The sequence below is a fragment of the Numenius arquata genome, chromosome 12 (assembly GCF_964106895.1).
Source record: "Numenius arquata chromosome 12, bNumArq3.hap1.1, whole genome shotgun sequence".
NCBI lineage: Eukaryota > Metazoa > Chordata > Aves > Charadriiformes > Scolopacidae > Numenius > Numenius arquata.
In genome coordinates this window covers 33,662,025-33,713,643 of record NC_133587.1, presented here as the reverse complement: position 1 = coordinate 33,713,643, position 51,619 = coordinate 33,662,025, and the positions used below count along the sequence as shown (strand labels likewise).

Here is a 51,619-nt window from a genome sequence, read left to right as displayed (position 1 = left end):
TGTGTTCCCCATAGATCACAGGCTGCAGCACTGTGCACAAAGGTGGAGAATATTGGCCTCCCCTCCTGCGCTGACAGCTACAGTTTGTAGAATGTAGTTGCTGTGTTAGTCAAGCTCTGAAATTGCCTGGCTCATTAAGTTCTTAAGGGACAGAGAAAGAAACACCCAGTTTCCAGATGGGAATCAAGCGTGGACAAGATACCAAGATGAACTGCTCAGATAGGGTAGTTCTAGATACACAGTGATATGCAGTCTATACGTAGAGGAACTTCAATACCAGTCTCTCTAGAAACTTCCTATCTCCAGTAGACTACCTTCTGAACAAGAATTCTTAGTCTGATTTACTGCCTGCCCACAGATTTGGATTTATGGTTAGATTCCATAAAAGGCCTAGAAATGATGTTTCATATGTTGTCTTGGAGGCACGCTTTCTGATTGCCTCTTGGCTCATGTTCTAGGATTTCAGTCTGGTTTGTTTTGGTTTTTCCTGTGAACAGGACACATGGCCTTTCATTGCAAGATACCATTAGCAGAACCAAACGTTCAAACTGACAGTTAATATCTTAAAAGGGGAGTATCTTACAGGGGATCCCCTATGCAGAGCTTAATGAAGGGAGAGTAAGGGCAGGAGGTGGTTTGAGCGGAACCTGCTTGAAACCAGCAGAGAGCATCAAAAGTGAAAAAAAATTAAAAAAAAAAGGAAACAGCTGCTGCATATCCCTTTAACTATAGAAAACACAACATAAGAGCATTCATGTTAATATTGTGTTATTTATTAATAACATTACAAATGTAATATTAACACAGGAACATTAATAATAATGCACTTTCAGAAAGGACTGAAATGTACAAAGATTACTTTTTATCCTGAGTCACTCTTCAGCATGAAATCACAGTACCTGGAGATTGAGCTTTGTAGAAATACTGAGAATATCCTTCACCATATTGATCACTTGCTAGTTTCATTCCTCCAGATGAAAAAGATCCATCAAATTTTTCTTCTATCATTCTAATGTAACCAAAGCTACACAAATCTATGAAAAACACTCTTAACTACTGAGATGGGCATTCAAACCAGCACCTCATATGAAGGCAACAGAATTAACAACCAACCCTCCTGAGAGTGAAGCTCTTTTGGAATAGAAACCTCTACCCTAAAAAACAGAGATGGGGTCTATACGTGTGGCAGAGCTGATGTATGACATGCACCAAGGAGCAGAGGTACACAGTGATGTTCAGGCTACACAGTGGAGGGATACCAGAAAAGTATCCCTATAGATTATGGGGAAAAGAGACTTACTTTTTTTTTCCTACTAAGAATTATTGAGAACTTCCATAGAGGCACTTTAGAACCTGGCTGTCAGAAACAACTGTAGTTCCTGTCTTGGGCAGACAGATAAAGCATTTCACTTGGAACAATATTTGTGAGCACCAGGTCTTACAGGTCACAGTGGATAATGACAGGTAAAAAGGCAGCCAAAAAGGATGACAGTGCCAAAATACACCATTCTAACAAAACAGACAAGGGAGAGACCTCCCAGGCCTCTAACCAAAGATACTTTAAAGATCAGGTGTTTTATGTCACCTGTATCATCTTCCCCCTCGCTCCCCTCCAGATTTGCCTTGTACATTCAAACAATCTATTTGTCTTGAAAATAAAGTATCCTCATTTTTTGTAATGGTATGCCATTTCATTGAAACCTCAGAAATTTTACTCCACCCCACCTAAACAGAAGCACATACATACATTCCTTTGAGACTTGATTTAATTTATGCGTCTCCTGAAGTCTGCTGACTGTTTCCAAACACGCTACTTACAAGGGAAAAGCAGTTTCGTGTCACCACTTGGAAGTCTCTCATTTCACCTGAAAATCCAACCAGCTGCAAACGACTGTCAGAATTTTGCTATCTACTAAGATAAAGGGAAATACAACCCCCACCAGACTGAAGGAAAATGTCTTCATTCTCCAGCAAGTTAAACACGAAGACAGTAAACTACAGAATGAAGTAAATGCCGAACAAACCTGGGATTTGACCCCAGCCTAGAAGGCATTGACTCTTGAGACGAGCCTCTCCTCAGTTTTCAACTTTGCCAAGGAAACTCACATTTTTTTTTCCCCCCACCCTTCACATCCAACCTGCCATTTTTAAGCTTCTTGTTCTTATGTTTAAGACCTACAGTTCACCCTTCTCGGCTATAGAGCTAGCCTTGTTCCCGGTCTCCCTGAAGAATCCTTCTCAGAAGTCTGCTCTTGCCCTGGAGTCACAGCTCTTCAAAAAACATTTGTCTAAGTGATGCACTTAAGTGCAGAGCAAACAACAGCTTGTTTTTTTTTTTCTGAATTGGGAGGTAAATACCTCCCAGTCCTAACTAATCTGCTGGTGTTCGCTTCACTCTTCTTTCTTAACAGGCCTATTTCAGGAAAGTGGGTTGGCTTCAGCTCACTTCAGAGAAGACAGATGGCTTTGTAGTAAAAATGTAAGATGTATGCTAAATATATAAGTAGGATGTTGTATTCACATTTAGTTTTGCTACCTCAAGTATGATGGAAAGGGTGTTATGATGGATGGCTTCCAAATGTTTTTGTACAGCATAAGGTGATGATTAATGATAAAGGAAACCGCTTTTATAGGAAAGCGTTATTAGGTGGTTTCCTATATGAAAGAAGAAATAACCCTTGAGTGCTTTTCTCCTCTAGATCTTTCTTTCTTTGTTTCTTTCTTAGCTCTGGACAGGAGGCTCTGCCTTTTCCTGGTCCTTTTACACATTTGGAAAATCTTCATTTGGGAGATTCAACTATTAATCTGCTCTGTTGCTGGTTTCCTAAGCCTTGTATCTTGTCTTCTCAAGTCCAACCAGAGGCACAGAAGTAGGTCTGGAAGGTTTTGTCCAGGACAACCTAACTTTTGCCACTCTACTGCAGTGCCTATTAAAAAGCTTCTTAGCTGTTGATAAGATGCTAACTAGTACTGACCCCTGTTTTCCTAGGCTCCTGTCTTGCTATTTATGTCTCTTGTTTTAAAACAACAAGTTTGTGAAATGCAGGTGCAGTTTTTTGTTCTGTACTCGCTCCTATACAATACACAGTGCCTGCTACTCTTGTAGTGCCATTACAAAACCAAACCAGCGACAGGGCTGGAGTGAAAACAGGCCACGTGCCATTCCTTTCCTATGAAAAAGCAACTGCATCCATACAAGGCCTGTTAATTTTCAGGTCAGAGTCACCCCATATCAAGTAAAAGGTTGTTTAAGCGCCTGTCTTTTCTTCTTGCAGTATTTTGCATTTCTTTCTCAGGGAAAAAACGGTCATCTCTGTATTGCCCCCTGCTGCTAGAGAGTGAGCTGCTCCAGAGGATAAGAAAATCACCAAGTGTTTTCCCAGTGAAATCTCAAATGTGGATTCTTGTGCTCTGGCTGGATATTTTTTTTTGTTCATACTTATAGCTAAAACTGTTACGGTATAGTTTTTTTTCAGTACTTAATTATACTAGGATGAAGTAATTTTGGTAGGAATAATGAGGCTTAAACAAATGTTTAGTTAGGAACCAAGCAGCTGAGGACTGGAGCTGTGACTTGGCTAAGGTGGTTGAGATAACTGCAGCTGCACCAACTATAAAGAGAATTCAAAGCATCAAACAGCGGCATTTGGCCAGGCTGTGTTCAGGCAACTCCGTTTTACCTCTTGTCTGTCTTCTTTTGCCTGTTCTGTCCCCTGCTTTCCCTGTCCTTAAAGCCATTTAGCTACTCACTCATTTTGCTCCCTTTTTCCTTTTGGTGGATTTGAAGAAGGAAACAGGCTAAAATTATGGGAAGTTCTCAACCAGTTAGGCTGGTTACCTTGTAGAATGACTTTCAGTGATTGAAAAGATGCAAGTTAATTGGTAAAATACACTATTTTTGACTCTGTTAATGCAGCTGCAATTAAGACATGACTGCACAGAAGGATGTAGAAAGGAAAAAGAAGACAAAAGAGAAGAGCAGGCATACTTGTAGCTTGGAAGCACATGAAAAGAAAATGTAATATTTTCAGCCCTCACTCTGAGGCACATATTCTTCTGGCCTTTTCACAGACCTCTTCTGAGGCAGCCAGATAATCTGCAGGAAAAGAGAAAATAATTAGGCAAAGGCCTCTTTTGACTTTCACAATCTGCTACAACGAGTAAGAATTTTAGGTGAAGGTTTCTTCTAAGTGTTAATCAGCAAAGGAATTAATCGCATTTCAATTATGTGTTGTAAGCTTCAAAGCGAACAGCCTACTTGCAGAATGTAGTGGTTGGCTTTGATTCACTGTTTCTGTCGTAGCCTCTGCAGATGCAGTAGAAAAACTCCAGATCCGGTATTTTCCAGCCATTCTGTATTAAAAAATAAGGAATCCCAGTGGTGTTCCAGCAAAGTTTCGTCTCCCTTGTCAGTCCGCAGCGGTGCGCTTGGGCAATAGTTAGGATGAAACGCAACTCAGCTTGTTGAATATCAGCATTACATTAAGGCCCGGGGGAGGCAGGGTTGACAGCCGACCGTGGAAGCGCGGGGAGGTGGTCGTGCCGCCATTTGCCCCCGTTCCTGGCAGTCTGGCGGGGCCCGCTGCCGCCACGGCGATCTTCTCTAGGCGGTGGGTCCGTGTTCCGTTACCACACCTCGGGCCAAATGCAGCACAAGGGGCCGGTGACATTTCCCAGCCTCCGCGCGGGGGGGGGGAGGCCCGGCTGGCGGCCGGTCGCCATGGCGGCCAGCGGGGGCCGCTTCCGCCCGCCGCCGGATGTCGCCGGGAGGGCTCCTCACCACAGAGGCGCGTCGCTGCCGGAGCGCGGCGCCGGTCTCGTTGCCGCCGCCGTTGCCCCTCCCGCCCTTTTCCTCCTCCTCTTTCCCCTCGCCGTTCTCGGCCCTGCCCCTTCCCGCCCGCCGCCCCGGCTGTGGCTGACAGGTGAGTGCGGGGGCCCGCGGCGCCCCGCTCCCCTCAGCGGGGTGCAGACCCTCCGCCATCTTCCCGCCCGGTGAGACCCCCGGCCGCCGCCGACGGCAGTGGCTCCCCCGAGGGGCTGCGGGCGCGGTGCGACGCGGGGGGAGCCGTGGGGCCGGGCAGGGCCGGGTCCGGGTCGGGGGTCGCGGAGGAAGCGCGGGTGGCGGGCGCGGTGCCGCCGCCTGGCCGGGCCCGCGGCGTGCGGCGGGGCTCCCGCCTCGGCACCCCCTGCCAGCCTGTCCTATTCCCGCTGGTTTCCGCGTGAAATGACTTGCACATTCTTTCTTAGAAACCGAAATAACCGAAAACAAGCCCATCTTCCTTTTCTCCTATGTGTTGTGTGTGTGTGTTCGTTTTTTTTTTTATTTTTCATGGGGTTTTTTTTAAACACGTCCAGCCCAGGGCTGTAGGGATGGCTCCAGGTCTGCAGGCAGTGAAGCCGAGGGTGCCCGTGAGGAGAGTCTGCTCACTAACTTTGTTTATGTGCGGCTGCATGTCCTCAGGACGAGCCAAGCGTAGCAGGTTGAGTTCAGGTCCCCTGACACGCATACAAATGGAATAAAAATGAAACCCCCGAATTCCCTGAAGCGGGGCACAACTGCATAAGGAAGAAAGTGCTGTTTGTGGTGGGACGGGGTAGATCTGGCCTTTGGCAGCTGGGGGATCATAGAATTGTCTGGGGTGGAAGGGACCTTTCAGATCATTGAGTCCAAAAGATGTCATCTCGAGTCATCGAGATGACTTGGAACCCTCTGAGATGGGTAATAGTTGTCTGTAAAGAGCCATTTGCAGTATTTCTGCCTTTTCCTGAGCCGAAAACAAATTCGAGAGAAGAATTAATATGCTTAATGTAATCAGAGGTTGAGCAGATGTTAGGCTCTAGTTGTAAAGGGAAATTAAATAAAAGGATTGTGCTTAGGCAAAGACAAGGAAAACTTTTTCAAATTGAGCCTTGAGCCGTTGTTCAAGGACATCTTGGTGTTTGCGAGAAAAGAGAAACTTCTATGTGTGTTTTTATCCCTCTTGTTAAATCTTCCAGCTTGTCGAAGTTTGTCTCATTATAGCGTTTTAAAGTATGCTTTCTGTAACAGGAATTCATGGAAGATTTAAGTAAAGAACTGGTGGAACAGCTTCTTTGAAGTGATTCAGTGTCATTGAGTGCACCTTGAAATTATACAAACAGCTATTGTTCAGGCACCCATTTTGCAGTATCACAGCAGTATCTTTCTTCTTAACCAAATTTCTAAAACTGTTTTCCAAGCAAGCCAGCTGTTGGAGTTTCTTACGTGATATTTTTGAAAGCGAGCTGGTAACCTCAAGAATCCTCAAGTATGTTTTCTAATGAGGAGTTTACATTAGATAAGATCTTGTGTGTGTGTCAACCTTAACGTGTCTTGTTGTAATAACTTCAAATGTAGCTTTGTGTATTGTGGACTGGGCAATTATTTTAAGACAAGATGCCTGCACCGAACATTAGAATTTAAGGCAGAGGCCACTATAGTGTGGGTTTGGGTTTCTTTAAATGACAGTTTTTTATGTGTACATTTGTTCCTAAACTAGGTTTATCATGTTAAATCTAAAGGTATCTCTTTGAGACTGTCTAATTTACATGTGCCCTTCCACTATCTTTCTTTTAAGTTTAGGACTTTAAAATTTTAAAGGATGCGGTTTCTTGTATGGACTGGAATGCTTGAGAGTGTTGGTACAGTCATGGCAGAAATATTGTGAGTGTGGTGAGAGTGTCTTAAAAGAAGAGCTTAGTTCTACAAAATCCAGAAATTGCAAGCCAGAACTAGTATGTGTCGAGTAAGGAGAAGTTAAGCACTATTGCGTTTTATACGTTTGAGATGAGATGAGATCGGGATTGGGAGATGGAGCTAAATTTTTAAGTCTTGGAGCTAAGACTAGTAGCTTGTCTTGCAAGGTGAAGGCCAGGATGAGAGGCTTGTTCGGAGGTCACCGCTTCAGACCTCTGCGGGGAGTTTGTTAGTACTCTATGCGTGACCACCAAGGAACGGACGGGAATTGGGACGATCTCTTTAAAAACCAGAGTGATTTGTTATTTTCTTAAGCAATCCTTGAGTAATACCCACTGACTATTTTGAGGATGTCTCTAGTGTTTCAAGATGGAAGGAGTGGGTACTTGCAGTGCTGTTCCACGTACCGTTGCAAGATTTGGTAGTTCTCTGTGGTAGGCCATATGAGGAAATGCTTTAAGAATGTGCTGTGCAAAGGTTATTTACTGGTGCTTCAGAAAAGCTTGCTAAATGTATTATAGCTGGTGTCAAAGTTACTTGCTTTTGTTATATCTTAAGCAGTAAAAGATTCTAATTTACTAGCTAGTAATATATTCTTAAATTAAGAGAAATAACATTAAGGGTCACTCTGCTTGCATGACAGCATAATAGCAATTTATGTAGTTTATCAGTAATAAGTACCTAAATATTTTAGAGACTGGCTCAGTAGGGTTGTGGCCTCTGACTGTGGTGCAGTGCTTCCTTAAACAAATACCTGGTTAAACCGCCTTTACTCTTGAACTTCCTTAGGATTCCTCACCCTCAGGTCTTGTATTTGCATACCTGTGCATACACGCAGACTGTTTTTAAGCCGTTAGGGATTAGCTAATACAGGAACGGGAGCTAAAATGTCTGTGAAACAGCTAAGGAAGTAGAGTACCCTTCAAACATATTTTAGGATACAACAGTAGTAAGTAATTTAGGAGCACCTGATGCTGTCTGTTGAACTCTTCAATTAAGTCAGCTAATTAATACCTGTTAATAAAACAAGGTATGATGTATACTTATAGGTAACTAACTAGTATTAAATGTAAGAATTTATTGTACCCTGTGCCATAGTGAGCACACTCAGCAAGCACAGGTGGCACGGGTTGTATGCTTTCAGGACATCAGCAATTTCACTTAACAGGTCTTGGTCTGATGATTATGAGTGGACTCATGCAGGTTTCTTTTATATTCTAAATAAATAAAAAAAAATAATCCAAGTTTGGTAATTATCATTGTTTAATATTAAAATAACTCTGTATGGTTGAGATACCGTTTCTTGCTTTAGTAGACAGTTTGGCAGGCTGGGTCTGCCCTGCATTTTGGTGTGATTGCAGCATTTGCTGACATAGTTGAATTAGCAAGATCAAAGCTTGCTAGCAGGAAAACTGGGCTGGCTTACACTTGGATGTTCACATTAGAAGCTTGCTCAGGCTACGTACTTACTAATGTGTTAAAGCTTTTATCATTGATTTCCAGCTGTATAACATACTTAAAATTCATTGGTGCAGCTTCTTTCCCGTGCTTTCTATCTAAAGGAGGCTGTCACCTTTTCAGCAGTGGATGCTGTCCCCTTTTACATTTCGTGGAACACCAGTTTTGTTTGAAAGTATGCTGCACTAAATTTAGAAAAAAAAATTGATGTTGTAATGCTTGAGTGGATTTCATAAGGTTTGAGCACACTTATCAGTGGTTCTGGCATCATCTGTGATGATCTGGAATGGTTTTGTTTCCTAAATATTTATCTGCAGCAAAGCAACTAGTCTTACAAAGAAGTCTGTTTAGCCTGATTTTTCTCAGGTGTGCTCTATTCTTGGCGCTTGCATTGAATTAATGGCACTTGAATGTACAGCATCCTTGAAACAAATTGTTCACTGAAGACCTCAAAATGGAAGTTTTACTCTTTTAAATTTGATTCCTTTGCATATTAATAAAGATGGTAGTGGCGTACATTGATACTTAAATTCCCCTAACTCATGAGTAATACTGTCAAACTGAGTTACATGTAATTAAGAACTTAATAACTGTAATCATTCTCTTCTCTTTCCCCTTTCCCTCCCTGCTTTCTGGAAAAAAAAAAAAAAACAAACACCAAAACATGTTAATTGGCATCTTTGTATCTTAAGGTTTTAATGTTGCACAGGACAATAATTACTACTGTAAAAAGCCTTTGTTTCTTATGTAGCATACCCTGAAATTTTGTCCTAAACCATGTTTGAAAATGAGGGACCTGAGACTGTTGAAGAGATTTAAGAGCACACACAAATACAGTAAAATTATTTCTATGTTTTTTTTGACACGATACTTTAAATAGTAAGTATTACTATTGCTAAACTCTAAACGAAATGGAGCAGGGAGATGTTGGGTAAGAGGTGTTGCTGAAACTTCCCCATGCTTTCCCTTTACAGACTTGTGCGTTGCCTTGAATGAACAAAAAAGGCAATGCAATACTGTAGCCATTCTGTCTGTGCTCTGACACTTCTTTAAAACAGATTTTCTCCCTGGCTTCAGCTGTGTGCATACCCCAGGAGTTCTTTCCTTTCAGCAGTCTGCTTGTTCTGTATTCAAGAGTAGAAGAAGTAGGCAAGTAGAGTTAGTTGGCTGCTGCAGTAAATTTTGAAGTCTGGTAAGAGCGGTGCGTGCACTGCTGTTTGGTGCCATTTCTCTGCTGTAACTGAATAAAACAGTACTTGGTTACACATCTGCTCTTTACTGTTACTCTGATGAAATATTTCCTGTGACTGAATACACAGTAACATCTGTTACAGAAAGGTAGGTGGCAGGACTTTAAATTAACACACTGTAAAATATGCTGTGAGTTTAATTAAACAGCATAACTGAAATACCGAAGTATCTTTGCATTCAGAAAGCAGTAATCACCTGTGGTCTAGATGTTTTCTAGGACACCAGTTTCTCTCCCCTACTTCTGCTGATAGACTTTGTCAGAAATTCATTTGGTACCGTTCTCTTGAGGCTTTCACAGATCATTATGTGAAGAACACTATGCAAACGTAGCATTTTCCAAAATGATTGAGCAGAATAGCTTAATATTTCTCATAAGCTCACTTTTTAGTAATACTGTACTTGCGAACTGACACCCTTAATTAATATAGTTTAGTAATACAACACTATTCCCCCGTTTCTGTTTGTTTTGGTTTTTTTTTTACTATTTTTTGTCTTGGAAAGTACAGCTTTTTTTACTCTTGCTGATTTTTAGCTTTTGTGAATTCAGCTTCATTTGGCTTAAGAAACAAGTCCCATACTTTGTAGTGATTTTTCACCCTACTTGTAGAATTATTAAGTAGAAGGAAAGTGAATTTATCTTTTCAGAACCCATTTGTAACGCTCAAAAGTTATGATTAACTACATCTGACTAAAATACGTAATAGGTCGATTTGAAGCCTTTTTTTCTTACTTCATGTGACTGGGATTGGGTGCTTAGCCTTGACCTGTGTTGATGTTTTCCCTCGCCCCCCTTTTCCTGTCGTCTGGTGTGTTCTAACTACAAAAGTTTCAAAAATGTGAAAGACTGACTGGTTTGTATACTACTGTTTCACTAATCAATATTTAATATGGTTTTCATAGGATATGTAACATGACACTGATATTCTGGACAGGTAATTTTCATTGTTTGAAAACCTTACATAATAAGGGGAATCAGGTAACTGCTAGAAATGAGCACCTTATTTATTTATTTTTTTTTTTAGCATCATATTGCCAAGGATCTGTTTTGTGAAATCTAGTCTTGAAAAACCTATAGCTTTTTACTGTTGCGATTAGCATCAAAATAGTTCCAAAATTGTCAAAGTGAAGTCAATATTTAAAGGGACACTGTCAACGTTTTTAAACTGAATTTACGTCCTGGTCCTCAAAACTTTAAATTATTGCTCCCTTACTGAAAGTTTGTAAGGCTACTTGGTGGAATTCAGAACGATGTTGGAGGCAGTGAAGCTAGTCCCCTTCGTCTTCTCCACCCTGTCCTCCGTGTGCACATGGCTGCTTGTTGCCTCTTTGGTGTCGGCTTTGCTGTGGCTGCACGCACCCTCTGCGGGGCCTGGGGACCAGCCTGGGGACGAGCGTGCATGCTTCCTCTCTCCAGAGCGGCGCATGAGTGACCTGGGCACGCTGGGGCATGGGGAGAGCGCGATTTTTGGCACGGACGCTGGCTGCGGGTGAAGTGCTGCTACCAAATAGATATAATATTTTTCTTACCTAATCTTCTCTGTTTGCTTACGAGCTGTGAAAGTAGAAACCTCTTCTGTGTAGTTAGTGTGAGAATTTCACTGTGTAAAAATGTAATCTCGTGCATTTGACTGTGTCCCTTTAAATTCTACATGCTAGAACATACAGCTGCCAAATCTGTACATACTGATGCTGAGTGGTGCAGTTGATTCGCTGGAGGGACAGGATGCCATCCAGAGGGACCTTTACAGGCTTGAGGGGTGGGCCCAGGTGAACTTCATGAAGTTCAACAAGGCCAAGTGCAAGATCCTGCACCTTGGGTTGGGGCAATCCACAATATCAATAGAGACTGGAGGATGAATGGATTGAGAGCAGCCCTGCTGAAGACTTGGGGGTACTGGTGGATGAAAAATCAGACATGAGGCAGCAATGTGTGCTCAGCCCAGAAGGCCAGTCGTAACCAGTGGTACAAGAAAGACATGGGCGTGTTAGAGCAAGTTCAGAGGAGGGCCACGAAAATCATCAGAGGGATGGAACAGCTCTCCTGTGAAGAAAGGCTGAGAGAGTTGGGGTTGTTCAGCCTGGAGGAGTCTCTGGGGAGACTTTATTGTGGCCTTTTAGTACTTAAAGGAGGGTTATAAGAAAGATGGAGAGAGCCTTTTGACCAGGGCCTGTAGTGACAGGACAAGGGGTAATGGTTTTAAACTAAAAGAGGGTAGATTTAGATTGGACATAGGGAAGACGTTATTTACAGTGAGGGTGATGAGGCACTGCAACAGGTTGCCCAGAGAGGTGGTAGGTGCCCCCATCCCTGGAAACATTCAAGGTCAGGCTGGATGGGGCTCTGAGCAACCTGATCTAGTTGAAGATGTCTCTGCTTGTTGCGGGGGAGGGGGATGGGGGACAGGACGACAGGACTAGATGGCCTTTAAAGGTTCCTTCCAACCCAAACCAGAAAAGGGTATTTATTGGTAAAGTCCTCTAAAATAAAGTAGGTTGGCAGTAGAGGGCAAATGGAAATTAACATAGTTGAAACAATGCCTGGTAAGGCATAAACCATATTAACATCTCTGTGTATAATTACAATTTAGGAGCCATATCTGACAGGAATTAGAAATTAGATATTTTTGTTTTTTCACAGCTGAAGTGAAACTGGTGATTTATGTGATTATATTTAACTGCGTATGTAAAGATATAAAACCGTTTAACACATCTGTGTGTGTGAACACAGAGTTTGGTACTTCGGGCCTTAAAAAGTAATCCCGAACGCTGCAGAACTGTCAAACTGAAAGCCATTGAAAGAGTGGTTCCCAAGGGAGACAGGAAGGAGGTTGGAAGAGAGAATATACATGTGTTTGGGACCTCATCATGTTTTGAAAAGAAACAGAAATGTGATGAGCACTGAAAACCTGTTCCTAATTCTTGACCATATGTCCAAGAACCGGAAGGTACTTAGTGAAGCCCAGAAAATTGGCAGTAACTTGTTTATGGGATGGGCTTCTTTGAATTCTCAGTCTTGTCTTTCTACAGCAGAGGAATCTAGCCACAGTGAAAAAAGAAATCTAGTCAAATAAGAAACTGCCCAATGGTAGTTCTTTCTCTTCTTTCTTCTTTAATTTGTGAATATAGCTAATTAGTTACTACTGATTAATCACACATAAAAAGCTCTGATGGGATTAGGTGCAGGCGAGGACTGTGCAGAGTCCAGAGGAAATGAAAAAAAATCATTTCAGTGCAGTACACGATACTGGCGCAACCTGAATTTTATTTTAGATTCACTGTTGAATTGATGTCAGGTTACTGGAACTCGGGTGTTCCAAAAGCTAAAAATTAAAATACCGAGTTTTCTAATGAGAAAATTTGAGGATGGATGGGCATCAAAACCTTAACTAAAGCTGGTCTAATTCTGATATATAAATATATATCTTTATATATTTAAATTTTTGTGATACAAAAACCAAAACAAATTTAAAGCTGTTTTTATTCATAGTGCATACTGTGTTTTTAGTAAGGTATGCTTCTCCTTGGCTTTATGATATGTTAAAAAGCTGAAAATACCATGTCAAAACCACCAAACTGGTTAATGCCTTGTCTTGTTAATAGCGATGGTGCTCATTCCTAGCTTGAGATCTAGTGTGTTGGCGGATCTTAAATTGGAAGTGGCCCTGGGTTTGGTTTAAATTTTCTCTGATCGGCTTATATAAAAGGAAGCTCAGTTGCCTTGTTAGCTTTGCCAACTCTGCTCTCCTATTTCTCTGCAGACTATTGCAGCTCTTTTAAGTTGTAACTATTGTTTCAGAAATCATTTATGCTGGAGAATGAATTTTTATTTTGTTCTCAATGTTCATGATCGAAAAATTTTGAGTAATCAATCCCAAAACATTGAAATGTTTAATAACCGGTACCCCATGAAACTAAAAATGATTTCTGTTGAATATCAGATTTAAATTAAAAAAAAAAAATCCAGTAATTAATTGTCTGTAAAAATAAGATTTTGACAGTAAAGAACATATTCTCCACCTTTATGCAAGAAATGAAACATAATTTGGTTTTTCTTAAATAGGGGAAAGCAGTAGATTATGCATGGTAATATTAATTGGTGATACTGTCAGGTGTTTTTAGGGATATCAAAATGCATATTTGGCTTTAAGAAGCTGGCAAAAATTAGCAGCCACAACAACAGCCTGGTACATCAGGTTCAATTTCACTCTTTTCATGGGCACTTTTAAGAAAGTGAAAACGTGAGCTGTCAAAAATGGTGGAAAGTAGTTTTCAGAACTTCTGTTATTAAAATTAATTTCTACTTATTGTGTAAACAAGCACATCTATCAAATTTTGTGTACTAACATTTGAAGTTGCATAATACATTTTTAACCTGACAGTGTCCCTAAATTATCATGTCTGTTTGCTTTCATTTTCCAGCTGGGTTTTAATTTTGCATGCGTTTCAGTGAAATAGAGTATGCATAATAGTTGTTTCCTGGAAGCATTTTGGGGCTGTCTCTGCTAGTGTTCTCCAAAATGAGCAAGGTAGTGGAATTTATTTTTCTTTTGTGGAGGTTTGTTAGCTAATGAATAAATAATGCAGAAATGTTTCTACTTTATGTACATATATGCATATGTGGTTTTCAACTTAATGTTGTTTGAAGAATAGCTGTAAGTAATAGGGAACCCTTCTTTTTAATGACAACCCAAACAACTCCAATTTAGTAGAAATAAATATTTCTATTTTGAGAAAAAAAAATTTAAACTGGTTATTTTGGCAAAGTGGTTTGTAATGTGTGATGCTTGTGCTTAGTTTATCATAGGAGCCTCTGTGAAGTTGTTTTTTTGAAGTAATGCCAATAGAAAGTGGAAGTTGTGCATCTGCTCGCCAAGCAAAGCAGAAACGCAAATCGCACAGTCTTTCAATCCGAAGAACCAACAGTTCTGAGCAAGAACGGGCAGGACTGCAGAGAGACATGTTGGAGGGGCAGGTAAGATAATATGCTGCTGCTTGGGTAACTTCCTTAACTTATGTTTTCAGTGCAAAGAAATTAAATCAATTTAAGTAATGAAAGACATCCAGTAGAGCTGCAGGAACAGCAGACTTTCTAGCTTTTAAAGGCTGACTGTCTTTGGAGGCTATTGACGTGGATGTTCAGTGTTACGGTTTGTAATCGGACCTGTGGAACTTTATACTGGCTTTGTGTGTTGTTGCATGAATGATAAAACCATGAAGAAATACGAAGAAACAGCCTCTTTATTTCACTGCACCGCTTCCCTCTCTCTCTCCCCCCCGCTCTTAAAGTTGAAGATTGATTCTTGATTTCATAAGTTTGAATTTGGAATAGTAGTAACACAGGAATATGAATAAACCAAAATATTTGTTGCTATGACTGATAGGGAAGGTATTAGTGGAAATGCTGTTCTCTGTTCCTTTCCATAAAGTAAACCAATATTGCCCTCTTGACAGGCGGGAGCTAACTTAAATTTTTGTTTGTGGTTTTGTTGTTTGTTTGTTTGTTTTAATTTGGCTCAAATGAAGGTATGATTTTCTGTATATTAAACTTAAGGGAAAGAACAACAGCCACAAACTTTGGTAATTTTCTTAATCGTGTCAGTCTGTGTAGTGGGCGCAGTCCGGAGCCACGTGGAGTGTTTCACCCAACAATACTGAGATTAACTGTTGGTCAGGGCCCTATCGGAAGTGTTTGAAGCAGCGCTGCCAAAGATAAGCAAATAGCAGTTTGAAAACTACTTACTGTCAAATTGACTATGTAATCTTAATGCCGGCCTGGCAAAGATGATGCAAAACTTGATTTTTATCAGAGAGGTGTTTTGAAATACTGATGGTGTTTGGCTACAAGAAACCTCATTTTTTGAACTCTGCAGATACTCTGGAAGGAAAACCTTGTGTTTTCTCAGTGTTGTGACAGATTTTTTTTGTTGTTGTTGTTTTTGTGGGTTTTTTTTTTTGTTTGTTTTACTTGAATCTATTATTCAGTTTATTGCAGTGTTAGTTTTCTGGGAACTAACAGAGCACAACTTGTTCCCTTTAGCTATCTAGAAGTCAGAAACTGTATGTACTTGGATAGAAAACTCTGAATTTGGGCTATTACAGCCTTACTTCAGGAAAGCAGTGAAGGGCAGCTGAGAGGTCAAGGCATGCTGTCACTTCTGTGTAGTAAATTAAAATTTTAAGCTGTTCTAGTATTTCTTATCAAGCTCTATAATTGTATTATGCTGTAATACGTAAATGTTTTAAATGTTGTATGTATCATCTTATTTAATTTGGTTGACCTTTAACCTTGAACAGCCAGTAGCAGATTCTAATGAGTAGAGAGTATTAATGCCACTTCACAGCAGAACTGTAAACCGCATCAGATCTGGAAAAGTACTTTTGCAGATAAATAGATAACATTATTACATGGTATTTTAGTAAGCTAATTTAAATAATGCCAACTTTAAAGAAAGAAAAGGAAGTTGGTGTGTTTTACTTTAGGACAGGTTTAGATTTGCTTATGTTTTCAGGCTCTGAGAAGGGGATTGAAAACCTTTCCTACATCTCTGTTTCTGTTTTTAAAGTTGTAGGTTAACTTAGTGTTATGGTTTGAGAGAACCCATAACAATCTATTGTCGTTAGACAATTATTCTATCACCCGATGACCCCTCCCCACCCGGAAAGGGGAATCGGGGAACACAAAGAAACACAAGGGTTGAAGTATAAATAGATTTAATAGACTAAGACTAAATAATTAACAATAATACTAAAGAACCAGTATTAATCCCGATACTGATATAAGATATACAGAAATTATACTCAGCCATCTATATCAGCAGGAAGCTGTACACTCCCAGCAGTGGATACCAAGTATCGGACACTGCGAGTGCAGTGGCTTCAGGAGGAAGGGAAGGCCTCAGGGCTCCGGCACCAGGGCAAGGAGTTGTCCGGACTGCCGCCATCAGGGAGAGAGCCCGCTACGCAGCAAACTTCTCTAATTTATATTGGATGTGACGTTCATGGTATGAAATGCTCCTGTTGGCCAGCCTGGGTCAAATGCCCAGGCCTTGTTCCTCCTTGTCCCTGCCCCTGGCAAGGCTCGAAAACACTAACCTTGAATCCCACAGAGCCTGGCTGGCTATAAAATAAATATTTTCACAAATTCAGACACTAGAGTCTTCTAAAAGTGTAATTTTCCCAGCATTAGAAGAAAAGTTAGTCCTGTGTCTCTCAACCCGGGACACTTAGTTTCTTTCATAACCTTACTGTATGGAATTATTGGATGTTGAATTGGAAATAATTCTTCTAACTGAAGTGTTTCTCTTAATAGTGTTTCATTTGTATAGTATTCTTGTTTAATCAATGTTGTTTCAAGTTGGTTTTAATTGGGATGTGTTTCACATTCTGGTTGACTGTGAATGCGTGAACAAAAGTACTGTCTCAAGGGAGAGGCAGATGAAGATGCAGAAAGGAATATCCTAGGGGGACATAAGGAACATAGGACCACTTCTTTCAGCACAGTGCCATGGCTTAAAGTAGCTGTGAAGCTCCTACTTACTGTGAACTATACACAAAGCAAATGTGCTCTGTGTCCTGGCTGTTTAGTGGCTTCTCTTGCTTGTCTCTTTAAAATTGATGTTCAGAAATAACTTACAAAATCGGGATCATGATAGGCTTTTCTGATTGTTTCTGAAGACAATCATCTTGACTGTATGAACCAAGATGTGAATGAGAATAAATTCTGGTTGTTTAGATGCTGACTTGGTGGAAGGCTCATGCTGCCCTCTGATGGCTAATATGCGCTCTCTTCATCCTAATTCAGTTAGTTTATAGGAATGGAACCAAGTTTGGGTTTCCTGGAACATTTTAAAATAAAACAAGCTAGAATAATCCTTAAACTTGCATTGAGTAATGAAGTTCACTCTAATTCTCAATTTGGGTGGTGTCCTGTGCTGTTGTTACCACTCCCATGGGACTTTGTACTTCCATTCTGGAAATGCTCCTTCTGTACTTATAGACCTGAAATAGAGGTTTGTGCTGTGGCAGAAGCTGACTCAATTTTCTTTTTTTGCTCATAGCTGATGATTTCAAGATCTTGAAATTACATACTTTTGCTTTGTTTATAAAAAACAGATGTTGCTGATGGGCACATGCCCTGTATAATTGATAGATGAACATTGATATACTGGTAATATGGTATACATGTTACCATATTAATTTCACTTCAAAATTTGGTAACTTGTTTCCTTGCATATATATTTCTCAGATTTTGAATACAGCTGCATTATTTATGGGTTTGTCCAGTAATAAGATGTTTTCTTACTGTAGTCTTAAGTGACAGGTTAGATATACTCCAAAGGAGTACTTGAGCTTTTTCATCGTTAGGGTAAGGCTCAGTTAAGTGGAAACTTCTCTTAAAAAAAGGTTTATAGCTGGATACCTAGATAAATAATAAATGCAGTAAGCCAACTTAAATATTGTGGTCCACCAGCAACTGCTTTAGTAGAATTTATTCAGGTAGTGCGCAAGGGCAGTTCTTCCTTTGATCCATGCTTGTAGTGAATTAATTGATTATAGTTATTAGACTAATGACAGTATTTTCTCCCTTCTAATTTGCCATTTTTTAGTAGCATGCTGTGCTTTGAGAACCTAATACAAACATCGTAAAACAATGTACTGCAGTCAGTTGTCTTCTGCTTTACTCACTGTCTGCTCAACAGTGTTTGATAACAGATCAATTGACTGAGAACCTTGACTCCCAACAGAAATCAGTACTTGCTTGTTTTGGATATGGTATGCATTTGTTAGCGGAAAATATGCTGCTGGTCTCTGTTTTATCAGCAGATGAATAAAATTCAAATAACTTGCCAACAGAAACTTGTGGTCAAACTGTGTATTGAGCTCAGATCATATGAATCCTGTGTTAGTGGTTTTATTACATACTTGGTACTGTGCCTTAGAATTGCTATGTTGGTTGTACTGAAGAAAAAAAAATCAGCCCTCTTCCATGAATTTGTTTCAAAAAACTTTCTGTGAAGAGGAGATGCCAGAATAATATCTGGGGAGGGAAGGATTAGAAATTGCCGTTTCCTTCACACTTAGTTATAGTTAGTGGCAAAAGTAGGTAAACGTTAAAAATATGCGTAAAAGCTTAATTTGTCTCAAGCTTTGGTAATAAGGTACTTTGTGATGACATCTTCCTGACCTAATGCATAGTCAACTCTGAATTACTTTCTCATCCAAAGGTATTCTTTAGTTTTGAACTGGAAGCATCTTGACATTGTATTATACATTTTCCCCTCTTTTTTCTTTAATGAGTTGTACGTGTATCTCGGTTTTATAATTTTTCTCTAGTAAAATAAAAAAAACCAAACCAACCCACCAGTGATTTGAATTCTGTCCCTTGAAAGAGTATGTAAAATGAATAATTTTATGACGCACAGAGCTTATTGTTTTGTGTTCTACGCTATCTGTGGTTTTGGTTTCCCTCCTTGCTGGGAGATGGAGAGAACTGTTAAAATCAGTTTAAGATTGAAGAGTAACTACATTTCTTTACATATGTAAAGAAAAATATAAACCCTGATCTTTTGCCTCCTAGGATTCTAAACTACCATCTTCTGTCCGGAATACACTCCTTGAACTTTTTGGGCAAATAGAGCGGGAGTTTGAAAACCTATATATTGAAAATTTGGAATGTGAGTATCTATTTTTTTTTTTCCAGCAACATAAGAATTGTTTGGATTTAGGATATAGTAGTGCTAATTGAGATGCTTACCTTGGATAGTGCACTTCGTGTAGCTTTTCTGTGAGGAGTTTTAAGAAATGTTTTGAACTTGTAGTCAAAGATGGGGTTTGTATCTTTTCAGAAAAATCACTTTCTTATCTCTTTGACACAAGTAGTGAGAACTGATGTGTGTCATCCTCCTTGACTCTCTGGCAAAGAAAGTGAAGTGGCTGTCTCCTTGTCACTGTAGGCTCTGGTATATGCCGTGTTAGTCTGGCAGTAACTCCGGTCAGCCATTGAAGTTTGTGGCTTTGCTGTATATCTACAGGCTTAATTTTAATGGTGTAATATTACTAAATAAAATTGAGAAAGTGTCTTACTTGAAAAACGTGGTGTTCCTGGATCATAATTCTTAGTACATTGCATAACCAGCACCTGCAACTGCTCATGAATTTTGAAGTAGAGCACTCGGATAAAAATTCCAGGTGTTATCTATGCAGAATGTTATTTGTTTAATGACAATGCAGTCATATGGTAATAACGCAAGTGATCCAGGGGTGGTGTAAGAGGATCCATGGTAAGTAACACAGGCAGCCGTACGGTAAAGCCCCTGCTCAATTTTCCTTGCTGGATTTTGGAAGCTGCGTTGTGTGGCTTTGCTTCTGAGTTGTGGAGTTTTTCTGGTTTGCCTCCAAGTAAGATTTTCTTTTTCCACACCTAATCTGTTCCCACAGTTAAACGAAACACTCACAAAAAAAGCATTCTTGTGTGTTTCTTGAAAATGTGCTGGCTTTTTAGTCTTTTAAAACCTTGAGATTGTGTTTGTTAAAGGCTATCATCAACACTGCACATTTTTTAGTGACACTTTTCACAACTGAGTTTTCAGCCTTTTGCTGAGAAGTTCGCTGGTAGCAAGAAAAGTAGGGATTGTCCCCTGCTGCATCACTTCAACAATGTTTGTCAGAAAACAATTGGTAAATTTGTTTGTACCTTCCAGAGTATGATTGTTTTCCTTCCATTCCATGTCTGTTTCCTCTGCATCTTCTTTCTTCACCTCACAGTTCTAGTTTGCTCCTTTCAAGCAGTTCTTTTATCTGCCTGGCTTGTTTGTTTCAGTCACCTGTTGCTACAAGCCTGTCTCTGTACTTCTTTCATTTTGTCTTTGTTTTGTAAAAGTTTAGGTGTATGTGACTGGAAACACGGAAAGAATCTTGCTTTGCGCATTTCAAGCACTTGGATGTGGTATGCAAGTGTAAACTGACTTCTCCAGTGCTTAGAACTTGAGACTTCCTTGAATTTCTCAGAAATGTCAAGAAGTATACTCCTAATGGGTCACGTTCTCCCAGATTTCAAAGCCTGGGAGTGAATGGCTTCTTTAAGAAAAAGTCCTAAGAACTTGTGGAAAGACAGGCCTAGGTTTATTATCAAGAACAGCCCAAAACTGCTTGGTTAAAGCCTCTCAATAGGATTTCACTTGAGGAGAACACTTGAAGAATATCAGATTTTCCCCAGATTTTGGGGAAAAACTATAATGTTCTTTATAAAATGAAGTTGACCAACTTTTAACCAGCCCAGCCACTGGAAATCACTTGGAAGTACCTAATTTATATTAGCTATGCCATCACTCTGTCTTGTGTTGAAATGGCTCTGGTGAGAGTTATGAATAATTTATAGAAAAGCATATTCTTGTTACAAACACGTGCTTTGTCTGATGTGCAATGAAAATGTTTTGATCATATCTAATGTTTCTAAAACACTTGCATGTAAAATATATATCATTCTACATTTTTAATGTATTTCAAAGTATAAAAAGACCCACACATGCTGCACTACTTTTCTTACTGAAACTCTAGCAGTAGACAGGTATTCAGGGGAGAGTACTATTTCGTGATTAATAAAATCTTTGTCAAGAAATTACATGCTAATTTTGTGGCTAAAATATTTATGATACTGCAAATTTTCTGTCTTCCGTTGGATTTAATTCAGTATAGGTGTACCATGTATTTCACAGAAGCTATTTGTTAGTTACATTTATTAGTAAAAGTAACAGTAATTAGAAGCCACTAATACTTTCCTTGGAATCTGGGTCAAGGTTGGTCACTGGAAAATTCACTATGAGTCTTGATTTATGTCTTGATGAGACCTGCTTTTATAAAATCACTGATGATGTCCTTTCCTGTCCTTAGCATAAAATAGATTGATTACTTACCATAACAATTCTTAAACAGTATGTTAATAATGATATTGCTAATGATACTAAATATTTTGTGTTAATGTGAATTTTTGTTATTGTTAGTACGTAGAGAGATTGATACACTTAATGAGCGTTTAGCAGCTGAAGGACAGACAATTGATGGAGCTGAACTGAGCAAAGGACAACTGAAAACAAAAGGTAAGAGAACCACAAAGAATCCTGAACTAGTATTTTTGAATTTGCTATTTTTATACTTAGCCAGCCAAAACTTAGAATCTTATTGAAAGACATTAATACCAGTTACTTATACAAATAAGCTAATACTGTATTTGAAATCTCTTCCTTTGAATTTATTTGTCTCAACAGCCAGTCATAGTACCAGTCAGCTTTCTCAGAAATTAAAGACGACTTACAAGGCATCTACTAGCAAGGTATGATACAAATTAAACCTCTACTCATCAGTGTGTACTCGTGAGACTAACGTGGCTGTCTTTAAGTTGTAAATTGTGGTTACTTTAGACTGAGTAGCGCTGTTCTTTAAGTAAATCTGCCTCATGAGGAACAGTATCTTTATCCTGGATTCATTAATTAGCCATTACTTCAACCACACTATATGACATTTTTACAGTAATTGCTTATCTTTTTTAAAGAATGAATGTTGGAGAGGAGAGCATGTGTGCACACCTGTGTATGTGAAATCACTCTTCTGTAAAGAGAACTAAAAAAATTACTCAGTTTCATGGGGGAAATAGAGAACCTAGTGAATTTCTGAGTAAAGATTTGGGTATTGCAGTTGAAATGGGGATTTAAGTAGGCATCTATACACATACTATTATAGTTTGGGGTTGGTTTTAATACTTTTTATTTTTCAGCTATGAGACCAGAACAGTTTGTTTCCTTTATGTTGCAAGCCGTGCAAATTAGTAGCTGGAGATCTTTTTTGCCTGGTATCTTAGCACAGTTACCCTTTCCGATGCTTTTTCATTTTGCACATCTGCATCTGTCTGGTATTTTCGTTTTTCTCTTTCTCTCCTCTTTTTCACTTTTCTTAGAGAGTTTAACTGCTGCTCTTTTTGCCCCTATCTCAGGGTGATACATCATTAAGGTTAAGTGAAATGTGAGGAAACCACAGTGGGATCTGGTACATAAACCAACTATATAAGAAGCTCCATGCTGACCTGTATTGCAGGCTCATGTGTGGTTATAGAGCGACTGTAGGTGCCTTGGAAATACCATCTGTTAAGGAGTCTGATAGTTTGAGAGTAAAAATAAGAGTAGTGTGGTGAAATACATGCAAGTTACTGTGCTTTATTCGGCCTCCTTTTTATTTTATTGTTTTTCAGACTTTCTTTGTCATTCTTGCCAATAAAATGCATAGAGGTGCCTTTCCTTTTTCTTAAGAGTTAATGACTTACAAATTCTTCAAGGAGGCTATTTAAATAGGGACAACATGATACCAATAGGGGCAATCTGGTATTAGTGCACCTACTACATAGTTATGAATTAGTACTTTCTCTAGTGTAGTGTTGGGGTTTTTGAGGTTTTTCTTGTTTGGTGGTGTTGGTGGTGTTGTGTGGGGTGGTTTTTTTTGTTGGTTTTTTTTTTTGTGTGGTTTTTTTGTTTGTTTGTTGTGTGGGTTTTTTTTTTTTTTTTAAGGCTGGTGGTAAATGCTTGTCTTCTTTCACTTGCTTGCAATGTAGCACTCATATTCTTTCCCGGGCAAGGCAGGCGGACCTCGCAACTTCAGCGTGGGAAGCTGGGAAGTATGGGGTGGAGACTCCTGGGTAACTGCTTTGCTTCATGGTGTTCTGATATGCATGCACAGCAAAGTAGTCATGAGTAGTGGAACATGAAGAATTTAATACCTTATTATAGACATTGTACATATGTAGTATATCAATTGATAATCAACAGATGTTTGAATGTGCTGATTATTTCTTTCCACAACTCTGAATCAGAATTTCCTGGAGGGTAGAGAGGAGATATGATGGAAATTATGAAGTTCAGAGCACCTCTCTCCAGTGTGTTCTTTGAAACCTTTCTGCAAGTCATGGGAGTGGCTTTATTTCAACTGCTTCTTCCTTCCTACACGGAAGAGTCGAAGCTGCAACCTTTTGTCTCTTGACGCACAAAGAGACTCTAGCCAAAAGTCAGGAAAGACTATAACTAAGTTTCTGACAAACTAATCTATCCTGACTGGATGCGGTTAGAATTACCTAATACACTGTCTGGGAAAATGATATTTGAAGAGTTTTAAGAGTTTAACAGCTTTGAAATTCTTATGTCTGTATTTTTTATGAGCATTGAATGAACAATGCTGTTCACCAAAAATAGGTTGTGTTTCAAACTCAGTGGGGTAGTGGATCACAACTTTTCTCTTCAGCCCATCCTTTATATTGTTGTATGCCCAATTTAAAAACTTGTCAGAAGTCTTTTTTTTTTTTTTTTTTTTTTAAAATCTTTCTCCCTGTGAGTAATTAGAAGAGACTTAAGTTTTACAAAGCAATTGTTCTGTGTAATTGTACACAATTAGATTTTTCTGATTGCCAACCAATAAAGACTGTAGGTTTGTTCTGAAAAGAGCTTTCAATATTTGCTTGTTCTAATGAGAAAGCTGATCCTTGAGTGCTTTAATATTGGTAAAACATGCTAAGACTCAAGCTGTTTATTTTCTTGGGAAAAGTGCTGAGGTAAACATGCTTAATTTGAGTCCTTCATAGAAAATTCCCGTACCTGGATAGTTTTTGTCCCTTAGTTGAGTTACGAGTCTGAATATTAAGTCGGCAAAACTTGTATGAGAAAAGGATGTTTTTAGCAGCAGATAGAGTAGATTTAGTGCTTGGTAATCTAAAAATAATTTTTTGTATATGTTAACGGACAAGATCCTGTAATTTAACTGCAGTTGTTTGTAGATGCAGGAATTGCTGTGTGAAATTCATGTTTTGATGTTAGCAAGATGTTATTGCTGATGTTAACAGTCTCTGGCTGTAACAGTTGTTAAGACATCAGGAAAACATTAACAGTTTATGCAGAATCCTAAAATAAACTGAAATTGTATAACTTGCTTCATCATAAACTAACTTCCAGGATCTCTGATTTTTTTGGATCAGGAAAAGGACTCTTAAAGGAAGACATTTCTTCACCCAGCAGTTGAAAGGAATAAAACTTTTTGGAAGACATAATTTTTGACCTTACTGCTTAATGTTGCTCCACAAGAAATTGCATTCATCAGTCGTAGTGTAATGCTGCTGGGCTGGTCCTGAGTTGACCAAGTTTTCTTTCTTACTTCTAATGTGTCCTGTCCGCTTAAGAGAAATTTTTACAGGGTGTTTCAATTTTTTGCCATGCAGTTGTTTCCATTTGTATTCAGTTTTCAATTGTTTACATGGTAAACAGTTGTTTTCATGGTGTTTCAGTTTGCAATTTTCTATTGTTTACATGGCTAACAATTGTTTTGTTATTAACAAATTTCTGTATAGAAGGAAATTCATGAAAATATATGGACAGACAAAGCAGAAATCGACTCAAGATATGATTGCCCACTTATTTATGTTTGTATATGATAATCTGGGATCTGCTGAAGTTATTTTTAAAAACCTTCAGAGGTACAGAGGCCTTTTTTTAGCAATTTGTATGTTATTTAAGTATTTCCTTTCCTTTCTTGGAAAATTGCTTCTCAATGGTTAAGGAGCCAGGAAGTAATCCAGGCAATATGTAGTTTATCCAATTACTGGTACGTGAAGTGAGGGACAGCAAAATAGAAAGAAAGAAGAAGAAGAAAAAGATGTGTAGAAAAAGTGTGCTTTAAATATCTAGGTCTGGATATTTGGTGTTAGATGGTGTTCTTGAACTCTTACCTTCCTTGTGTTCATTCAAGAGCACTAATACTCCAAAAAGAGTTTTACAGCCTTGCTGTGAAATGATCAAGGAAGCAACTGTCCAGCAGTTTTGGAAAATCTTTGCTTTTTGATGAGTAGGAGATTTGACTGAACATTAGAAGGACAGAAAGCAAGCATACTTCCAGTGTGGGATTGAGAGCTGAAAAACTTCAAGTTTGGAATTTGAGCTGGGCACTATATTAGTCCTTAACTGTTTACTTAATTCTGCTGTTCCACTTCTCATACAAGGCTCCCTTTAGTTTAAGGGCTATATTCAATGTGAAAGTTGCATCTGTAGGATCGTATTCAAAGCCTATGAAACTCTGCAATATGGTTGAACTAATAATCTTTACCATTAACCCGTTTTCTTTTCAATGCACCCTTAATGATTGTTCCTTCTTCTGCTGTGAAAATGAAATGCATATTAGCTGTTAATTTGGAATTCAAGTAGGACATTTTCATTTCATCATTGGAAAGATGACATGCTCAGGATTTGGAATGCTCTTGCAGATACTCTTTAACTTAAAAACCTTTTTGGAAGTAATTTGCTTTAATGACATATTTAAGACCTTCCTTTTTGAGACAAAAAAACCTAATGGGATTTTAACTGTAGTTTGTTGTATCTGAAATGTAGACTTAATTAATTTTCTAACTTTTACTAAGCTGTAGATAAGTCTTAATGTGATTTGCGTTGAAGCATTAAAGGTTTTGACTTAACTGGTCAGATAGATACCTGCCCATAATTGCATGCAGAAGAAAACACTGATAAATTGAAGTCTTCCTTTTGTTTTCTTCTTTTTGTTTCAGTTTTAACAAAGCTTTGCAAACAGTCTTTCTCAAAGCAGAGTTATGACTTTCAAGACTTGTGGGGTAAAAATAGGGTATTTTTAACAGTGTTTTGCTCTTATTGAGGTAATTTTTCACCACTCCTGGTTTCACTTGTCTCTGGAATGTTACAGCGAGACAAACTTTGTGTTTTTTAAAGTATTGCACTCCCCTTTCACTTGAAAATGCAGAATTTCTCCAGTTTGGTTGCTTTCTGTAGGTATTGAGTGTTTTCAGCCTTTTTGTACTATAGGCCTTGTAGTTTTAGTATTTTTGCTAGACTTTTTCTTCCTTTCATTTTGTGTTACTTATGCACATACTAATTTGGATTTAATAAGTCTTCTCAGTTTTCCTCTAACAGCATTGGCTTTGAGGGAATGTGCTTATCAAATATTTAGATGAGTTTGACATATCTTTAAAAAAATGCTTTGTTACACAAATAAACTGGCATATGCTCTCAGACTAATGTTTGGTTTGATTTGATTAGCTTTTTGCAGTTTTGAAGAAAAAAGGCTGTGACTAGGAATGTTTCTGGATTTTACTAGAATCATCTAATAAGTAGTACATTTTTTCAAAGGCATTACACTGGATAATGTGGATCATCTTTAAGTTATCAAATGTATTCTTGTTTGGGAATAGGCAAGATAAGTTCTGGTGGTTTTTTTTGTTTTGTTTGTTTAAAATTTATAATCCTTTACTCGAACTGAATGGGAAGTGCGCGCTACGTTTGTACAACTCATTACGCCAATGAGATTGTGTTATTGTAGTACAAAATGCCTTTTGTAAAAAGGGGGGTATTTAAAAAGAATAAAAAAAATAGTAATTGAGGGGCATTTGCATCCAAACTCACTTTCCAACCATCAAATGTCAAATTCTTGAAAATAGTGAACTGTCAGAACACTGAAGAACCGTTACAAAAAAGTTAGTATCTATTTGTATTTGTGAGATATTTACTTAATCTTGGGTCAACGTGGAAAAAATATGTTGGTCTCTCTGCTATTTCAGATTGTATCCAGTTTTAAAACTACAACATCAAGGGCAATCTGTCAACTGGTAAAGGAGTATGTTGGCCACAGGGATGGTATTTGGGATGTCAGTGTGGCGAAAACTCAACCAGTGGTGTTGGGAACTGCATCTGCTGGTAAAGTTTTGTGTTGCTTGAATCTTCTTGAAAATTCTGGTTTGGTCCCTCAAGTATAGCAAATGTAGATCAAAAGCATACCGGAATACCGAGTTCCACACTGGAAGAGTCAATTTAAAGAAGTTCAATAGCTGAAAAATTCTTAAATTGGAGTTTCCTTGAAATGCTTTTAACCTTTGGAAGGTTCAGGCATCCTTGTTGATCTTTCCAACATATGTGCCGGTTACCTTCCATGCGGGTCCCACTCTCCTTAGTCAGCTGTAGCCTCTTGGATGGTGTAAATTGGGGGGCTGGGGAGCTGCTTGCTTGGAGAGGTCTCTCACACAGATGCTAAATGGCTGCATACAGAGAGCTCCACAGACTTTCTGTCATACTGTTGTTTAGCCTTTGTTTTACAGAAGCCATAGACTTAGTTGTAGTTTGTGTATTCTTACATTCATCTGTCTTTTGCCTAAGGGTGTAGGGGCAGCTAAAAATCCAAATTTTTGGTTCTTATTAACTTACTAGCTTCATTCCTTCCCACTTGAGAGGGAACAAGTACTAATGAGTAAGTCACTAAATCTGTTATGCTCCAAAAACCAACCTAGAGGATTGTGTGGTTTTGGAAAATTATTAGGGAAGTTAACCATAACCAGTTAGAATTGGTCAGTTTGAAATGACAGTCTTTTGAAGCTGGAACAGAATCTGAAGACACTTACTGGACAAATATTATGGACCAGAAAACTCTGCTAAACTGAACTTATATTTTTGTGCCCACTGAAGGGCACGTTTTGCCTTTTTATGCAGGATATCTTGTCTTTGTCCTGATTTAACTTGGAAACACCATTCTCCGATTCAGCATTAAGGTTCACCCCACTTACAAATACTTTTATTAATTACTTATTTGGGGTGTGGCAGGGCAAGGAGTGGCATTTGGAGTGATTTCCTTTAAGTAAGTTTTTGTAGTGCTCTACGGTGACCTATATGCATTTGGGACTTCTATGCAGGAAGTAAATAGTTTGCGCATAGAACTCTTGTTTGTAGTGACTGCTGGACTTTGTTGCCACTGAGTGCTTTCTGTGCTCTTTCTGAATCTCATGATACACAGTTGGAGCATTATACATAAGTGTATCACCAAGTTAGGAAAAATATTAAAAGCAGAATTTGCCTTTTAATAAGTACTGCAAATTAATCCAATTAGGACGACACTTTTACCTTTTGTGGGAGATGTGTATTAAGTTATAATGATGGGAAACTTTTATATTTTATATAAAAGGTGATAATCAGGAGGCTGTTCTGCACTAGAAATCTATTTCATATGGTATGCTCTACATTTGATGATAACGTGTTTGTTGAATTGGTTAAAAGTGAAAACTATACATTTGTGATGGTATTTACAGCTACTTTTTAATCTTTGTAGATCACACTGCTTTGCTGTGGAGCATAGAAACAGGGAAGTGCCTCACCAAGTATGTAGGGCATGTTGGATCAGGTAAGATAAGGGCATGTTGTGAAAACTGGAAACAGTGTGGGAGGGTGAAATGTGTTTTGGACAACTACAAAAATGTTTATTGTGGTTTCACTTGCATGGTTGCCAGCACCATTAACAAGTCAATTGGGAAGTTCCACTAATCTTCATATAGAGAATGTTTTGTAATGTGATTCTTTCTTGGAGATACATATTAAGACAGTTCTGTAAATGCTAAATGAATAAACAAGTCCATATATAGAAATTTACAGGCACAGTTACAATAGTGAGAAGTTAAATGTCAGAACCATTGAGGTCTCATGCATATGCAGAACAAGAGAAGCTTATATAATCAGAAATCAGCTGTTTTGCAGGACGTGTTATGTTTGGGATACAAATACAGCTGCTGGCTGAACGTCTATTTGTACTTCTTTGTTTAATACGTGATCCCATATGTATTTTTTTGCATACTATTAAAATCTTGGTTTGAAGGCAGTTACTTCAATATATGCTTTTGTCTTCCTCTTTACCAGTGTAAATATTTCAGAAACAGTAAACTCTCCCTTTGGTGGAGTGCAGTGAGTGTTTTTGATGTTAATCTTAATTTTTGGTGTCCAATTTAACAAGCACCTGATTAGCCCCCTTCTGTCTCATAATGGGGTACCGTATCTCGTTTTACAGACTAAGGGTGTTTGATCTATAGTTTTGCATAACTTTAACTTGTTGAGAGTTGAGCACTTTGATCATACCTGGAGTGTAGAGTCATGCACCCAGAAAATAAGGAACGCAGTTTTTGACCTGGTATGTCTGGTTAAGTAACTCGGGTAGCACATCTTGTGAACTCTGTGGCAAAGATGCAAAACAAATTAAGTTTTCAGAGAGTGGTCAGCTGCTTCAACCATGAGTTCTACTTTTTTCTCCTGCTATATGACTTCTAGCTCCTCCAGCACAAAGAAAGTAATAGAGAGATGCATAGAAACAGCAGGTAACGCTGTCATTAGTTCAGATATCTCAGGTTGCTTTCTGCATGGAGAGAGTACCTTTAGGCTCCATAAAGTCGTGTTTAAAAACTCCAATCACTGTGCATTTTCACGCCGAGGTTTTTTTTTAAAATTACTGTTTGGATAAAAAAAAGCTCTAACCTGTATTTAGACAGCTGTGTGTAAACTAAGTAAAAAAAAATATATACACTATAATTTATAAAATTATATACATTAAGAAGAATGTATTTTTCATTTAGTGAAATTTTTCTTTACTTGTTTATGTTTGACAATTGCTTTGAAACGGAGCAAAGGTGTTGGGTGCCAGCAGTTGGTGCACAGCTGAGTTAGTTCAGTGTGAACAATTTAAGGAGTATCTTTTTAGGCTCATTACACCACACTCTCCTGACAACATAAGCATCTATTTTACTTGATTTCTGAGTCCTTTCTTGAAGAACTGTTGAAGAGAGCACTTTCATTTGCAAAACTCATAAGCTTTAGTAGTGAAAAGTAATTGAATCTTACCCATTGAAATGAAAAATGAAGAGCAGCTTTGTAGGCTGATAGAATTCTTGCAAGTCTGTTTTAAAACAATCATGTTTTGATTACATATGATTGCAGGACTGAAAGGACTGAAATGTAATTTGTATTATTTGCATTAGGTTTTTAGGCATTTGTTCTTGCAATCTTAAGTAATAATCAGAAAGTTGATGGTCTCATAAAGTAAGTTTTCATTATGTTAGAAGTAGTTATGAATACTTAAAGTTGTGTTTATGGAAGTCCAGAGCATTGTCTCCTGTCAGCTTACACACGATTCTTTGAATGAGATTTGTTTATCCTCTGTAACATGAAACACTTCTACTAGATTGGGAAATAACTTGCTATAAAATATGTATTGTCGTAAAATCAACTATAGTTGCTTTCCTTGATACTACATAGGTTTATGTACTCAAATAAAATACCTTTCTGCTTTATCTAACCTAAGAGATTGCTGTACTACAAAAAATTACTTAAAACTGAACTTCTTGATTTTTCCAGTGCTTTTAATGATAAAACATTGTCAAATAATTCTTTTAGTATACTAGCTTAAAACTTTGCTTTGTTTCCCACAGTAAATTCCATAAAGTTTCATCCAACTGAGCAAGTGGCTCTTACAGGTATGTAAAGTTTTGTCATATGCTGAGTATGTTAATCATGATGGAAAAATAAGTGTAATTTGCTAGCTTCTTTTTGCGGTCATCAGGCACAGTCAACGTGCTCACAAAGGGAAAGTCCCGTTTAATTAATTTGATATCCTTCTACATTAAGGTCTCCTGCTTAGTGGATGAAGAGAAGGCACTGGATGTAGTTTTTCTGGATTTTAAGTAAGGCTTTTGATACTGTCCCTCACAGCATCCTTCTGGACAAGTTGTTCAGCTGTGGGATGTCAGGTTCATGGTATGCTGATTGAAGAACTGGCTGAAGGGCAGAGCTCAAAGGGCTGTAGTGACTGGGGCTACATCTGGCTGGTGACCAGTTGCCGCCAGTGTTCCTCAGGGTTCAATTCTAGGGCCAGTTTTGTTCAATGTATTTATCAATGATCTGGATGCAGGATTGGAATGCACCATTAGCAAATTTGCTGATGATACCAAGCTGTGAGATGCTGTTGACTCTCTTGAGGGACAAGATGCCATGCAGAGGGATCTAGATAGATTGGAACATTGGGCAATGATTAATGGGATGAAATTTAACAAATCCAAATGGTGGATTCTACACCTAGGATGGAATAATGCCGGGCACAAGTATAAATTGGGAGAGGAGTGGCTGGAGAGCAGCCCAACAAAAGGGGATCTGGGGATTCTGGTCGACTGCAGGCTCCATGTGAACCAGCAGTGTGCCCTGGCAGCCAAGAGGACAAACCAGATCTTGGGGTGCATCAAACACAGCATCACCAGCTGGTCAAGAGAGGCGATTGTCCCACTGTGTTCAGCGTTGGTGCAGTCTCACCGTGAGCCCTGTGGGCAGTTCTGGGCCCTGCAATGTAAAAAGGGTGTGAAGATCCCTGAATGCACTGAGGGATGGCAATGAAGGGTGGTGAAAGGGCTGGAAGGCATGTCCTCTGAGGAGTGGCTGAGGACTTCGTGTTTCTCTAGTTGGGAGGAGCAACCTCATTGCTCTCTACAGCTTCCTGAGGAGGGGACGTGGAGAGGGAGGTGCTGAACTCTTCTCCCTGGGATCCAGTGACAAGACAGATGGGGATGGTTCAAAGCTGTACTGGGGAGGTTTAGATGGACATCAGGAAGCATTTCTTTACCAAGGGGCTTCCTAGTCGATGCCCCGAGCCTGTCAGTGTTTAAGAGACATTTGGACAATGCCCTTAATAACATGCTTTAACTTGGTCAGGCAGCTGGACTAGATGATCATTGTAGATCCCTTCCAACTGAAACAGTCTTGTTCTGTCCTATCCTGTCCTATCCCTTTTGAAATGCTTGATGATTCCAGAAGTAAAGGAAAAGAATATTGTGATATTGAGTGTGCAGAAAAAAACAGCTTGAAAATATGACTGTTAGTGCAAAGGTGATCTCAGGACTCAGGACCATTAGTGCAGCTTCAGGTTTGAAAACTGTCTAATGTGGTTAATAGTATGGTTCTTATGGTCCAGCAATTAGGGCACTAGCTTTGGGATTAAAGAGATCTGGATTCAATTTGCTGCCAAGTCATTGTAAAATGAGGATAATTAGTACTGAGGTTAGAAACTAAAATGCTGCTTCTTTCTTCATCTGCAGTGACCACTTCAAAGGAAGAATAGGGAGTAGAATGCCTTCTATCTAGGCTAACAATGATTTAAGTTTTGGCTGTTTGGATTTTCCTGTTTTCATATGCTAACTGTAGCCATTGTTTCAGTACCATAAACAATGTTGCTGTATAAACTGACTTATAAAAAACAAAACAAACCAACCAAAAAAAAAAGCTACCCATAGCTAGATTTTTGTTGTTCTGTTATTTTTCTGAGAGGTGGTTCTGCAAAGTATTTCCATTGAAAGTTTTCAGGGAACCTGTTCTTCAGTGTCACTTGATTGATTTAGCACTGATTAAAACAAAAAATCTTCTTCCTTGATCCAGAATACTGACACCAGAATATAAGGTTGGCTTTTGTTCTGGCCTTCTTACTTGATCGATTAAACGAGATATTTTTCCTGGTGCTTTCATGTACATTGCACTTGCCAGATCTATGCATACTCATAACAGTTTTTCTCCTCAATCTAGAACTCTCAGCACTGTACCCCTAGGTGTTAGAGCATGCTTGTTCTGTCCATAACAAGGAGAACCAGAGAATGGTTAGAGTTGGAAGGGGCCTTAAAGATCATCGAGTTCCAACCCCCCCTGCCACAGACAGGGACACCTGCCACTAGACCGGGAGTTTCTCCTTAGTTGGTAATGGATAAGTCTATCTCAAAAACAGATGAAGTCTAAAATCAGATGGTACTTCCTGAGCTGTAAACTGGTGCTAGTTAAGCTGAGTTGCTTAAGGCAGAACCATTATAGCTGCACACTTGCTCTTTTGGGTTTCTCATTAAAACCACACAAAAAATATTTAATGGAGAAATCACTGAATGAACAAGAACGCCAGTATTTTGAGAAACAGCAAATGAAGGATGGCAATACTGTTGATGTATTAAATGCCTTCTTCAAATGTTACACATTAGAACAGCAGTGATATTCATGCTCTGATATGTAGTATTTAAGTGGATGTTTTCACTGTAGGAATGATAAATTTGGTAGCTACTTATATTTTGCATAATGAGTTATGTTCTTATTGGTATTAAAGCCAGGAAAGTAACCATTGATGTTGAGATGTGCTCACCAAAAAGGTCATAATGGCATCTCTTAGAAAAAGATGCAACTTGGACAATGGTGCTAAATGTAATGTTAAAGCTTGTTTTTATTGTCCATGGAAACGCTCTTATTTAATCTCTTTTTTTTTTTTACCTATCATCCCTCTGTGCAGCATCTGGAGACCAGACAGCTCACATCTGGAGATACATAGTACAGTTGCCTGCACCTCAGCCAACTGCAGACTGCAATGTAAGCAATCAACTTAATGCAACTAAACTAATTGCACAGCAATTTCATCAGATACGGGTTTCATGATAAGACTGAATGTTAAATTTATACATAATTTAAAAAAAATACATGATTTCAGGATTGCAAAAGGTGGGATTCTAAGGTTTTAGTTTAACATAGTTAAGCCTTTCTTACAAAAAAAGACTCCATGTTTTCAGAGATCCATGGTGCAGATTAGAATATGCAGATGCAAGTATGTTAATTGACTTTTTGTTCAATGTAGTAAACGTGTAAGTAAATGAACAGTCGAGTGAAATTTTTTGTAATAATTCAAATCATAAATGATAATGGAGTTCCTTTTAAACTAGTAAAATTCTTGTAGCTTAACTTACTGAGGCACCTGTTAGCTATAGTTGCTCTGAATTGAAAACTGATGGTAAAGACTTCTATTTTCGGCATTTATTTAATTATATCTTTATTGATTTCTAATTGACCCTTGCCAGCACTCGTCGTGCTATCTGATGTTGTTGTCCCCAGGCTTCTATTTAGCCAGTATTTACTGTAGACTGTCAAATGCTGTATTTGACTTAAGCACCCTTACTTAATTGTGAAAACAAACATAGTTTCCAGCATGAGCTTCTCAGTGAGCTGAGTAGGGGCAAGAGATGGCTGTGTAATGTGAGAGATTTCTGAATGGAAAATGTTTGACTCAGTTTATTTGGTTTGGCATTTCCATTTTGAAAGAGCAGTACAAATGTTTTCTTTTTCACATCCAGATATCATGAAATAAAAGCATACATCTTGCATAAGTGAAACAGGGTTCAGACATCAATGCTTCATGATATTGCAAAAGAATTTATTTTGCATCCAGTTTACATCAGCACTATGTATCGACCAGCAGACAAATACTCATGGCATGATTTTGATTCTAATGGATACAAACACGGCTGTAAATTATTGTCTTCCCAAAGATTAAAACAGTCAGTGTCATGTTAGATGCTTCCTGCCCTTAAAAATTGAAAGGAAAAAAAAAAAGTCCCTTGATACATGTGCTGCAATGAATCTTGAGGATAATACAGTAAAGGGAGTATGAAGACTTACCAGATAGTAAAGGGAACAGATACTCAGAGCTAAATATTTCAGAAGATATTTTTGAAATGAAGTTGTTATTAAAACTGCATTTAACTCATTGGTATTATTCCTTCAACTAAGTTTTTGATAGTGAATACCTGAATAAGTTAGATTCTACAGACTTAAGTTACATACATTCACATTAAGGGGATTGGATTAAGCATTTACACTGTGAAATGTAACTTAGAGACGTTCCTTCCCATTTATTCTAAATATTTTTTCTTTTGCATTTTACAGCAAATGTCTGGAGAAGATGAAGTTGAATTCTCAGATAAAGATGAACCTGATGGAGATGGAGATGGTTCTAGTGACTGTCCCACTGTCAGAGCCCCCTTAACTTCACTCAAAAGCCATCAAGGAGTGGTCATAGCAGCTGACTGGCTTGTTGGGGGGAAGCAAGCTGTGACAGCCTCCTGGGACAGGACAGCAAATCTGTATGATGTAGAGACTTCTGAACTTGTCCATTCTCTTACAGGTATCTGTTCACTCACAAAAAGATAAATTTATTTTTATATGTGGGATTATTTGTAAGTATCAAAACATTGGGGGGAAAAAGTTTCTCTGGACTACAATGTGAGTGTATACAAGACTTGAGCTGCTGCTCAATGTTGTAATGGTTTCTAAAATTCCAACCTTTTTAATCCTCTGAGCATGAATTTGTGTTCTTTTAAGCTTGTGATATATCCTAGGCAGTAGTTGTTTTTAAACTGAATGTAGCCAAATTTTAGTTCTCCTAAAATGTTTTTGCTTTGTTCATGACATATTAAGTAGCAATAGCCTATTGCTACTTAATGATGTGAAGTGTGGGGTTTTTTTGCTTTTAAATGTAGTTCTAAACTTTTTTAGTAACAGTAGAGTTCAGAATGATTATTATTCTTCTCTTTCTGTTTGGGGAAAAAAGAAAAAAAAATCATCAGCATTTCATTCCAAGTGTATGTGGAAATGAAAAGTCTTATTTTCATTACCTTACATGTTCTCATCTGTGATTGTAGGGCATGACCAAGAGCTAACACATTGTTGTACACATCCCACCCAACGTCTTGTGGTGACATCATCACGCGATACAACCTTCCGTCTGTGGGATTTCAGAGATCCTTCTATCCATTCTGTGAATGTCTTTCAGGGCCACACAGAGTAAGTGACAGTTCCTTCACAGGTTTTTACAAGTTCCAAAAGTATGAATGTATCTAGTTGCTAATCTGAACAAAACTGTTCCTGTGCTCTTTTTGAGGTATTAAGTCCATTCCCCTGTTTTATGAAACTGATTTTCACAGAAACCCCTAACTGTCCTCCTTCAAATGTAACACAGCAGTACTTAATTCCCAAAACAGCAGCCAGGGCTCTTGGTGTGATATGGCTTAGATGGCAAGTCTAGGTAAAACTCCTTACAGTTAATGGTAATTGAAGGTATGAGGTTGTTTTAGGCCTTGGTTATGCCTGTAATTTAGGGGTATTGCTGTAATGAAGGTGATCAAGCAGATTACCTCTGCTTGTCATGATACTTAGTGTGAAATAAAGGTTACTTATTTGGAATCAGTGGAAAAAAAAACACCCCAGGATTGTTTTTTACTCTTTAAGCTAAAGCTTCTAATTTGTACATAAAATAAGAAATTAAAGTAAGGGCACTTATTGCCATGTTCTGGCAAAACCATGGTTTTGGTGTAATGTTTTTAGTTACCAATTTAGGCTTTAAGTTTTTATACTGGCTACTGAATATGGTCAAACGTAGTCATGAATCTATGTTATCGTGTTGATTTATCTTTCTGTTAGAGCTTTGATACGTGGAAAATGCAGGAGTGACTTTGAAATACTTTATCCAAGGAAGTGAATCTTTTTTTAAGACTTTGGAATGTTTGAACTTGACTGTTTCAGAAACAAATTTCACCTCCCTTCTTCAGAAAAAAGGTTATTGTTAATCCTAGCTCAAAACAAAACCCACAAATATTTATTGCATTATAACTGAGTTTCAGTGTCCGCTTTCTCATTTTCCCAGCTGTTGGCTAACCTATATATAAAGTAAAACCTCTTTAACACACACCCACCCCCCCCCCCCCCCACGCACCCCGCCACTACCCCCCTCTTAGCTCCCCCGCCCCGGATTCCTCAGCTTGATAAGTTATTTGGTGCACAATGCTCATCCCATATAAGTAGCAATCTTCTCCTGATAGAAGAGTAAGCTTAATTTTGTGGCCTGCATCCTAGAATTGTTTCATGCCATCGTTTCTGTACTCTTCTATAGCTTTTCTAGAATGACTTGTAAAAGTTGGAAGTTTTTTGTGTCCATTGTTGCCTGCATTTTTTTCTGAGCTAATGAATTGCCTTGTTCCAGGACATTTTTTCAGAGACAGGAACATGTTTGACATGAGTGTTTTTCCATGTGACCAAATGCTGTGGATCTGGAGTGATGGTGCATACTGCAAAAGCTGTTAGCTGGTATTTTGGCCTTTATCACCAAGAACTACAAACTCTCAGGGAATTAATTTTTTTATGAATGGAAGAGACCTTGAGCAACCTCTTAGGTCACTCTTATTCCAGCTTTTAATTGTCTTCATATTTTTCTGTTGTATTGTCTGTCTCCATTTTGTTCTTTGAATGCATGAGTTTTTAGTGCTGACATAGGCTTTTTCATCAAATACACTCTTAACTTTTAAGAGTCTCAAAACTGACTTTAATGGCTAGTTGTTCAGCTCCGTTTTGTTGAAAAGGTGATTCTGTTCCAGAAGATGAGTATTTCACTGAGGAATGCAGCCAGAGGGGAGGTGGGAGCTTGGTGTTTTGCAGTCAAGACATAATTTGAGGGATTTTATTTTTTGGTCCATTATTGTACAGCCTATTAGCAAAATATTTTTAAACTACTCTCAAGTCAACGCTATAGCAATCTTCTCACATTAAGCAGCATAGAAGACTGTTTTATCTGTTAACTGGAAAATACATATACACAAGACATTTTTGGGGTTTCCCAAAAGTCTATTTGAATAATTTGCCAAGTTTTTAATGTTTAGACAGGTTCTTGGAACTGGTTCTGTAAATTGGATGTTACAGTCATTAGCGCTGATGATTTAAAGTCCTCAACTATAAGTTTTAACAGCCTCTTGCTAAGTAGTAGCTGATGAATAGCTGTCTAGAGCTCACAGAGCAGCTTTTTTTCCTGCGCATTTCATCAGCTCAACTCCTAATGTGTTAAACGGATATAATTAGATGCCAAACATCTCTATCATGAGGCCAACATACAGCTTATTGTGTTGTAGCCACCAAAATCTTATTCCATCCTGATACTCCTTCTTGCAAGAGATCCAAACCATCACTGAATCCCGGTGGTGCTTGACTTGAAGTTTCAGTCCCTTGTGCCCTGTCTGGTGCTGCCCAGCCCTCCCTTCTCTCTCTCGAGCCCTGTAAAGCTCCTCTCGGGGCTGAGTGCTTCGCACAGTGGAACTGAACCAGAGCCTGAAGAGTGAGGTCAGCGCTGGTGAAGGCTCCTGGCTGGGGTGATGCAGCCTTCCTGTGAAATGTCACACCCGTGGTCCCATGCACAGAGAGAGGGGCTGGGGGCTCTGTGGGGTCTGACCCTGGGGGTGGAGGGGGGCCAGATGGTTTCTGCCTTTTGAAACTTTGCATCCGGCATGGGATTCCTGCCACCAAAAGCAGGTTTTTGTTTTTGGAAATGCCTTGATCCCCTCCCTCGCCTTAAACCTGCTCGGAAATGCAGGGTTTTTGTTCCCTGCTTTGTGTCTGCGTGCGTACTAAAGACATTCGTGGGTAATGTAATTTCAACTTCCTTTTGAGTAGTCTTAGTGAGTTAGATTTAAGATATAGTCAAAAATGGCACATTATCTTATAAAAAAATGTAACAGAACGATGCTGATGTGTTGAGAGACTAAGATGTCCTGTTATATGCAGAGTATGATTTTATAAAATTAATTGACATCTGAAAATTGAAAGCAGTTGCTGTGCATTGCCTTGTACTATAAAATGATGTTCTGTCAAAATAGGTGTGTATACACCAGCTATGAACATTTATTTGTATTTTAAATAAATGGACTAAAAAACCACCTATTATTTTGGTGTTCTGAGCATATGATGGCTTGCTTTATTAAAAGTGGAATTTTTCTTATTGTCTACTACTGTGACAGTCCAAGAAAATAAATTATCTTCCAGTAAGGCTGGAAGGAATCTGCTGGGATCAGCGTATCTGTCTCAAGCTTCATGCACTGATGCCTGTTATGAATTAGGAGGTAATTTTAGTAGAATTGCCAACTGTATATTAGGTTGTTCCAATGATAAAGATTTCAACTTAGCCCTTGGTAAATCTAGGAAGTTGCTTGTCCCAGTGTGTAATAAACCTCTGTGTTAAACTTTTGTGCCTCCCTACTCTGAGTTTGTCTGGCTTCAGTTTTTAGCTAATGGATTTTATCTTGAAGTTCTTTGTTTCCTGTATTAATAGATACTTAGTTGATGATAAAATTTTCCTATATTTTCTTCTCTACAAATTACCAGTTCTTTTTTATGTTACCTATTTTGCCTCAAAGTGTGTTCTCCAATATATTTTGACATTTATATATCCAAAGACCAAGTTTAGTACACTAGTAGTAGTTTTTGCACTTCAAGCTTGCATTTCTCTGAGTCTTCAAAATACATTCAGGTCTTTTTCAAAGTTGCATCTTCCTAGGGAAGTTTCCAAATCTGTAAACGTTGCTTGTTTACATTTTTCTTATATGTGGCTGTTTCGGTTCAGTCACATACTGTCTCTTCAGTATGTGGCTTATTTGCCTGTGCTCTGCTCTCATAGTGATAAAAATATCTTACCGCATTTTCTTTTAGGTTTACTCCCAGTACTCACAGTTCGTCTCACTACTTACTCTCTACCAATTAAAAAACAATGAAGTGGTGTGGAAATAAGACTGTCTTTTGCTTAAATATAAAACTTCATTATTGTCTGATTCTGTGTGCGCACCAGTAGGATTTTGTATCACTAATGCTGTTAACACCAGTCACATCCCTCTATGAGGTGTTTAACAGAGCCCTGGGAAAAGGTTATATTTATATTATCATCCAGACACTTAACTTGTTGCATGTTAATTAAATTGGCTTCCTGGGTTAAAGCCTCCAAAAATTATATTGGGGACTCAAATTCCAATACCTTTTCCCCTCAGTTACTGCTTTAAAATATGTTTGATAATGTATAGCACTAGCTGTTCTCCTATTGAGAAATTATTGAATTTAGGGGTTATTGATTAGAATGCTTCAAGTTGAACTCAGGTGGTACTCTGAAGAGCAAAACGCTTTGAGCATCTACAAGGCAATTTTCATTCCAGCTTCACTTTTGCTTTTGTTTGCTGACCCCAGCACAGCCATATCTTGTCGGGGCTCTGAAGGCCATTCTTTGTCTGTCTTGGTGACCTGCCTGAACAGCTCCGGCGCTGACATCCTCTTGCCTATGTGCTAGATGAGTTTCTCTGTCTCGTCAAGTACTCTGCATGGGCTGAGGTCTATCTTGATGTGCAGAGCTTTCTAAAATGTTCATATTGGACATCTTTACCATTTGTAGCTTAAAAAAAAAATATCTTAGTCTGTACAGGTCCAGTCAAATACTTTACAGGTTTTATGCATTTGTTCTGACAATTCAGTAGCAGTGGAAATAATTGAATTACCCTATTGGCAGCAGAATGCTTACTAGCTAGTGGATTCATATACATCTTTTAAACCATACGCTGCTTTTGCTATGTATTTGTAGTATGATTTGATTTGATGCTTCTATGCAACTGAAGAGTTAGTTGGTAAATGTTAAAGTGTTTTGTTTAGTGACGGTCAAAAGTACGCAGTGGTTGGGCACATAGGGTTTTGTCAGTCACTTTAAAGAAGATGTAGGTGATAAATCTGTATCCAGTTGCTTATGAGTGCTTTAAGCTTTACTATAGTAGATGGAGAGAATCTTAATTCCATTCTTGAATGCATGCTCTAAAAAGTGCTATGATTTTTTTTTTTTTTTCCAAATGACCCACAAAAGTGTAGCCAAAGGCCTTTTCTTTGTATCCTGTTGAGCGGAGCGTAACGTTTGATAGTGTGTTGTCGTTCTAAAGCTTACATAATGTATGCAGCAATACTGCAGGGATAAATGGGCCTCTTTTAATCCCATCATAAATGGAATGAAATTGATTGTAAAGATATCTACACCTTAACTAATTTACTAACTTGCCATTGAGCACTTCTCATGAAAGCTAGTGATTGTTTTCAGTCCTGTATCATTTTATTATTTTAAGACAGAAAAGGAGACACTGGCAATTTTCTCAAAATGTCATGGAATACATATATCTGGAATAGACATTGTTGATTTAAACACTTAAAAAACAACTTTTCAGTACTAACAGTAATCTCTGAATTCCCCTTCTCCCTGTTTTTTTGTTAGTTCCTTCATGGTTTTTTCTTAACCATTTCTCAATTTGGAGGAAAAAAAGGTTCTGCCGATATTTGGAGATAAATCCACAAACAGACATTGTGAATTGTATGTGGCATCAAGTCCCTTTAGCGCTTCCAAAACATAAATGCACAATCGGACGTGGAGGTGTTTGTGTGCTCCTTACCTGGTACTCCCATGGCCAGAGCTGTTGCCCTTCAAAACAGGCAAACTGTTGTCCGGATCTGGAGGTTTTAAACCCAGGTCCTGGCTTCCCTACAGGCTGCTCTGGGTGGGGATGCACTTTGCTCCCCTAAAAGAAAGGAAACTTGTACAGGAAATGCTGTCCCAAATAAGGCTTCTATAGGTTTTGTTCCTGAATTTTACTACTTAAAACGAGAGAGATATATTTGAACACTCAAATTTTGCTGTTTAAGTACAGTTTGGTATACATTGAATAAATTTATCTGAAAACTCTGTGTTAGTCCATTTTCTCCAGAACTTTGTCCCACACACAGATTTATGTTTACAGGTTTATGTAGATGCCTTTTCACCAGCACAAAACCATGTCTCCAAGTGTTCAATGGTAAATCCCAGTATAGGTTGCAAATCAAAACAGAAAGAACAGTGTTTATTTTTTGGTGTGTTGCCAGTAAGGGTTCTGCATCAGCATTTCATGGTCCAACTTTTTCAACTGTTTTTTTTTTTTGTTGTTTTTTTTTTCCCTCTCCCTTCCCCTATGTGTGAAATTTCAGCAGATTGTTATGCAAAACAGCTTTGTGTCTCAGTGTGACTGGGGAGACAGCTGTTCAGCCTAATGAGGAGTGCTAGCGCTACAGAATTTCTGTTGATTGAGACCCACGGCGGGAGCGGGCTGTTGGAGGCCGGGCAGCGGTGTGTGGTGAGGACGTGCCACGCTGTCAGCTGGAAGTACATGCTCGGCTGCTCCCTGCGACAAGATAAATGAGTTTTGCTGGGGTTTGGCGGAGGCTGAAGCTTTTCTGGAGAATAGTTGTAGTGCACCAAACTCCCAATGGGACCCACGGTTTGAAGTGTCATAAGACTGCTTCCTCTTTGCCAGGTTTTTTTTTTTTAATGTCCTACAATACCTGTCATCTTTTTGAGTTATTAAAAACCTAATGTCTTCTAGCATTCCATTAACACAGGGTCCAATGATCTTTTGTTGATGCTTTTTATTAATTTAGCCAAAGGGATGTTAAACACAGGTTTTGCTGAGTTAGAACAAACTGGAGACTAGTATAAACAGAAAGTAAAAATAGCCCCATGAAAGTGCAGAAAGAAGTCTTCTCATTTTTGTGAGGTGGGGGGCGTTCAGGGAGGCAAACTTTTGAAAGGTTATTTGTATATTGGCTGCTCTCCCAAGTTTGTTCTTTCTCCCCCCACAGACTTTGCTTCTCTTTCTTCTCACCTTCCACCCCTTGATTGGGCTGAAATCCTGTTTTAGTTTATAAGTAGGAAGTGGTCTTTCTTCTTGTTGCTATTTTGTCTTAATTAAAAAAACCAAACACAATCGAGATAAGAGGCATCTGTCTCACCTTAAGAGACGTTCCAGATTAGAATAGCAGAGGAGACAAGGCATGGTCTGTAGTGTATAAGAAAACCTATGAGCACAGCACTTGCTCATGTTTTTCTTAAGTCAGTGGTGTTGTACGTGTTCTTGACTGTAAATGTATGTGGTTTTAAGTATCAACTTATACAATTATGTTCCACTTAAAAAAAAAACAAAAACAACAACCAAACAAAACCAAACCACCTGGTCTTTGCTCAGATGACAATCAGGTACTGATAACCCTCCACAGAGTTGTCAAGTTTGTGAGAATGATACTGCTTTTGGTCATTCTAGACTTGATATTAAGTTACTTAAAACTTCTAGGCTTGTAATATTATTTTGAAAATGAGATATCTTTGAGAACTGAATCTAGTGTATCTATAGGTTCCCCTAGAAGAATATTATTTCATTTTTGTTAAAGCATAATATCTAAGACTGTTCTGTAGTACATCCATATTCTGTTTGCTTTGAAACTGTGACTGAAATTCTTGATCATAAACAGTGGGTTAGTAAGAAGTGCTTTTATATCTAGCCTTTGAATTCAAAGCTCTTTATGAAAAAGACTGGTTTTGTAGTCACGTCTGCTTGTGAATAGTGCGTATCCCAGCCTGCAGTGTCTTATGGGGGTGAACTGTTGGGAGGGCAGGCAGGGGACTAAGAGTATGAAACACCTTTAAAGATGTCACCGAAAGTGGCTCAGCAGCCTTCCCTTTGCCTTTCTATCACTTGCCCGGTTGCTAGAGAGAGCTACAGCTGAAGTTCATTGCATTTTTATTTTACAAACTTTTTCTTAATGTACCCAATAATACCTGAATGAATAGTTGAACTGAAAGTGCTACAGAAAAGGATTTTGTTTTTCTTCTGAGAGTCGTCTTGTTTTTACAGGAGTGGAAAGGGTCGAGCTAACCTAGAGTTGGCATTCTGTTTGCGTGGCGATAGTTTCAAAAGTTTTCATTTGAAAGGTGATAAATCTAAGAATGAGAGAACTTTATGTGGTCAAAGAAACAACTATGTTCGACAGTGATAAGTGATAAAGGAGAACCAATACGAGAGCAAAGAAGCTGCAGTGTTTAAAGATGTGAAAGAAAGCATCCAAAATTGGAGGGTTATTTTAAAACAGTTTCACAACATATTCCAACTGTAATTGGAATAAAATGTATGATGGGAAAGAGATCAGATCTGTGTGTTGGCAGCAGAATACTAAAATGCTTTTTATTCACTCACCTGGAGCTTTTCTATGACTTGAATTCCTTATACTGTTGTGTGCAAGGAAGTCTCCTGACATGTGCAAAGTATGGAGATTTAACAGCGAATTTTAAAACTATAAACAGCGCTTTTTCAAATGTGTTACGGCAGTATGGAGAATTTTGCTGTGTTTACGGAGGTATTTTGCAGCTTGCATAAAGAGCTAGTGAGGAGAGAAATGCAGGCTTTGGTAAGTTTAATGGAGGTCAGGCAGGTGGAAGACAAGTTCTGTGCTAAAAACCATACCAACCATCTTCTGCAGTAATTTGGCTACGTGAATGAGTTTTCTTCCCAAATGCGGAGGGGCCTGATGAAAGAGACCTCATCAGTTCTGGCTTTCATGTGTATTTTAACTTTCTGACTTTTGGTTCATAAAGTCCAGAAGATTAGGCAAAGACCTCTTGGTCTTATTGTAATCATCTCCGTGGTAGCTTAGCTGCACTCTAATAATGCATTAGGAAACTTGGTATCATGAATAAAGTGGGCCTTCATCCTAATTAAAACTTAATTTGGTGTCAATTTAAATTAAGAGGCTTGCATAAACTGGTCCACTGTGACCTGGCTAGTGCTAATCTCAATCAGCAGCTTGGATAGGACATGAATTCAAATTTCTGCAGAACAACCAAAGTGACAGTAACAACTGACAACTTAAATTAAAATTACTAAATTCTAAGAAATTGATGTGCATGACCCAAGTTACAAGATAGGTCATTACATCAAATCTGTAGAAACAGAGTTGAGAAGCCTTCCCTAATGATTTTAGGGAGAGACAAAAGTGCTTTGTTATTATGTTGTGTGGTCAGAAAATAACTGGTTTTGAGTTGAGAACTCATGCAGTTCTAAAATGAAAATAGTAGTACAAATACTTTAATTGGTTAGTGTAAAATAATAGGTAAAAGATTTTTTAAAAAAAACAGAACAAAATCACATCATCATGAGAACTATTCATTTGACCTCAGCAGTATACTGTTCTCTGAAAGTATAGAATATGAAGATAATAAAATTCTAAAATAAAATTCTGTATATAGTATCTACTGAAAGTAACATGTTGCACTTGCAGTTGCTGGAAATATTCTTGGGAGTCTTTCTCTGGCTGCCCATGTGCATTTATAGACATAATGGGTAAAATTTGAAGAACTGTTTGGTCATACTTTTTATTACTCCTGCTTGCCTTTTTTTTTTATCTGACTCTCAGACTTTAGCCACTTGTGAAATAGAAATAGAAGCCACAATTAGAAATTACTAGATTGCTATAGCTATTGCTAGCAGAGTTATACTGAAAGCTCAACATCTGTATTATGGCATGTTTAGGGGTGGGTACAAAATAGCTTTACCTACGTCTCAGATCAGGTATTTCGGTCTCCTCGGTGTCTGTGCTGTGAAGGACAAATGCCTGAGGTAGTTCTACAGAAGTCGTGGATGGAAAGTAAAAGAACTTGACCACTTGTCTCAGAACACTTGAGATGAGGAATTGTACTGTATGCTACTGATTCAGTTTTGGCTGTCTGATAAGCCTACTGGACGCTAATACGGAACTTTAAAAGTGAATTAAGGTTTCAAGATTGTCCATGTTTAGCTGATGTTAGGTTCGGTGGAATATGACAGATGCCTCCGGGGTGACTGTCCACTGTTGGACTTCTTTTCTTAGCACTTGCACCAGTCAAGCCGTGTATACCTTAAGTGACACAGCTTCTTGTAAGAATATTTTTTATTCTAAAATACCCACTTGGAGTTTTAATATTTCAGGTTGCTTTGTGTAAAAAAAAAAAAAAAAAAAGAAAAACCAAAACAAACAAACAAAAAAAAACAAACGGCAAGTTACATGTTTTAAAGGAAACACACGAACAGAAAATAGAAGTTGAAATCAGATGCTAGTAATAAAGAACTTTAGAGCTTGATATCTTTGTTTCTGCTCCTGATTGTTTAGCACTGTGACATCTGCAGTTTTCACTGTGGGAGACAACGTTGTTTCTGGTAGTGATGACCGTACTGTAAAAGTTTGGGATTTGAAAAACATGAGGTCTCCTATTGCAACCATCCGTACGGATTCTGCAGTTAACAGGTAAGCACATCTCCCTGTTGCTATTTTTCTTAATTCACTGAAAATACATTTAATTTTAGTCACTAAAATTAAAGTTGAGATTTATAAGATTTGGAGAAAAGTCTGATGTGGTTTTATAAAATGCAGATATAGTCAACATTAATTCTCAGTAAATACATCATATTGCTTTTTTGAGATTTCTTTTTTATATGGGATGCAGATGTGAAGGCTGTTTGAGCATCTAATACAATCGAAAACACCTTAATAGTTTCATTTTTTTTTTTTTTTTCACTTGTGAATTGTAATTAAGAAAAACTCAGCTGTATCCCATCTCATCAGCTTAAACTTGTACTGTCAAGTTCTATTTGCCAGGCTCACTGTTTGGTATGTAACCTACTTTTGTCTCTTCTGTGCAGGATTAACGTATGTGTTGGCCAAAGAATCATCGCCCTTCCGCACGACAACCGACAGGTTAGATTATTTGACATGTCAGGAGTGCGATTAGCACGTCTCCCGCGCAGTAATAGACAGGTAACTGAATATTTATAGCCTTAAAGTGTGTCTGTTCCCCTTTCATACAAGGTTAAAACGAGGATTTGGTCTCTCTAGTTTAAAAGATGAACAAAAGATGACCAAAGACACTTGTCTGTTCAAATATGCTGCTGTTAGTTATTGAAAATGACCAACACAAATAAGAAACATACTTAGAATTTTATTAATTGGAATTGGAAATGGTGTTTCAACTGGATTTCATCATAATTTTTCTCCTTATTAAAGTGAAATTAATGTCTGCCTTCTCTATGAAATGGAAAAAATGTGTAAGAGCATTTAAAATGTGTTTTAAAGTCTTGATGTTAATTATGTCGGAAAAATGACTTATGGGGTTTAATGTTTTGGTTTTTAGTTATGCAGTGTTTAATTCGTTACATAAAGAAACATAACAGGAAAAAAGTGGGGGTCGGTTTTGTGAGCTCACCTTGTATGATTTAGTGATAATTTTTTTTTTCTTCCCTGCTTATGCAGATAAATTCTTGATATTTGGTACCAAGCAGTAAACCATCCTTGCTGAAGCCATCAAGTTTTGTGCATTTGTGGTGCTATTTGACATGGCAAGCATCACTAATGGAGCAAATTAGACTAAGTGAAGTTAATTGGATTATGCCACTTCAGTTGGCTTTTTTGGGTGGATTCAGCAACTCTTGACAGAATTTAGGAAGGCATTTTAAAACTTACTTAGTCTTTTTTAGTCTTTGTATAGTTTAGAGGTTTTTTTAATCTGTTTAGTCTTGATTTTTTTTTTCTTTAGTATTCCCACTCAGGCTGACACTACTGAAATCATGGCAAATTTTTTTTTTAACTTAAATGTTGTTTAGAATCCTCTTTGGGGCGTTTTTGTTACTATTGGATTTGAACAATAGACAAGTGTTGGGTTTTTTTTGGTTTGTTGGTGTGGTTTTTTTTTTTTTTCCTCACTGTGACTTTCCTCCTGCTGTAGAGTTATCCTTTCTGAATTCTGAACGTGGTGGACACTTGATCTTGCGCTTCATAACAAAGTAGTTGCCAGCAAATAGTTTCATATTTTAAGATTGCTTTTATTAAAAAGAAAAAAAGTTAAAATCAAATTTTGATTTGCTTTTGTAAATAGAATGTAATTAGATAGCAAACATACCTTGGAAAATGCAAAAGTTTTGATGCAGCTGTTTGTATGCTTCTGTCATTGTGGACCCGGTGCTGGCATTAAGGAGTCTCATCGCTATAAAGATTTTTGCCTTGTGGATGAAAGTAACAGTTACCTTTTGGAATCCCAAGTACAGTTTGTAAAAACTAGTGTGAGCATTATCAGGTCTGCGTTTTGAGTCGTGCTGATTGGTTGACATAGAAGCTCTCAAAACATCTTGTAGGTACTAACTGCTGTCTCCTGAACTGTCGCAGGGCCACAGGAGGATGGTTTGCTGCACAGCATGGAGTGAGGACCATCCGATATGTAACCTCTTCACATGTGGGTTTGATCGTCAGGCTATTGGCTGGAACATCAACATCCCTGCTTTGTTACAAGAAAAATGAAATGCTGGAAGAATTTTTGCGTTTTATGTTGCCATGGACTTCTACACTTCTGCAGACTTTTCTGAATACTGGTCTGCTATCGCTGTAAAAGCTCTTCCTTAAGTGGAGACTTCAGCAAATGTTGTTCTTGTTACCACATTGTGCACAGTTTGCATGAATTGTACAGAAAATGTGATTTTTTTTTTTTTTTAAATTAGTTTGTCTCGTGTATGAACTTTTATATTTTGGCATCCACTGGTCAATATGTTCACTGTTGCATAGAGCACATAAATGTTCATAAGTTATTTAGCATTTAATAGATACGCAGTAGGGCATTATGTTTGTGACATAAATGTGAACCTTATGTAATTAATGTAGAGAGTGTATAGCAGTCTGTTACATTTTTCCATGACTCTACATATCTGCCTTGTGTTACAAAGAATCTGCAGGGCTAAAACTTTGAAATGAAGTGTGAATTTCACTAGTTGTATGATTGTAAACATTTTCCTGGTTGCATCTGATTTGGAATGCTTTTTTTAGTGCTGCAGTATAGTGCAACTTCAACTCCATTTTTATTCCAGTTACTGGAGAAACAGTAGATTTGAGAAAGAAAATGCAAGCAAGTTGTAGTGGGTATAGACTGCTAGGTTTATTCGGAATGCTTTTTGTACATTTTCTTTTGAAAAAGAAAAATATTCATTCTGCCCTTCTTATAGAAAGTGATTCTAAAATTTCATGGCATTTCATATTAGCAAAAATCCAGAATATTATGATTCTAATCACTGAAATCTAGTCAAGCAAATTTTGAAGCACTTTAGTTTATAGCTATTGTTATAAACCATTTATGAAAGTTTGACTTTACCAGTGAATGTGAACTGACCTTTGTAAGGAGGATTGCTTCTTTTTGGTCATCTGCCCAGAAAGGAAATAGTGTGTTGGGGTTTTTTTCTTTTTTTTTTTTTTTTTTTTTAAAATATATACCTAGCGTGAGCATTCTTTTTAATTGTGTTCACTTCCCATATTTTTGTTTTGAGCCAGCAATACAAAGAAAATGAGTACTACCTCAAAAATGAATGTTGGTCAAGATGCATTGAATCTCTCTGTAGCCTAGAAAAACGCACTTTTGGTCTCTGGCTGAAGTACTATCTCTGACATGAGAGGAAAGACAATCATACTAAATGTGATCCTTAAGATAATTAAGACTTAAAGCTAATGGAGCAATACAATAAGTAAACATCATCTGTCACCTTTTTGTTCTCAGCTGTGGCAAAGACTGCTGCAGTCTCTATTCTGTTGCAAAAGGGGGTAATTAACAGAGGTCTCCCTTCTTTCTCCCAAATGATCTTACTGCTCTGGGTTTTCTCCTCACTGTGCTTAGCCTTTTTTGCACTGGCAGCGAGGTGTTATACCACAGCTGCTGATTGCATAAATAAACGCAGGTGGCAGCTGACATCTTCAAAAGAACAAAAAGGCTGCTTCAGACAGACACTTCTTTTCAGCTAGAGGGAGATACTGCCCCTTTCTGTCTCACATATCCCAGTATCGGATGAAGGGTGAGGGGAAGCCAAGGGTGCCCTCTTACAACAGGAATCATGGAGTTTATGGTGGATTGGCATAAGTATCTTTTTATCTCATTATTATGATTTTGTGCAAGTATAGCGTGCTCATGTCCTCTACAGCACTGTTTATATTGACATTAAGGCAGATGTGTTAATTGGGTCTCCTGTTACTTACCATATAAATGCATTGGAGTGAATGGGGTGGTGAATGCTTCTTTGAGTAATTTATAGGGAAACTGGGGTCGTAGAAATGATTTTGAAGCATAACTGAGGAAGCTGAAGGTATTTAATGGAGAATATATGTTAGTATCTTTATCGTACAGGTCATCATAGCAGATTGTTACCTTTTTTTTTTTTCTGGTTGTTACTTTTTCCTTTTTCTTTTTCTTTTAATATATGAAATATACAGAATTGTACTGAAGTAATCTTAAAATACCAAAACTAGTGAGGTTGGAGAAAGCAGCTGCGGAGTTTTAAGTCTTCTGATAACAAGGGTTAAAGGATGGAGTCGAAGTTTATTTTCATTTTTTCTTTTGTCTGGGTTATTAACTCTTGGGTAAAGCCATTTGATGTTGGGTTGCAGGTTTTATTCTTCAAGAAAAAAAAAAACCTCACGTTTCCTTTTAGTTGACAGCAGAGAGAACTTTACACAGGTTGATGCTGTTTAAAAAAGAGAAAAATGCCTCTCCAGCCAGTAGAAGCAGTTTCTTCAGCCTGGCTTGCGTGTAGTACCTTGACCAATGACGATCTTTTATTACCTGAGGTGTGGGAGAGGGTCACTGGTTTTGGTCCTGCTAAACTAAATTGTCTGTTTGAGCTTCTCTAATACATATGTAATACAGGACCACTACACTATGCAGTTTAATCATCATTGCTGCAAACTTTTTATATCACCAGAGGGGACAATCCTCTGGCACCAGGAATAGGATGATTACACACTTTCACTTTGAAAAAAATCAACCAGACAAGGTGCTAGAGCCACGTTCTTACGAGCAGGCTAACAATCAGCTAAACACTTAACTATCACTTATCTTAATTTTATATACTCTACTGAAGGTGAAGCTGAGGCTGCTGTTTCCCTTGAAGCAAATCACACATGAGCAGTGGTAGTGACTGAATACATAGAAAACATTTCATGGCTTTGAATGTTCTAAAGAGTGTTCTTCAGCACTGAACGATGTCCAGCATTTCATAAAATGGAGGAAAGTTGCAGTTACAATTTCAGTATTGTGCAGAATTTTCACAGAAAACTTGTCACTGGGCAAAATCAAGCTTTTATGTCTTTCTCTCAAGCAGTGCACATCAGTTTTCACAAAGTTTGTGTATACTTTACAATCAGAAGGATCTGGAATGAAACATCTTTGTTGCCTAAATCTGTGAAAAACACCTTTTTTGAAAAAGAATTTATAAGTTATGTGGAACCACTTTTTATTATTCTGCTAATTTGTTTCTAGATGTAAAATGTTTTTCTTCATTACAATTCAAAATGCATTAAAACATTCAACAATTTTTTTTTTCAAGTTGCTGTTCTTCTGTGTTGCATTACGGTTGCTATTAATCCTAGTTCGTTAATCACTTTGTTTGTAGTCGTAGGAGCTTCCTCTCCACTTTCCAGTCTTTTCCACTCAAAGAGTTCGTTTCCACAGTGTTGCTGGACACAGTTCTTCTGGATTAAGGCCAAGCCTGTCCCTTGCAGTAGGACTTCTGTAGCGCAATCACTCATGCTGCTGGTACAGTATATAGACTGAAAAAGTGCTCAGACCTGCATTTATACTGTCTTCTCTAGTTTTGCCTGAAAAAAATTGTGATAATGTGTTTTTTAGTGCAGGTTATTTAGAAGTCTCCATATGACTTTTCACAGTGCTCTATAAATGGATATTTTAAATTAAGTCTAAACCAATTTTAATATGTTTAGAATACAGTGAAAATGTTGCAAGACTTCCCTGATGGCAGAACCCCATCATCAGTTTTTCTGTAGGTTAAAATAAAGGTTGTTTGCTTGA

The 51,619-nt window shown here is 38.2% G+C and overlaps 1 protein-coding gene across 1 annotated transcript; it reads left to right on the top strand.

Annotated features, from left to right (window-relative positions):
- The first annotated feature begins 14,218 nt into the window (after positions 1-14,218).
- WDR37 (WD repeat domain 37) lies at positions 14,219-51,133 on the top strand. The gene is made up of 13 exons (XM_074157170.1): positions 14,219-14,396; positions 19,002-19,098; positions 21,424-21,519; positions 21,688-21,752; positions 27,030-27,165; positions 28,565-28,636; positions 30,705-30,749; positions 33,581-33,657; positions 35,005-35,242; positions 35,760-35,901; positions 45,901-46,035; positions 46,431-46,545; positions 47,947-51,133. Exons 1-13 carry the CDS (start codon positions 14,259-14,261, stop codon positions 48,076-48,078), a joined length of 1,488 nt encoding a protein of 495 aa, XP_074013271.1. The 5' UTR covers positions 14,219-14,258; the 3' UTR covers positions 48,079-51,133.
- Positions 51,134-51,619: the final 486 nt, after the last annotated feature.

Bases quoted from the DNA above. Each gene is read 5' to 3' on its own strand.
- WDR37 (XM_074157170.1), top strand. From the start codon at position 14,259: ATGCCAATAGAAAGTGGAAGTTGTGCATCTGCTCGCCAAGCAAAGCAG. The intron at 14,397-19,001 runs GTAAGATAATAT...TTTGCCTCCTAG, and splicing joins GAGACATGTTGGAGGGGCAG to GATTCTAAACTACCATCTTC. The intron at 35,243-35,759 runs GTATCTGTTCAC...CTGTGATTGTAG, and splicing joins ACTTGTCCATTCTCTTACAG to GGCATGACCAAGAGCTAACA.